We start from the raw sequence: 72,089 nt of genomic DNA on the forward strand, positions 1-72,089 counted from the left end.
TCCTAATTTCGAGGTTTACCTAAAAAGTTAAACACTATTAGGGGGTGAGCTTATGAAAAACTCAGTATGAGCCAAACAATTATTTAAACAGACAAAAACATCAAATACAGTGAAACATATTAGCATTAAGAGAAGAATACAGAACCATCATTGGAACTTCATATCATTACATAGCCATTATCAATATCGATTGCAAACGGTATATGAGCATGGGTCATCATTCATTTGAGTAACCATCATTAATTCCGACACCATTCAATACAACAAAATACAATAGTAGCATAAATCAATATTATTCAAATATGTCGTGCACATGATGCAATGCAAAAAGGTTCCTACCCATACCATTCACAACACAACACAAGTTCCATAGAACCCGTCATTCGAACTCCAAAACATTATGGGCTTCAGCCCGTTATGGTTAAAACCACCAATAACAATATGCAAAAAAATTTGCCAGTAAAAATGCAGAAAAGTTGCCAGTAAAAATGCGATAAATCACCATTCCCCTTGATACTCCAAGTGCAATGCACTGACTACGAATAATGAGGACTAGATATGCCGCTGGTACTCCACGGAACTCCTCTGTCAACCACAAAATCCTAACCTAATGCATATGCAATATGTCACACAATCTCATACATAATCATATCTCAATACTTTTCACATTCATTTAACATGCTCAGCATGTCCTCAACAATAGCATACTTTCAGTAAATGGAAACAGTGTTTCAATCTTTCAAATTACCATTGTGTTTGGTATCACTCAATATCGTTCAATTTCACATACTTTATGGATTTTCATTGTGCATATATAACACCATTTTCAGTACACAATATAAAAAAATATCTCATGCATTTAAATCATACATAAGCTTAATATCTCAACACATTGTATCATTCAATCAAACATTCTCACATCTCATAACTCAATTATGCAATTACAAACTCAACCAAACATTCATACTATCAAACTAGCAATTTTGCAAACATGTCAACCTTTTAAAGCTCGAAACATACCTGGTTCAGCCACTCACAAAATCAATAATTTGGCTATTAAGTCAATCCAATCAGCAAGATAATTTATCAAATATAACATGATATTTAACATTTTCAAACAATTTTATGAGTTTAGGACTCACACCTTATTTTTCGTTTCCTCGCAGCACACTAGTGAATCTTCCAATTTTTCTTAATAATTCTTTAAATGAACCAAAACCAAAATTCAGTGTAAATTCAATCAATTTACCATTAACCATCTCAAATTCAATCAATTTACCATTAAACCATCCCCCAAACACCCACTTATTAGTTCAAACCAATCGTTGAAATTATGACTATTTTATGAATCCAAACTAGTTAGATTCCTTACATTGTATTGATGTGAACCGTACGTGCAATCATTCTTCGCCTTTATGGATGATTTGGGGAATTTGGCTTAGCACCTAATTCAATAATATCCTGGAAAATTAGTAGCTAATTAATGATTAAATTCCTTCATTTAATCAATTCATAACCTTTACCCAACAACTATGTCGAAATAACAAACTAGTTATCCTTAATTACACTTACGCTTCACGATTTGTAGAATCCGATTGGCTAATTGATCAAGAATGTCTCTCCCTCTCCTTCTCTTTGACTTTAATTTTTTTACTAATAATCAGCCTCTAATAGTGAATTTATCCATAGGCCTTAACAAGGGGTTTTTGTCAAAAAATTAAATTATTTGCATGGGAAAAGAATTGAAGTTAGGACTTAAAGATAAATTCAATAATGTTTAACCATCAAACCAATAACTCATTCTTGATATAATTTAAAATATTTATTTTAAACAACAAGGTATGTCACATACTAGGGTTTAAGGCAAAATTTACAAAATAATAAAAATGATGCGAGAGAAGGGATTTGAACTTGGGTTTCAAAAAATGTTACACTAACACTTAACCAACAAACCAATACCTCATTTATTTTCTAAAAATGCATAAACAATCTCAAAAATTAAGGCATGACCACTCCCTCTTGATTCACAAACCAACAAACAGAGGTGTGTTCGGTTCGTTTATATTCACGAACAAGCTCATTTAAAAGCTCATTTATTTGCTCGTTTATTGACTCATTTATTTATTAATGATATTTTATTATAAAAATATTAAAATAATATCTCCTTCTATTTATTTTTTTTAATGTAATATTGGATAGGATAGAATATAAAAACAAAAAATACAAAGGTAGTTCAAAAAGCCTAAAGACAAAAGAGAAAACAGGCCCAAACTTAAAAAAAAAATAGACCTAACCCACATGGAAAATAAAAGAAAAAATAAAACAACTAAATCTATCCAGTCAATTAGCAACTGGCCTCCATCAAATCATTATTAACACGCATTTAATGCTCTGGCCAGAGAACAAGGGAAGATAGCAGTTTCCAAAACGAAATTCCCAAAAAATTTTGTCTACTACCCTTTGCTTTCCAAAAAACTCTTCCATTTCCAAATCAGTCTGGGGTCCATTGTCTCCTCCTTCCCTTCGCCCGTCGAATGTAGTTTGCAATGCCACCTACCAGGTAAATATCTTCCCCCTGTTCCAGACTTGCTTTAGCCTGATGATAAGCAAGGGAGTTCCCCGATCTTGAAATATGCTAAAAGTTGATCTATTGAAAGCGCTCTTTGTACTGTTGAATGTTTGTCACAATCGCCCCAATCTCCACAACGCCTGGACACATGCCTGAGCCTCCGTAGCTAACGAAGAAGAAATTGTTTTATGAAAAATGGCCATAGAAGCCAAGGTTTTCCCCAATGCATTCCTCACCACCACCACGAAACTGGATCTTGTCTGAGGGGGTCAAAAGCCCCATCGAAGTTGATCTTAATGAATGGATCGCAAGGGGCTTCCCACATCTCATGAACAGTCCCACGAGTACGAGTTTTCATTTTTAAACCATCTAGTTCTCTTAAGTAATGTAACACCCTGAATAATTTATTTCTGTTTCTGTAAATATCTGACACAATTGTGTACCTATTTCAGTGGCTAGTGTTCTGGGTGTGTGTGTGGGGTCTTAGGTTCAAGTCTTACCTTTAGCAAATTTTGATTTTTTTATCCAAGTCTTACCCTTGTGAAGTGGGCTTACATAAAATTATCTGTTAATTCATATTAGAATGAGTCTGCTGGTTCAAGTGGCAAGGGAGTTTTTGTGTTGGAAGTCCTGTGTTTGAATCCCTACGTTAGCATAGGTGTTAATTTTTACTTAGTCGACCGTTAAAGTTTCAGCTGAGCTAAAAGTCTGAGGAAGTTATGAGTTAGTGGGAGAAAAATAAGGGATATGTGGGATATCTTCTATTTTTATTTCTTTTTGTTAAAAATTTTCTCTCTCCTCCAAAGAAAATCTAACGTCAAATTTATTATGTTTTCCCCTTTCTGACATTTCTTTTCTTCTTCTTTGCAAACCTCTGTTTTGTTTCTTCTTCGATTCAGTTCATGAATCTGTTGTTCAATCGTGCTATTGGAATTGTTGGGTTCTCCTTTTGGTTTGGTAAGTATAACTTTTTTGTCGTTATAGTTGGTTTTGAGATATTAACGTTGTTAATTGGAAACCATTAATTCGTGATTAATAGATGAAATCTGTGTTTAGGTGAAAGTTGGGAGGTAGAAAATTTCACTTCAACGGCTTTATTCAAGGGCGTGGTTGTTTTTGTGAGTGGTGAGTCAGTTTTTGTATATTTGGTTAAATCGTGTTAGACTCATAAATTGGTCGCTAAAGGTATTGCGAACTCTATTTTTAGTTGTTGGTGTTCTCGAGAGTGTTTTGGCATCAAAATTGTACTAGGTGTGCACCCAAAACACAAAAAATTGAGCTTCAGCGAAAGCCAAAAATCACACTGTCGACGCCACACTAACGTGTGCCTAGCCGTGTGCGAGACATGGCCGTGCACAAGACACAACCATGTAATGGTGTGAGTATGGCCGTGTAGGTCACACGGGATAGGCCAAGTTGGGTGTATGGGCCACACGAGCATGTGGGTTTGGTCCAGGCCATGAGGGCTATATGGGCAAGGCCAATCTGGGCGTGTGGGCCACACGAGCAAGGTCAATCTGGGCGTGTGGGCCCACACAGACATGTGGGCCCATAATTCTATAATTTTTCCTAGGGTGGCACGTGTCATTCCAATCGACTGTAAGCCTATTGTAGGGTCGGTAAAGGCGAACCAAACCCTAAAATTATGTGTTCTGATATTTTACTCTGAGTTGGACACTGTTATGTATGTCTGATTATTTTGTTAATTATATATATGACATTCGTATATAAGCATGTTATGCATGGGATTACTGTATATGTATATCTATATCTGTGACTGGGGTAGGTTTTGAATATATATGATTGTACGATAGAGTATCATCTTGGTAAGCCCAATGTGGTGGTCGATGCTCTTAGTCGTAGAGTGATGACTGATTTGAGGGAGATGTTCACTCATCTTAATCTATTTGATGGCGGAGGTCTGTTAGCCGAGTTGCAAGTTAAGCGACCTTGGATTGATCAAATTTGGGATAAGCAATTAGGGGATGAGTCTCTGAGTTTGCTGTTTTGTCAGATTGAAAGTGGCAGTTCTTCTGAATTTAGACTGAATAAGGATGGAGTTTTCTGTTTTCGAGGTCGAATTTGTGTGCCGAATGATTCTGATCTAAGGCATTCTAAGTGAGGCGAATTATAGCCCTTATGCTATGCATCCATGTGGTAATAAGATGTACCAGGATCTTCGTGAGCTGTATTGATGGCCAGGATTGAAGCATGAGGTTATAGATTTTGTTGCTCGTTGACTAACATGCCAGCAAGTTAAGGCTGAGCACCAATTGCCTTAGGGTTTGCTGCAACCCGTTAAGATTCCTTTATTAAAGTGAGAACTAGTGACGATGGACTTCATTAGTAGGTTGCCCTTAACACCTACTAAGAAGGATTCCATTTGGGTCATTATGGATCTATTGACTAAGTCCACTCAATTTATTCTAATTCGGATGGACTACTCTCTGCAGAAGTTAGCGAAGCTCTACATTTCTGAGATTGTAAGACTGCATGGGGTTTCTATTTCGATAATTTATGATAGAGATCCTCGTTTCACTTCTCAATTATGGAAGAAATTGCACGAGGCTCTGGGTTTTAAATTGGGCTTCAGTACTACGTTCCATCCTCAGACTAATGGTCAATCTGAGAGGGTGATTTAGATACTAGAGGATATGCTTTGGAGTTGTATAATAGATTTTCGAGGTAGTTGGGAGGATTTCCTAGCGCTAGCTAAGTTCACCTATAATAATAGTTTTCAGTCTAGCATTTAGATGGCACCTTACGAGGCCTTGTATGGTCATAAGTGTTGTACTTCACTATGTTGGACTGAGTTGAGTGAGCGTCGGGTTTTGGGTCCTGAGTTGGTTTCTGATATTGAAGATAAGTTAGACTGATTCGGGATCGTTTGAAGGCAGCTTCTAATAGGAAAAAGTCTTATACAGATCTAAAGAGAAGAGACATTGAGTACTCGGTGGGGGACTTCGTTTTTCTTAAGGTTTCTCCTTGGAAGAAAGTTTTGAGATTCGGTCGTAAAGGTAAGTTGAACTCTACGTTTATTGGGTCGTATCGGATTCTGAAGTGTATGAGACCAGTTACTTATCAGTTGGAGTTACCTCTAGAGTTAGACAGTATCCATGATGTGTTTCACGTCTCGATGTTGAAGCAGTTTCGGTCTGATCCATCCCACGTTGTCTCTGTTGAGGAGATCAAAGTTAGACCAGATTTGACTTTTAAGGAGGAGCCGATTCAGATTTTGGATCGAGATGTTAATGTTCTAAGGAGGAAGTCCATTCTATTAGTAAAGGTTCTGTAGTGGAATCATGGCTTTGAGAAAGCCACGTGGGAACCTGAGGACTCAATGCGTCAGCAGTATCCTCATCTATTCTGATCAGGTAATTTTTTGGGTCAAAATTTCTTTTAGGGTGTAGAATTGTAACGCCCTGAATAATTTATTTCTTTTTTTGTAAATACTGACACAACTGTGTACCTGTTTCAGTGGCTAATGTCCTAGGTGTGTGTGTGTGTGTGGGTATTTGTTTTTTTTTTATCCAAGTCTTACCCTTGTGGAGTGGGCTTACATAAAATTGTCTATTACTTCATATCAGAATGAGCCTACTGGTTTGAGTAGTACGGAAGCTAGTATGTTGTAGGTCCTGTGTTCGAGTCCTTACATTAGCATGAGTGTTAATTATTGCTCAGTGGACTGTTAGAGTTCCGGTTGAGCTAAAAGTCTAAGGAAGTTAGGAGTTAGTGGGTTAGTGGGAAAAAAATAAAGGATATGTGGGATACCTTTTATTTTTATTTCTTTTTGTTAAAAATTTTCTCTCTCCTTTAAAGAAAATCTGACGTCAAATTTTTTCTGTTTTTCCCTTTCTGACATTTCTTTTCTTCTTCTCTGCAAACCTCTGTTTTGTTTCTTCTTTAATTCGATTCGTGAATCCATTGTTCAATCGTGCTATTGAAATTGTTGGGTTCTCCTTTTAGTTTAGTAAGTAGAACTTTATTGTCGTTACTGTTGGTTTTGAGATATTAACAGTGTTAATTGGCAACCATTAATTGGTGATTAATCGATGAAATCTGTGTTTAGGTGAAGGTTGTGAGGCAGAAAATTTCACTTCAACGGCTTGATTCGAGGTTGTGGTTGTTTTTGTAAGCGGCGAGTCAGTTTTTGTGTATTTGGTTAAATCGTATTAGACTCGTAAATTGGTTGTTAAAGGTATTAGGTACTCTGTTTCTATTTGTTGGTGGTCTCGAGAGTGTTTTGGCATCAAAATCGTACCAGGTGTGTACCCGAAACGCAGAAAAAATGAGCTTCGACGAAAGCCAAAAATCACACTGTCAACTCCACAAGGGTGTGTACCTGGCTGTGTGCGAGACATGGCCGTATGTAAGACACAACCGTGTGATGGTGTGAGTGTGGCCGTGTGGGTCACATGGGCTAGGCCAAGTTGGGTATGTGGGCCACACAGGCGTGTAGGTTTGGGCCAGGCCCTGTGGGCACATGGGCAAGACCAATCTGGGTGTATGGGCCCACACAGGCATGTGGGCCCATAATTCTGTAATTTTTCCTAGGGTTGCATGTGCCGTTTCGATCGACTGTAGGCCTACTGTAGGGTTGATAAGGGCTAACCAAACCCTAAAATTATGTGTTCTGATATTCTGCTCTAAGTTGAACACTGTTATGTATGTCTAATTATTTTGTTAATTATATATATGACATTCATATATGAACATGTTATGCATGGGATTACTGTATATGTATATATATATCTATGACTGGGGTGGGTTTTAAATATGTGGAGGAAGTGTTATGTGTGGTGTCCATCGCCTATATTCTAGCAGTTTGGCTGCATATTATCTGATATGTGTTGTAATGGCACGATGTGGTGTGTAGGGATGGGTAGGTGTTTTTAACCCCACATGGTGTGTTGGGATGGTTAGAGTTGGTGTGTGGAGGATGGGGGTAAGATTCTGTATAACTATTCTGAATACCTGATTCTGTTATCTATATCTGTAAAGGACTTAGGTCTAAATCTAAATCTGAATCTGACTGTGTATGTGATATCTATATGAGTTGCATGTCTAATTCTGTTAGGTTACACATTGAGTTTACGAAAACTCACATTTGTTTGTTTGCTCTATTCAAGAAATCCACAGACTTAGGCGTATCGGTGTGCCGGAGCCTCACGGTAACCACGAGTTCGTACTGCCTAAGATCATAATATTTACTTATTTAATTAAGGAATATTTTTTAGGAGTTTTGTAATTTATGGACTCTCCGGACTATTTGATTTTATTTTGGGATTCGGATTTGGACTTGACTTTTTAGTTGCGTCGATAGGCTAAAAACATGGTTTTTACTAAAACAACGGCTTTTTGAAAATACAAACGGGATTATTAAATATAACGATTTCTAATACTTCCATCATAAGTTATGTTTTGACAATGAATTGTTTAAATGACGTTTTTCAATAATAGTTTTTAATAAATAAAGGTTACAAAGCTTTATCGAAATAACTTTGTTTTCAAAACCCTTCTTTGTGACATCTTCAGATTCGGCCATAAAGTCTAGGCCGGATTTTGGGTGTTACAAGTAATTAGTGATCTAGTTTGAAATCTACTTTCCTGGCATATTTTTCCTTTCATGCACAAGGTGATTTCTACTTGTCCAGAGTGCCTATAGACCACAACAAAAAAGCCTACCTTGCTCACTGGTGGCAGTTCAAAAAATCTAGGTAATCCAGTCCCAAGAGTTACTATCCAAATTATTTAATATCCATAAGAGATTTAGACTGATCCATGTCTCTGCTGTAACAGGGCAGTCCCGAAACATATGGGTAGAATCCTCCACAGAACTACGACAGCTCAGACACTGAGTATTCACTACTATTCTTTTATAGCTAGATTAGCTAAAGTAGGCATATTATTCCATGATAACCTCCAAATTGTAGTTTTTATTTCCGAAGGTATATGTAGGTTCCATAGATTTTTGTAGAAGTGACTAGGATCTGGTTGTAAAATATTATCACTAGGAAATATATATATATTTATGAACATGTTCGCGAACGTCTAAATGAACATGTTTGCGAACGTTAAACAAACATGTTCGTTAAACGCTAAATGAATCAAGCATCAAACACACCAAATAATAAATGAACCGAGTTTGAACATGATATTAAAAATTTAAACGAACACAAACCGAACACGAACAACTTCAAAAATAAACAAACAAACACGAACATAACCTTGTTTGTTTAAGCACGGTTCATTTACACCCCTACTTTCATTTATGATTAATTAATTTATTGATTTTTCCATTATGGATGGATAAAGATTTAAATAGGTTGAGATTCCTTATTTTAGGTTTTTCTACAAAAGGAAATTTTATCTTATAGTTTAAAACTTTGGTAGAGATTGAATTATTTGTTACTTTATATGGCTTGAGTAAGGATATGAATGGGGTTCCTAAAATGACATCTTGGGTAATATCTTTTACCATTAAAAGATATGTTTGATATTTTATACATTTGTTGCAGATTTCTGCATTGGGGGATTTTGTAAGTAATTTTGAGTTTTTTACCATTTGCGGCTTTAAGAGATTATAATGTTTTGTCATAATAATTTGTTAGAATTATCCCTTCTCTAATAAAATTTTGATCTACTCATATGCCAAAAAGGGAAATTTTTTCCAATTGAAATTCATTATTTATGATAAGATTTATTTTTATTAAATATATTTGGATAGATATCTTAATGAGAATCATCATATGTTCTTCTGTATTTTTTTCAAGGTCGGGTTCAGTTTCTGAAGAGCTATCTTCTGGTATTTCATGTTTTAAAGTTTGCATTTGCTTTTTTATTTCTCATTGTTTATTTTTAAGCTCGAAAAGCTCCAATTTAATTTATTTTATTTCCCATTGTAAATTAGAATTTTTAATTTCTCTAGGTTTTGTTTTTTTGTGTATTTATTAAATATTATATCTTGTATATTGTACATTTTTATCCGCTAGGATAATTTCTTTTCTTTTCTAGTTTATCTTTTAATGATGATTTTAATTCTAAAAGATATTCTCTTTTAAATTCTAGGTCTTGAATTTTATCAATAACTTCAATCATAAATTCTTGGTCTTTGGTTAACATATTAATTGAGGTTCACTTTCATCGGAGGATTGGGATGTTGTATGTAATTCGTTTACTTATCTTTTATCGATTTAGTAGATATACCATTTTCAGAGGAAGTTGTTTCTAATAGAATTTCATTAATTTTTGTTTTATTTATTTATCTAGATTAATATTATTAAATTTTCTTTTAATCTTGCAATATTTTGAGATATGTCCTAGTTTTTCAAATCTGTAACATTTTATTGTTTTATCTATTTTGTTTCTGATTTCTTTTCTTTCCAATATTTTCTATACTTTGGCTTTTTATAATATTCTGAAATATTCTTTCTCATATTTTTGGTTTTTAATAAGAAGATTCATTTCGATATCAAATTGGTGGCAAAATGATCCTAATTCTTTTCTACATTGATATCTTTCTTTTTAAGATGTTTTGTAATTTTAAATCTTGAAAAAAATTTAATCTTCTTTTGGGTGAAACTAATTAGTTCACATTATGTAAGTTTTTCATATGGAATAATATCTTTGTAGCTTTCTCTAATTTGATTTCTAACTTTTCTCCTAATAAAATAGGAAGTGCAACTAGAAACATTTCTTTCCAAAATGGTTGTTGGTTATCAGATCTTTGTATAACTTTGGTCATAAAGATATCTTTATACCAATAAAATCAATTAATTTTTTTTATTTTAAATTTGATAATAATTCTGAATTTCTATCTTTAAGATAAGAAGGATCTTCTATAAAGTGTTTAGAGATTGAGAAAATGAAAGTTGCTACTGCATCTTGGATTTCTCTTCCTTGTTCATCTAAAATAGTTCTTCATTGATCATCATTTTGTATTGTTTTTAAAATTTCTTCTTGTTGGGTTTTAGTGAGTGCATGGTCCCACCATCCTTTTAATTGATCAATAAATATAGCAACTAAAAAGATTAGCTATAGCATGATCACTAATTAATCCATTTTGGTTTTGAGTTCTATAAACATTTGAGACCATTGGCATTTGTTGTAATAAACTGATAATATTATATTTAGACATTTCGTCTATATTCTATTCATAAATTGTATTAGCTTTGTATTTATTTTGACAATGAGTTTTTCTTCTATATTAAGATTAGGTGCAGTGATTTTTTGTTAATATAATCTTTTTGGTTCTTTCCCAAGCCATTTTTCTAATTTTTGTTTATTTGACTGGTCAAAGTCAGATTGGTGACTCTCTACCAAATTTTCAATATAATTTAATTGTTTCCTATTGTATAAAGACTAATATTTGTATAGTTATTTTGTTCTATTATCATTTTAATATCTTTTGATGAGATTTGTTCTCCTGCATCAGAGCTCTCATTCTTAAAAGACTTGCTTTTATTCAAGTATTTTTATGAAGTTATTGAACCTCCATTAAAGGTTGATGTTGAGATTCAATTTCCCCTTTATTGGTTTGTCATCTAATATTATTTTTATTGCATTAATAAATTCTAAATAATATTCTTGAAACCATCCAAAGAATTTTATATGAATTTTATTAGTATTCATAAATTTATAATATTCCTGAAGAATGCTCTCTTTTTTATTATTACAAACTTTCTTCTTTTTTGTTTATTTTTGTTGGAATAGAAGTGTTTTCTACACTATTCTTTATTGATTTCAATAGATTTTTCTAGAAGAAAATTCTTTGAATTTTCTCGTCCTGCATTATTATCATTGATGAATATGTTGGTGACATATTAGGTGAATTTTGGGGGCTCTCTTCTTGTCTGGTATAGATATGTTGAGCTATATTTGAGGAATTATCTATTCCTTGAAAATTGGTCCTAAATGTTGTTGGGTTAGAAGAGACAGAAGCACTAGCTGTCCTAAAATCTGTTGTTTATGTTTCAAGATTTGATTCTTCTTCTAAATTTAACCTCCTAAAAGTTGTGTCAGTACTTCCTATTTCAAAAGAATGTATTGGAGGCATTCTAAATGGCATGTTTAATATTAATTCAACCGTACCATCTTGGTGTTGAAAAATTTCACTTAGTGAAGCATTTCTAATTGGAGTTGGTCAACAGGGTCTGTAACACCTTCAAGTTTCCACCTATCAAGAAGGTTAATTTCATGTCATTGTATTGTTCTTAGGACTATGGTATGAGATGAGGTATTTGTTTCTATTAAAAGGATTTCTCCTTATGGGCTTTGAAGTAAAGCCTTGGTATTGACTACGGAATACATAGCTTTAAAGTGGAGCCAATAAACTGAAGTTAGTACTTTAAATCTAATAAACATTTCGTAATTATGGGTATGAATTTGAAGGATCAAAGATAGTAAAATGTTTTTATTGGTTGATGAAACCATAAAATTTGAGAAGCAATTAAAATTTATTGGGTCAATACATAGGCTTGTTTCTATAGTTCATAGTAATGAGGCATTAAACATAATGTGTCTTTGGTCTCTTAAGACAATTAAAATTGAAGTTTTTTTTATGGCTTCAACACTAAGAGGTTTGACACCAACTTAGACTAATCCAAAATGGACATATTTATATTTTTTGTTCTTTGAGTTTATTAATGATGATCTTATCAAATAATTGGATTGTTTCATATTCTTTTTGAATAGGTAAACTTATTTCTTTTGCTTTTATAATGTAACCACAAAAGGCATTTAAATTTTCAAAAGTTGTTTTCTTATAAACTTGGTTTGTTGGAACTCTCGGGAGAGTCCAATTATCAGTCTTTCGGGAATATTTCCATAATGTTCTTCTGGTTCATTAACAGCGTTATTCAAGGTTTGGTCAGACTTTTAGGATTGATTGGAAGCAAAGCTTATAGAAGAATTGGTTATTCTAAGGAAAGGAAGCATTCTTTATTTTCTTATTTCCTACAAAAGGATTCTACTATCAGGATTTCTGGATTACTATAGTTGCCTACAGGGATACTTTGTCCTTAACATGCCTAGCCTACGGCTAACTGGGCTGTGTATTAATACTCAACAAAAATAATAATACATTAATAAATACAATTAAACCAGAACTCAAAAATGTTGAGAAAAATTGAATATTTTCAAAACTTCAAAATACTACTCCCTCCTCAGCTCTGATGTATAATTTAGTAATATATTGAACTATGATTTATAAATTTTGTTAATTGGAAAATTAGTTAATGTACAAATGTATTGACCTTCATGTCAATGGTTTTGGAAAATGAGGTATTGGGATAAATATTTACAGAGTTATTGTATAGGTGAATTGAATTTTGGATTAGTAATTTTGCCAATTTAGTGATAAATTAAGGTATAAGGATTAAATCGTAAAAACTAAAAAAGTTTATTCCTATTTATTTTTACTAACTAAAATGTTTAAATAATAATGGTTCAAGATTTAAAGTGGAAATTAACCATCTTTTTATAATAGTGGACAGTTGGTATGAGGTTTTACATGAAAAAGATGTTGAAATTTTGATTAATTAATTTATATTATACATTAAAACATAATAAAAGTGTCATCTTCCACTTTCTTTATTTTCTCCCCACCGTTTGGAAAGAAAGAACGAAATAAGCCATTGTTGTGTTCTCAAAAACATTCTTCTAAGCTCACTTCCATGCATGTCGAGTGAATTTTAATCCATTTTTTGTAAATTTTATATTTTTGAGATCGTTGTAACTCGATTTAACTAACTCATGTATTAAATCGTAAAATTGTCAAAGTTTATAAAAAGTTGTCATTGATGAATTTTGAAGTTTTTGATGTTAAATGGTTAGCTTTTAAGTTTAGAATTGAAAATTGACTAATTTATAAAGTGAAATAGCTAGTTTTTTAACATAGGGACTAAAGTGTCAAAATGTCACACCCTAAAATTGGGCCTAGAAGTTTTGAGGGTAAAATGGGAATTTTAACTCTAGTGATCTCGGGAATTTTGTTAGCATGGTATTCAAAAATGTCTTTGTCTATGGAATTTTAGAAATTAAAACAATTTTGAAAATAATGTTCAAAATACTTTCAATTTTGAAATAAGGATTGATTTGTAAAATGGTCTAAATTATGAGTTTTTAAAAGGCAATTAAACCAAATTTTAATTTTCACCTTCTTTTCCCCTTGCATCATTATAAAACCCACGTTAGTCCTTTCTCTATATTTTTGTTTTATCGTCTATTGCATTCCGAAGCTCCTCTCATTCAATTTTGATTCCCAAACTTAATTCTTTAAATTTCTATAATTCCCCAAGCCATAAATCTCCATAGTATTTCAAGAAAAACATCCAAGAATACCATAGATTTCTCCATCATTGAATTTTTGGGTTTTTTAGGTTTTAGATCAAACGTTCGATTTAACGATTCGATTCCTTATTAGTTTTTTATGTTATTTGATCCTTAAAATTGAGTTTTTAGCCGTTAAATTGCATGTTTTAAATAAAAGATGAAAATTGAGTCGTTAATGGTGGATTTTTGGATTTTGGGTAAAAATTTTGTTTCAAAGTGTTTTTCAATTAGTTTTGACATGATTAGAAGGTTCCTAAACTTACTTCAAATCTTTGTTGAAGATTTCCAATGTTCTAATGAATTTTAGTGAAAATTGCCATGAACATGTCAAAAATTTCAATACCATGAATTGGGTAGTTTTGAGTAGTTTAAAGGTTAAGAATCAATCGTAGGTGAATAATTAGATTAATAGAATCAGTTTTAGGAAAAACAATTAAGAATAGACCGAGATAATCAAAATTCAAGTTTGCTATGTCGAAGGTTTCGATTACATGAGAATTTAGCTTAGGCTTGTGTTTTGATTGTTTGAAGTGAGTCTTTGGATGATTGTTGATTGTGTTGTTGTGTGATTTACCTTGTTGAAGCTTCGAAATCGTTAGGACCTTCAACGAGTAAAGATAAAGGCAAGGAAAAACTAGTTTAAGCTTTCGGCAATTAGGCGAAAGCGTGATCAGTGAGAATTTTGAATCGCTACTTGTAGACACGATTCATAGTGTTAATTGGAAGCTTAGGAATAGCCTAAACCCCTATCCTAAGTTTCGAGTGTAAGCTTTCTATTTCCCTTGCTTTATTTTGGCAATTATGTGATTATGTAAATAATTGTGGATTGATTATTATGATACGATATTGTGATATGAGACATGTGTGATGACTATTGTGAATTGTGTTGTGTGTTGTGGGCATGATATACATGCCAAATGACAGTGATAATGATATGCTAATAATGCAAATATGTAGCGAAAGCGAGTAAAATTTCAATAAGTATATATACGTTGAATTGTGGAATGTAATATTATTATGACAGGTAATATGTCAAAATACTTGTATGTGATATATGATGTACTGATTTTAATGCAAACATATGTGGTTGGATATGTGATAGGTCAATGAGCATTATTATAGCACTTAAAGTGCAAATAAATGTGAATCTGATAAGTGTATAATGTGTAAGAGACTACAATATGAACTAATGAATGATAAACGCCAAATTATACATATCAACACCCCAAATACTTAGCATATTTATGGATGTTTATTACTAGATTTGTGGATTTTGGTGCTCTTAATCCGGTTATTTCATGTTTCGTACTTAGGAAAGCACCAAGAGTCGAAAGGAGAAAAAACGAGCTAAAAGGGACAAAAACGGACCAAATCAAGAAGATGACACGGCCTAAGCCTTGCCACACGGGCATCTCACACGCCCGTGGCCTTGGGGGGTGTTGACCAAGTTTTTCACGATTCACACAGCCTGGCCATTGAACCCATACGGCCGTGTGCAATTTAACGGATCGAACACGGCCTGGTAATCACGTCACACGGCCGTGGCACACGGGCATGTCCCTTTTTCAAAGAGTTGTATTTTACACGGAAAAAGGTACTTAGAGAGGAAGAAATCCAATCCAAAGCTAATATAAACACCCTAAGTGTGACCTAGAAAGAGGCTGCTCTTTCCAGAACTTTTCTGGAAGACAGAACCACACGCCAGGAATTACTTGAAGGAAGCCAGAAGATCCATCTCAAAAGCAGGAGCTACTCCAAGATTGAAGATCTCTCTCAAAATTCCTTTAGGAGTTTTAGAGTTTTTCTTTATGTTTTGTTATTTTCATAATTTTGAGATGTACTCTTATTTTATTATGAACTAAACCCCTTAGATACCTAAGGGGGATAAAACCTATGATGGATCTTGTTATTATTATCTGAACTATATGATAAATACTTGATTTGTTCTTAATTATGTGTTCTTAATGCTTGAGTTAATATTCTGGGTATTAATTCATGATTTGATGTGTTTATGCAGAAGAGGAATAGACCCTGCCTAAGAGTAGATTTGGCATAATTAAGCGGAGTTGATCGAACGCCTAGAAATAGGGTTACGAGATTTTGCCGGATTAGGGTAAAACCTAATAAGGGATCCATAGATCGAGTTAATGCAACCCTAGAGTGTTAATTAGAGAAAATTCTCAGTTATTCAATCTAAGGATTAGAAGTTATTAGTCTTGAATAGGGATAATAACTTAACTTAGGGATCTCTAATAAATCGTCCGGTTCAAAGTCAGATAACAAGTGAAATCTAGGTGGATTCCTCCTTGGGTGTCGTCTTTATCAATTGCTTTTCTCAAGTCTTTTTCCAAATTTTATCTTTGCTTTAATTAAATCTGTTAATTAGTTTAAATAATTAGTTTAATAAACAAACCCTTTTATTCTTAGGCTAGATAATAAAAAGATAGTTATTACTAGTCCTTTTGGTTCCCTTGGGTATGATATCCCGGTCTTGCCATTACTATACTATTGTTCGATAAGTGCGCTTGCGTTTTCATCGTGATAATAGTTAGTCTAGGTTTGATCTTCATTATAAATATTTATTACTTGTTACGAATCACGCAATCAATGAATATGAACAAAGATGATGTGCATTAAATCAATAATTAAAGTTATGTAATTGTGGATATTTTAGCCTTGTGATCTTTTAAAACTGTTGGATATAGTTGGCATGCTATAGGATTGTGAGTACTCACCTATATGTATTATGTTTTTGGGCATTGAGGCCTTGGGAAAAGTTGGAGAGATAAGGGAATGTGAGCTAAGCTCTATTCAACAGGACATGTTTGGTGTATTAGAGAGTGTTAGCTTTATACTTAGAGCCTAATTTTATGTTTCATAACCCCAAGTGTTAAATTATCATTTAAGTGTGATCTTATATATTATGATAATATAATGTGAGATAGATGCATAAACATGTGAATAATATGCTAAATAAGTTTATTTAAGTTTCATGAAAATGTTAGTATGTTCTCATAGTAAATTGCATATGTAATTGTGGTTTGGGTCATTTTCTTTTAACTTGTCAATACATGTGAATATATAAGCTAGACTTGTGAGTTATTAAAGCATGTATACATTTTTAGTTTTGGTGAATTATTGTAAAATGAATTATTTGTATATAAGTTGAGTGTAGTTATATGTAACAATATCTGCTAGTTTTATGATTTAATGAAGCATGAATATGTTATTGTTACTTGGTTAGAATATGGTTGTGAATGTGTTATAGCATGCTCTTGTTTGACCTTTGATGTTGTGTATACATTGTGGTTACTCCGACATTCACTGAGCTTATTTAAGCTCACCAACTCTCTCTAACTATTGCATATATTTAGCATTTGCGATGTGAGCAATGTAAGGATACCAAGGAAGTGATCCAAGTTAGGTTTTAGTATTTGTATAGGTGGTATTAATATTATTCTTTGAACTGTGGGGATAAGGCAATGTGGTTAGACTTTGATTGATTATTATTGTGGTCTTCATGATATTTTATGGGTTTAGTTTTCTAGCACTTCTAATAGATGTTATAATTATTTCATTGATATTGTTTTTGTTTGAAGATTTGCTATGTTGAAGTGCCATGAACTGTATGTATGGTTAATGGACGATGAATAATGTGGTAGAACTGTTACATGATATTGCCATGTAGTTTTGGATATTTTATAGCTTAATTATTCCTAGGAACTATAGACTTGGACCTTGGTATGTTGATTCTTGCTCGAACATGTTTTTGATGTTTTGAACTGTTGTTTTAGTCGTTTTGACACTGGTTTAAAGAAGTAAATGATGCATGTTGATTAGATATTTGTTAGAATGGATTAAATGCTTAGATGTGTTGTATTTTTATGGTTTGGAGCAGAGGTATCGATATTTGTGTTTTAAAAATGATACCTCCATTATTTTTGAAAGTGCAAGACGTCAGTAACGTAATTTGGTATTGATACCATATCACGATTATTGATACTTGGGGTAGAATAATCGATACTTTATGAAAGGCATCGATAAATTCTGAGATTTTGATTTTAAGCGAGAAACATAATGCCAATTTGGTACCTATTTTCTGGGCGGTATCGATACCATCTAAGGAAAATATCAATACCTTTAATTCAGTATCGATACCTACGTCATTTGTTTTGAAATTTTTCTTAGTGGTTCTAATACATGTTTAATTCTCGTTTTAAGTTCGCTTGATGAATGTTTAGCATGCTTTATTGATGACTGGAACATGTATGACTTATAGTTATTAGAAAAGTTAAATTTGAAGAAGTCTGCTTAATAACGAGGCCATTTGTAATGCTTACGATGTGTGACAGTGGTGTGACATCCTGATATTCAAGCTTGGCGATTAGGCCATGTATATGGTGTTACAAAAAATTTAGAATTTTTTTGTTAAATTTATGCAATTATAGATAATAAAGGGCTATAGAATGATGTAATTGAAATTGGATTGTAAATTGAAGCTCAAATTTGAAAGTTATAGCTATTACAATTTTAGAGACTAAATTGAACAAAATGAAAAACTTTAGGGGAATTTGAAAAATGAAATTTAATTGATCTATGATTACAATACGTTGTTAAAAGATGTTTGGAATTGATAAATTGAATTGAATTATTATACATAGGGAATTAAACTAGTCAGAGGATAATCACGAAAAAGGAAAAATTGCAAATTAGTCTTTGACGTCTTATTTGCTTGTTATTTTTCCAAGTAAGTTCGTATGGAACTTACTATGTTATTTTGTATTATACTTTGACTGTATGATCGCATTTAAAATTATTGTTGATTAAATTATAAATGTGTGTACGTGGGGTTGTAAATTGGATTGTTTGCGATTTGGTACAAAAAGTGAGTTCTTCATGATTTTTCCTTTAATTTCATGCTTGTTAAATTGCTAAGATAATATGGAAGTTTCGTCTGTGATGGTATCTTCAATGATGTTTTAGATTATAAATGGTTGTTTGTTACTTTAAACTATTGTTGTCTGATTATTATGATGTTAATGTTGTTCGATTGTTGTGATGCCAAATGTTGTCTGAATGTTGTTGTATTAATGTTGTCCGAATGTTTATTAAAAGGTGGCCAACCATGCTGCTTCTTTAAACTGATTTTTATTGCTTTTTCTCTCTTTTCTTTGCTTGAGCACCAATGATGTTGCTATATCAATGCATTTTGCATTTTGAGTAATTATTTGGTAATTCACGAATGTGGCTAAACGGTGGATGTATCCTACTCATGATAGTAACCGTGAGGATTGGAAATTTGAAAGTGAATACAAATGTCTTAAATGTTAAACCTTCCTTAATGCTAGTGAGTTGTATTATAGTTGGAAAAATGGCTTTGCGAGAGATGTGATTTAAAAAGAAAAGGGGAATGGTTTTACGGAGGTATGTTATGTTTAGTTCGAACAGTATACAAGGAAGGGTCCATGATATTTTCTTTAAAGGTTTGCTATCTATGCATTGTTTCGTACTTTAATTCATGAAAGATTATCGAATGCATATTGTATTTGATTCGAGTTCTTTTTGTCTTTATTGAGCTCTCTGATAAGTTAAGTTATGCTTTTTCTTGTTTGATTCTAGCATACTATATGAAATTTGTTGAAAAGGGTACATGTGATGCTAACATGTTGAATGAAGCTATATGGAACTCGAGAGTTCCTACTAATTTGAATCAGTTGAAGGAACTTCACCTTGATGTTGTACATTATTTATGTCAGACAAACTATGTCAAATCCTTTAGTTTGTTGTGTTATTTGTAATTCTAGGTAAGTTTATTGTTTTATGCTTATGAACTTACTAAGCATTCAAAATACTTACTCTGTTGTTGTTTCTTTTCTCTGTAGATTGTTCGTTTGAAAAAAATCAGTCAGATCGCCTTGGTGCTCACACTATCTAACTATTAATTTAGTAGACTTTTGATTGTTTCAATTTGGTTATATGTGGCATGAACTTGGGAGTTTTTATGTTACCTTAACATGTTAAATTTGGATTCGAACCTTAGTTGCTTTGAACTTATGTTGTATTTGTTGGACAAAACACATTGGCGAACAAATATAAATATAAGTATTTATATTAAATACAAGATCTAAACAAATAATATAAACAAATATTTATATTTATATAAAACCAACAGATCTAAACAAAATAAATAAATAAATTTTATATTTATATTTATTTAAAACATCAAATTTGAAAAAAAATTAAATAAACAAAATCTTTAAAAACGAGAAATCGAATAAGGGAATCGAGTTTTACTAGATGTTGAGGCCTATTTTCACAGTTTCCTTAAAACAGATTCGGCCACTTTTATGGTACTTAGAGAAACGTTGGCCGTCTGTCTCTTAGGAGAAACGTTGGTCATCTGTCTCTTAGGATACAACAACAAAATGATCGCAACAGTAGTACCTCTACAGTGATCAACGAACAAACATTGCCTTCTTCTATCACTGAAACGTTTGAACATTTGGAGAGAAAGAGAAAAGATTTTTTTATAGTAAAATTTTAGAGTAAAATAAAATTTGTTTTGTGTCTAAAATTTAAATGAGTTCTCATATATATACATATCTCACACTTTTAAGTTGAATGACCATGCACAAGGGAGAACATTAGTTTAGTCATTCAATAACTTTTAAGTGGGTTCTCATATATATACATATCTCACACTTGGTATTTAACCAATGTGGGATCTAAGCTTTTCCTTTCTTCAACAAATATTCACAAGTGGCTTACTTTGATCATCAATTTCTCATTCATCACTCATTCATTTTGAGCATATGGTATACCATTGTAAAGGTCTCATGGAGTGGAATAAAAAACCATAATTTTATAATTCAACTCTCCACCTTTACCAATCGAGAATATGCCTCAACGTTTTCAAAAATTACATTTTTTCCAACAATATATGTGTACCTCTGGTTGCATATTTGAGCATGAATGGACTTGAGAAAATGAATGGTTGAATAGCTGGAATTAGTACAAGTAGATTTATTATGAAATGGTGTCAAATGTGGCATATTGGGTAGATGTTTAAGAGGATGATATATGTAATGTTTTGGTATGGTTTTTTTATATGTAATGAGCACGTTTTTATAATGCTAAGTGCATTACTTTTGATATCTTTGATTGGTTGGTTTGAAACAAAGGCTAAATAACCACTTTTTGCATAGAACAGAATTCACGTCATGACGTCGTGAATGCTCGTGGTGATGAGAAGTGGAATTTAGGCCTCATTGTGACAAGGAATTCCATCTTCGCAATGAGGCCAAGTCAGTTTATCACGTCGTGACGAAGGAACCCCTTACGTCATGATGTCGTTCTAAACTTTTGAAAGTGTTGCAGTTTGGTCATTGTTCATTTTCGGGTCAACTTTAGAGTTCACATAAGCTCATATAAGACTCAAGAAAGGTTTCAAATTGTATTGAACGATTGATATGACTAAAGTTACTAAATTTTTTACATAAGTTGTCTATTAAATATTTGTAACTATTCTAGTTTGTATTGTAGCATTCCATAGCTTAGTCTCGGTGACAAGGACAAGCAGGGGGTGTTAAAAAACAATTTAATAAACTACTATGAAACAACATAATCTTACTTATTTCATGAAACCTACTATTAAACTTACAAAGTATTTAGCTAATTTCATTATTTATTTCATTAGTTGGTCATATAATTTTTACATTGTCATTTTCATGTCATATATTATTTTTATCATTTACTGATTATTAAACTAAATTCATTATTCTTTTCTTTCATATAATTATACAATTTCTTACATTTTCACTTACTTTAAGGCTTATCATATCATATAACTTTTCATTTATGTATCACATGTTACTTATATATTTTACTGATCATGATTATAATTAGAATATCGATAACATAACTTCCACAATCTTAGGCCAAAATAGAACTCTCGGCCTTTAACGGAACTCTAATAACAGAACTCTAGTATCCAACTTGTGCACCATGTTCCGAAAAACATAAACATGAACATATCGTAAACAAAATTCCAATATCTCTTTCACCCATCATAACCCCTATTTCACCAACTCTATCCCAAACTAAACCCATAAGCCCTCGTCACAACATAATCATATAATGTACCATTTCATTTATTCATTTTAATTTCTTGACATTTAGCTTCACATATACTAACTTTTTTTAATTTCCTTTCAATGCATGTATTGTAAACATTTCATTTTAATTTCGTATGTACGTTCTTTTCTCTCTTACATTACTATCTTACTTCTATTTACATTTTCATCATTAAATTTAGGGTAAATTACAAAAATAATCACTTGTGTTTGCCTTAGATTATATTTTAGTCACTTATGTTTGAAATGTTACGTTTTAGTCACTTACGTTGTTGTTTTGTTAAGAAGTTGTCACTCTACTGTTAATCTCCATTACCTCCCTAACGAAAGTCCTATGTGGCAATTCAAATAGGTTTTAAATGCCAATTTGGATGTTCAGTTGGTGGAATGAAAATAAATTTTTAATTAAATAAATTTAATTTGGATTGCCACATAAGATATACAAGTTAGCATTTAAAACTCATTTGGACTACCACGTAGGACCGTCGTTAAGGAGGTAACGGAGATTAACGGTAGAATGACCACTTCGTAACAAATCGATAACGTAAGTGACCAAAACGTAACATTTTAAATATAAATAACTAAAATATAATCTGAAGCAAACAAAAATGACAATTTTTATGATTTACTCTTTAGTATACATATTCAAATACCAAAATATGCTTATTCCATGAAGATTATTCACATTCATTTGGCACAAGACCATGGAGAGATGCTTCCTTCTAGGTTGCTAATGTTAGTTTCCATGACTCCTTCGAGTTTCTTTTTTTTTTTACTAAAAAAATGTAGAATTAAATTGTTGCGTGAGGAATCAAATAGCTTAATATTAAAATTGAGAGGGAGCTTTTACCTTTCAAAAATTGTAACTGAAAATGATTTTTTTTTTTTTAACTGTGATTCGATAGCATAGTATCCTAAAATAAATAACTAGCAAGGAGCATAAGATACGGAACACCGAGTTTAGGGGAAGAAGAAAATAGGGTTCACTGAAATGGCATTAGCAGCATCCCTTAGCTCTTCTTCTTGTATCTGCTTCCACACCCAACTCCCCTATTCCAACTCAAACAGATACAAAACCTCCTCCGTCAACTTACCTCTTCGCCTTAATCTCCATGACAACGCCCCAAATTCCAACAAAAACTCATTGCTTCTTAGTATTTCTGCCTCAACATTTGTGTTTGTGGGTTTGGGTCTTTGCATTTGCTCCTCCGCTTCCGCCTTTACTCCACTGCCCCGTCACTTCCAAAAAGGTCTTTCTTTCTTTTAATTAATTAATTAATTTTCGAACTGTTCACTCACTGTCATCTTCTTCACTAAATGAACCAGTGGACAGCAGTTCAACAGCAACACTACAAGAAGAAGATGATGAGAAATCGGACGCAGCTTTTGAGATTTGGAAATCTAAATCTTATGCTCTCACGGTTCCTCTTTCCATGGTTGCTCTTCAGGGCTCCATACCTCCCTCTTGGTCCAAGGATTTCATCTCCTCTCAATCCAGGCGGTTAAAGCTCCAAACCAAATTCCGCCCAACTCTTGAAGATATATTCACTCAGTTATGCCTGCCCTTTACCCAAGCCAAAGCCAAAGTAAATATTGGGCCTGCATCTCCAGCTGCTGCTGATATTCTCACCCTAGGTGACTCTTGGCTCCCTTTAGCTATTAAAAAAGCTGTTATTGAACCCATTACTGCTGCTGAACACCAGGATTGGTTTAAGGATTTAAGTCGCAAATGGAAGGTAACTTAAACTGCTTCATTATTAATATTTGCTCTAATTCAATTCAAAACAAACACCCAAACATTACCCAACTCCCGAAATTGTCTCAGGTTTATCTACGCAGGAACCTCAATGGAGATATTGATCCACAAGGTCAGATATGGGCTGCACCCTATCGATGGGGTACCATGGTCATAGCATACAAGAAAACCAAATTTCAAAAGAAAAACTTGCCTCCTATGCAGGTAACGTTAGTCTATCTGTAAAATAAAATCAGTATGACTTTAGCTCCAATATGATTCTTATTCATGTAGTATGGATGACAATTGTCAATTTCAATGCCAAGCCAATACGTGCACACGTTCTCTCCTCTCACTTATAAAGGGTCTATTTTATTCTTTTAGAATTGTTCATAGTTTCCTCTCTTTTCCCCATATATGGTCTGAAATTTGGTAGTAATGACATTCAAGACACTGAAGAATGCTTAGTTTCTTTTTGAACCTGCCTTTTTACTATTCTAGCATAAAGGTTAATCTAGTTCTGTTTGGCCTGTGGAGAAACATTAGGCACTTTACTCTCTATTAAAACGTTTATAGCTTGTCTATTTTCTTCTTTGATTCATTGATTTATGCAGTATTTTCTCATAATGACATTGATTTTCTCATCATGGCATGAGCTAGATGAATTTTTTGAAGTTCTGTAAGAATTGCAGAATTTATTCCCATCTTGAAATACAGTACAGAAAGAAATTCGCACCAGTCAGTTGTAATGACTGCAGAAAAAAATGGTTTTTGAATCTCTGAAATGCAATTTTCCTTCCCTCCTTTGTATAGTCATTCTTCTGCTTGGAGCCTTGGACTGCTAAAACATGGGCTTTACAATAAACTGAAACCTTGCACCAATCCTTTTTTTTTTTTTTTTTACATGTTTTTCAGGGTAGCTTCAACTCATGAACAAATCATCAAGCATCAACATTTATTTATCTTATATCAGTATTTTGTTTTACCTTTGCTCAGTAACATTGACAATTTAGGAGAAAACCCCTATTGCAGGATTGGGCAGATTTGTGGCGGCCTGAACTTGCTGGAAGAATTTCAATGGTGAATTCCCCTAGAGAGGTTGTTGGTGCAGTTTTGAAGTACATGGGTGCATCATACAACACAACAGACATTGACTTGCAAATTGCTGGTGGGAGGAATGCTGTCCTGCAGAATCTTGAATTACTTGCAAGACAGGTAGTGAACCGCAAATGATGTTAAGTCTTCTTTATGTCTCCCCATTCTTTCTATTAGTTTGCATAGCATGATTAGGTGTCATTGCATCTTTAGTCTTCCAGTGGTAACTCTATTTTGGACCTAACTCTCAGACAAAATTACTGGTATTGATTAACTGAATTATTTGTTGATAAATACCATTGATCATTATTCTAAGAGAAAAGGTTCCGTTTGATGCTCTAAATCCAAATTCCAGCTCTCTTCAAGTTGGCTTATAGCATGAACCTTTAGATGGATTTTCATGTCACATTGTTGTGGTTGTTGAACTGGAAATTGTAAGTCTTGTATGAGTTTTTAGATCCCATGAGACCCCATGCGCAAATTATAGACTTACTCTGAACAGATACATTCTCCTAATTGTCACCTGTCCATTTCATCAAATGGTGGATGATTTTGCATATCCTTAGTAACGTGGGTTAATTTAGCTGTGGCACTCTTTGATGGATTGTGAAATAGACAGGATTTTGTGGCATGTAAATGTGGTGTAAGATGTTACAGAAACTAGTTTGAATAACATGTCTGGTGCAAATGCAATGGCTCACTATTCTCTACATTATTTACTTTTTGTTCAATCCAAATGATGAGAACTTGAGAATATTCTGGCAATCATTTTCCCCTCTTACCTTTTCTGTCTTGAAAATACTAATTCCCAAATGTTACCTTAGCGTATTTCTTTTTAGTTGGCTGTAGTTGCTTCAAATCATATTATAAGGACATATCCTTTGGGGTTTTGCAGGTTAAATTATTTGACAGTGCAAGCTATCTCAGAGCATTTTCAGTGGGAGATGTTTGGGTAGCTGTTGGGTGGAGTAGTGATGTTCTTCCAGTTGCAAAGCGTATGTCAAACGTTGCAGTTGTTGTTCCCAAGTCTGGAGCAAGCTTATGGGCTGATCTATGGGTATTACCTTTGAACCTTTCCATTTTACTGCTTTTTTTTTTTTTTTGCTGGAAACACATTTCGCCTTACATCGAGATTAAGTTTGTTATCTCTGTCAAGTAAGGGTGGGTGTCTGTGTAACTGGTTAGTATATTGGAACTAAAACAAGAGGAATAATGATTTTACGAGTAGAGAGAAACAGAGGAACTGACTTGCGGTGAAAACACAGTTAGTAAAAGCTGACTAGCAATAAATTTGAAGATAGCTTCTATACATATATACTCATTGAGATGTCTAGGTTTGTCTCCTTGCAGGCAATCCCAGCTGCCTCGAGACTTGAAACAAACCGTATTGGGGGCCGTGTCAGAGGTCCATCTCCGCTAATGCATCAATGGGTGGAATTCTGTTTACAGGCAGCGAGTGGCCTCCCTTTCAGGCAAGGGATAACTGCTGGCGCATCTCCGGCTGCCCTGGAGAGTGGTCCTGTCAAATTGCCTGAAGAGCTCACTAAGGGTAAGCCAAAGCTAGACTCAAATCTAGTTGCTGGAGTGCCACCACCTGAAATATTGGAAAGGTGCGAATTCTTGGAGCCATTATCTGATGCAACATTTTCCGATTATCAATGGCTCATTGATAACATGCCCAAATCGGGCCCTGGTTTTATAGATCATGTCTCGTCAATACTTGGAACTTTGAGGAGGCTGAAATTGAGTTGGTTTTAATTTTTTGTAGTCATGTATGTTTTTCTTTCCTTTTCACTCACAATGCCAAATTACCCGTTAATTTGTAAATCTCGAGTACTGGCAAAATTCTTTCTAAAATGTTCACTGTTAAGTTACCCACCAAATACAAAGGGCTTACGTTTTTATTGTTTCAGCCAAGAAACTTTGTTCATCACTAACTTTATAGAATGTAAGCACAGGCAGGCAACACAAAAATGGCAAAAACAAGAATCAGAATCTGCCAAACTCCGTCAACATGGTCAATTTACACAAATATTGTCGTCATATACACTTAAACATGGGGCAGGGGCAGGGGCAGGGGCAGCGGCAGGAGGAGAAACGCAAAAGGAGTAAGGGGAAAATAGGAAAAACAAAACAGACACCTAATGAACTACCAACCGACTGACCAACTCGTACCACAAGGGAAGAGAAGGTGAACGTTCCAATTCCATTGTAAATTGCAGTTCACCCATGACATCCGCCAAATTCTATTCAACATCTCAAATTGAGGTTCAAATGGATATGGGTAAATGTAAATGTGAAATGTAATGCAAATATACACCACACCTTCCATCCAGCTTCCATCTGCATAGAAGAATTAAATCAAAAAAATTGAACCCAAGTGTGAAGCTGTTGCAGGTTCAACCTCTCCCCCCTCATTTACTGCTTGTGATTGGATTGCATTACTTGTCAAGACAAACAGAAGAACGTGAAACCATACACACATTTCCTCATTTTCAGCTTCATCTTCAACTATTCAATCAGAGTTGGAATCATAAAAATCACTTGGGCATGGAGTCATAACCTCTGATTCAACCAACTGCACCACCCTGTGCATGGTGGGTCGATCCTCTGGGTTTGAACAAACACACTGGATTGCAACTGAGAGCAAAGAATCAAGGCTTTCTGCCTGAACCCCCTCACAATTCGGATCTAAAATCTCTCGCTCTCTATTCTCCGTAATTAAGAAATTTAACTGCATAAAAGAGAACATGCCAGTCAGATCATCAAACCCACACAAATATATACACACGCGAGTAATATTCTTAATTGAGAAAACCATCTGCATAGTATATTTCATTTGTATCTTTACAAGTTGGAGGAATGGGGATTGAAATCCAAATCTTTTGAGTTGTCAGTAAATGGAATATTAAGTGCAGAGACAACAGTAGAACAGCATTAAGTAAAAAACATTCAGAGACTAAGCACACAGCATAGTCAGTGCTACTTGACTTTCATATGCTTTGGACTTCTCAAGCACATGATTTAATGGCTTAATCAGAAATTAATTAATGAAAGGAGATACAAGCAAACTTGACAAAATGTCAACAAAGTGGAAACATACCCAGCCAACGATGTTGAGGCCCTTTTCAATGAAAGATGAATCAGTAGGTCTCTTGCCACTTATGACTTCAAGCACCAAAACCCCAAAACTATAGACATCAGTCTTCTCAGTTGCTCTCCCACTTGCCATATACTCTGGTAAAGGAAGTGTAAACAGACTTCAGATAAATTGTATCTAGAGTACATTGCATAAAAATGACTCTACCACATAACAAAATCCCATTCACAGCTTTTCAGAAAATAAGTAGATACTTGATCAAATTTGTATTCCTGAAATTTTTACTTTGGTTGGGTTGTAAGCTAAGACTGCAGTTTTTGCTTTCTTAACACAAATTTGAACAAGCCATATACACTACGGTATCCAACTAAATGCAGTGTTTCCAAAGACAAAATCTGTTTATGCAATGTGAGGTTAGATATGAACTTCAAGGTCTTGGAGCGTAAAACCTGTCTGGCAGCATTTTTTCCTAATATCTAGAAAAGGGGGAAAAGAGGTTCATGAAAATATAAAGTTCTAAATACTTTAAGAGAATATTTTTGGTCCATACACTTCGTGTTTGAATGAACAGGATTGTGATTTGCACCCCCTAGGCACCTTTTTGTGCATTGCTTTCTTCTCTTATCAAAGAAAAAATAATAGAGGAGGGGCATAGACATCCAAATTTAAATCTACTAAAAGAGGCATACATCTAAGTTCAGTTAAATTTTGACTTCAATAATCTGTAGGGGCCAAATAATATAAAAATAAAGAGCATCATGGGACATGGTTGTCATGTGTCAAATAAGCCATTAAAAGCAACAAGGAAAAAAGGAATTTCTATGACATCAAGTCTCACTTGTTTTATATGCCAAATGTTAACAACAGTATCATTTCCAAAGCACCAGACGCCACAATAGTAGACAGCCTATATTGGAACTGCATACCTGGAGCCAAATAACCAAAAGTTCCTGCAACAATGGTTGTAATATGAGATTCTTCATCCTCTAACAGTTTTGCAAGTCCAAAGTCTGATACTCGAGCTTCCAAGTTGCTATCAAGTAAAATATTGCTGGACTTTATGTCACGGTGTATGATCCTTGGAGAACAATCATGGTGTAGATAAGCCAGCCCTTTTGCTGCTCCCATAATAATGCTCAAACGTGCTTCCCAGTCTAACTGCTCAGATCGTTCTGTTAAAAGAACCACAAAAACAACATTACCTCCCCAAATAAAGAAATCAATCCATTCAAAAAATTAATAGAACTGAAATGGAACTACTATCATGAAGGAAATCCTAACTACTGGTGAGAAGTAAAAAAATGAAATATTTAAGTTCAAGCTCAAGGTTTTCAAGAGCACGAGGCGCAGTTTCCGGAGGCACAAAGCACAAAAAAGTGCTCGCCTAAATGAAGTAAGATGGGGTATGTATACATTTATGTGTTTTTGCATGTACATCGGTCTATATATAAACAAGCTTAAGATATATAATTATGATAATAACCTCTAAAGAGTGAAGCAGTTTATTCTACAAAACATACAACTTTCCCTTTTCCTTCTGTTGGCCAAAATCATTATTTCCCTTATGATTCCATATTACTTGTTAAATACTCAAAAATTGAGAAGTAGAAAGTTTGATATTGTCCCCTTTTTATTGAATGTACAATTAATGATAAAAATTAAAGAAATTAAAGAAAACTTCAATTAGGCGGGCTTTTCTTGTATCTACCAACTTGAAAAAAGCACATATTGGTCAACCAAGCACACGCCTAATCAAAGGTGCCTCATCAAAGGATCTGAGACACTTTTGTTGCCTAAGCTCAAGCCTTAACAACATAGAAATGTCAAGTTTAAGGACTATTGCTTTCAAATGAAAATGGTTAAGGGAACCTCACCATGAAGAGCTTCATCAAGGCTACCACCAGCCAGGAAATCATAGATTAACAGCTTTGATGTAGGTGAATTACAATATCCTCGCAAATTTACAAGGTATCGATGTTTTATGCTTCCAAGAATCTCAAGCTCTCTTTCAAAAAAACGATCAAATCCCTCATTCATCTTCACAATTCGTTTCAATGCAAACACATTGCCATCATCCATTGCAAGCTTGTACACTGTCCCAAACCCCCCAGTACCTATAATGTCTTCCTCACTCAAAGTTTCCAATTTCTTAATAATGTCTTTTGAAGAGTATGGCAAGTCTCCATGAAACATAACAATTGATGCCCCTGAAGCAACGATAGCACATTAACAAATACATTAAAGCTTGGAAAGTAAAAACGAATATGGGAAACAGCTAGATTTTTCAAAGTTGAAGATCAGTTAGAAGAAAACCTCCGCCAACATCCATGGCAAGAGTTCTGCTCTCTTTTTTACCAAACTTCTTGTATAGGAAGCACCCCCAAAAACACATAAGTGCCACCAAAAGCAGTGCACCTACAGTCGCTGATGCACTAATGAGAAGCTTTCCGGAGTATTTCCTTTTACCAACTTGAGCTATCAACAAAAATATATCAGAAAACTAAACAAAGTGAGTTGCCTCCCAAAAATATAATAAATCCAAGAAAATGTAACAAAATTGTCAGAAATTCAGATTTTGTGGACACAATTTGAACTTTTTACCATAATTAACACTGAGATGAGCACCAAACAGCCAGAGTAATATATTTCCCACACATGCAGCTTACCTGAAGTAGGTGACTCAGAATACGGTGTAGCTCCCCCATTGTCATCTTTGCATGCTACATTGATCTGCTTTCCACATAAATCACGATTTCCAACAAAACTACAAAAAGAAAAGAGATAAACTGTTAATTTAGCATAATAATAGCATAGCAATCTTTTATAACTTCTCAAGGTGAAGTGACCAGTAGAAGAGAAAGATATTAAAAGTGAAAATAAAGGGATCAAGTAAAAGAGTAACAGATCCTCGAACCCTCCTGAATGATATGATTCTGAAGATGTAGCATATAAATAACCAAAGATCTATTGAACACAATATACCAAATTAGCTTGTACTCACGAGCTAGCTGTATAGTTGCTGAAGACACCTTGCGATGGTATAGGCCCGACCAGAAAATTGTTTGACACATTGCTTTAGGAAATTCAATAAGATCATCAAAGATGAGTTTCAATTCAATAAATTCTTAAAAGTATCAACTCAGTAGAACACGCATAGATTTAAAAACTAACAAATTTTAAGCAAAGGGAACTAACAATGTAACGAGCTTATCTAGCCTTCCAATTGAGGGAGGGATAGATCCACTGAGAGAGTTGCTTGAGATATCCCTGAAAATTCAGAAAAACAATGTAAGCATCATCGCATAATCCAAATGCTTAGACTCTTTATCACTCTAGCTCACATTTATTAGCAAAAGAAACAACTTACAGATTCTGAAGTGAAGAAACATTGCCCAATTCACTTGGAATTAATCCACTTAAGTAATTACCCTGCAAATAACTACAAAAGAGAACAGAATACAGTATTAAAAAACACATAATTCCAAAATAAATTCTTCAATAAAAAATCTAGAGAACCTCTAAAACCAAACGGCACTTAATATTTACACGCACACTAGTTGAATACAACCATGCCATTTCTTAAGAAAATATATACAAGAACTTAGATATCAAGTATATCCAAGCAGTATATAACCAAAACCAGATAGAACCTTAGCGAGTTTCAAGAAAAAGTAAAAAAAAAAATGTCCACTTTTCTTAAGAAAAAAAACGTGCCATAAATTTAACAGCATTAAGCAATCAAAAGCAAGGGAAATGTTGAGTTTTGCTTTAGCTCTTTATACACTGAATTACTAGATTTAATTATCCAAGAAGGATAAATTATCAGGGAAAGGTCAAAAAGGGAAAAAAAAAAAAAGATTACTAGCGTAGCCAAGCTCAGCATCACTAAAGATTACTTCGCCTGGAGGTTGGCCTACTGGTTCAGTTTGTACCCATCCAAATTGAGGGTGGAGGTCCAAGGTTCACTTCCCCCTTGGCCTTGCTCAACTGTCAAGAAGGATACCTTATGGATTGATAATTATGAAATTAAACATGCCAATTTCTCTACAGTCTTTATCAATTTACATACATTAAAGTGTGTAGGCACACACATATATCATACACAAATAAGAACAGAAGGACCAAAACAAAACCAATTGTTTGAATTGTGGCACAAATAGAACAATTTGCTATCCCCATCTATAATTCATAATCCAACAAAATAACAAGTACTTTTGAGGTCGAACTACCATTTTGCATCGGAACCAAAGGCAAATGATAAATCTCAAAGAGAATAAAATATTTTAATTTTTTTAATATCATAACCTGTAGCCAACAACACTTTTCAAGTACAACAATACTTACATTCCCTGCAACTCTGTGCAATTACCCAGCTCTGATGGAATTGCCCCATAAAAGTTGTTATTATGAAGCATTCTGATACATGTAAAAATCAGAGAAAATATCAGCTGCAATAAAATATATTTGAATACAGATCATCCATCAAGTATGAAGAAAGATAAGTCCCACTAATACATACAAAAGCCTCAAGTGCTCCAACTTCCCAAGGTCAGGCGATATAGGACCACTCAGTTTATGATTGGTAAGGCTCCTGAAGAGAAAACGTAGAGAAAAAAGAAGATGTTAAATTGCATCTTCATGTAAACAAAGTAGTTTAAGGGATGTTATATTTGTACATGATCTTCAATACTCACAAAGTTGTCACTCTCTTGGTTTTACTATCACACTTCACCCCTTTCCATTTGCATGGATCAGGATCCTCTGGTCTCCACTGAGAAAGCACACCATCTGAACTAATAATTGCTATCCGAAAGCTCAGAAGTGCCTCTCCTGCATCATGAAAAGCATTTTCACAATCTGTTACCAAATATTCTTATTTCCAGCATGAAATGCATTGTAATCACTGGCTGACTAGAGATTCTATAACCAGCCAAAATCTATTTTATCCAAATTAAATCTAAAAGACTGTCAAAAAGGAAAAGGAAAGCAAAATGTAAACATGCTCACCAAAGTTTTAAATGGTCAAGATTTTCAATGTGCAAATTTCCTAAGTGAGACAAATTAACCAGTAATTTCCAACCAAAAGAGCATTAACATAAGGAGAGCATTTAAGATCCTTTTCCAGATGGTGAGAGAATAAGAGGAGAAAAAAATTTCTAAATATCAGCTTGAATGATCTCATACTACATATAAATGACATACCATCAGGACTGATAGCTCTGATTCTGTTTGCTAGGATAAAAGAGAATAGAATGAGAAGCAGCCATGGCCATTGATATTTCATCAGACGAATGCCCATAATGGCACTGACAAAGCATAATATAGATACTACAAATCATCTGATACGCCAAACTCAGGAATGCACCCTTGTTGTATCATATGGTTATCGGGACTACAACGCCACTTGGCAGCTACAAAAATACAAACAAAGTCTGGCAGGACATAGAGAAGCAAAAATAAGAATTAGAAACAGTTAGATACTTGAAACAGAAACATTGTGCAGAAAGCAGAATTCCAATTGAAATTGTTACAAAGTTCCTTCCAATTTGTGCAGAAAAAATGCATAATTGAAAACCAAGAAAGAACCACCTCCCTCCCTCTCTCTCTCTCTCTAGAACCAAAGGACAAATAGAGCATTGAAGTCTTATACATGAATACATATCAAATAATTCTAATCATGAAAAAAAATCCAACTTGATAACCATTGCAGTTTTGATATCTATGATGGACTATGAGCACTGCTTACTCTTGTACCATACATTGTGCGACATGAATTTCAAAGAATGAACTAATCAGTACAATAAAGCCTTCTCAGCCAGAATCGGACTTTAAAGCCAATTTTAAGGAACATGAACGCTTATGAGAAACAACATTTACATCATTAAAGGTTTTTGCTGCATTAGCATTCTTTATCTAAATGAGATTAGCAGCTTCTACTACAAGCAAGTCATTTCCCAAATCTTCAATCATTTTGAAGCATTTCTGTCAAATTTAAAGTTGCACGTACTAAACGCAAATATAATAACACAAGCAATTACTCTAAGATCAACTTCTCCAACCCTAAACTCTTAACTTGAAAATAAACTACTACCTCTGAAAGTTGAGCTAAAACAATCACTTTGATAAAGTGACACAAACTTTGCGACATAAATCGGACGGAATCAAGAGCTTAAAACGAAAATAGCATTCTTAGAATTCGTCTCTCAGCATGAGCTATTTATATTCCGAGACTGCTAAAAAAGGAAATTGACCTAAAAACGAAGTAAAGAATCGAGCAGGAAAACAATTGCTAACCAATCTGGAACTTAAAACACAAACAGAACCAAACTTTGGAGAAGAAAATGGAATGAAAACACAAAAAATTAAAAATAAAGAGAAATTAAAGAAACCTTGAGATTGAACCGATCTGCGGGCAGTGAGCTGCGAAGAGAAAACAAGCAAAAAAAAATCAAATAAAAATAACGAATAAAAAAAGATTCGATGCTACTTCTTTTTTCTTCTTGGATTTCTTTTAATTCTTTTTTTTTTCTAATATTATTTTGGTTAAATTCTGAAAATGAAGATGTGATTGTGAAGAGAGAGACTTTAGTCGTTGAAGAGAGTGAGGCAGAGAGCTATAGATTAGATGTTTGGAATTAAAGGGGGGCCGAGTTGAGATGGTGCTGCTTTCTCACGTGCGACTGCGACTTCCGTACGTGCCAACCGACGCTTCTTGCTTTCTAGAAAAGAGTAAAGTCTAAAGTCTAACACTCTTAACTCCTGGACTCTAAGCGAGTTACAGTAAACTTTGTCCACGCCCGGATCTTATTAAGATATTTCAATTTTGTGTTAATTGTTTTAAATTAAATTAAAAAATCCATTTTGTATCAAACAATGTAAATATTTTAATTATTTGTGGATTTATATAAAACTATACGCGTTTTCAACCCTTCTTAAAAATTAAAAATATGCAGGAAATGAATTGAATTTTAGCTAAATTAATATTAATATTATTAATATAAAAAATATTGATTCGAAAGATTGAAATTAATAGTTAAAAAATATGCTGAGATAATTTTAATAACTAAATTTTTTTCTCGTCACACTTTTATCTTATTCTACTCTTTTTAAGTGAATTTTTAATGAATAAAATATTGAATTGATTAATTATTTTTTTAGTGAATTAAAGATTAATTCATTTTAATAAACTAAATATTTAAATTTAAAATTATGTATCACTAGAATATACCGGAAAAACAATTAAAGTTTTTGACATTTATATTAAAATTAAAATTGAATTCTTGTAATAAATTATACGAAATATGAAACAAATAAAGATAAAATAATAAAACATGTGCTGCAGCGAAAATTGATATGTCCATGATTTAAATAGGATAAATTAGTAAAATATGCTATTTTTTCAGTTAGTCTTTTAGGTTGTTGTAAACTTTAATTAGAGAAATTGGTCATTTTTAAGAGAGAGAAAGTGAAAGCGCGTCCAGCAGGGTATGCTTTCTGCATAGATGGCAAGAAAGCGTGTCCAGTTAGACGGACTTTCACTTTCTCTCTCTAAGGTTAGGATATTTTTTTTAAGGTTAGGATCTTTAGGGTTTTTGGTTTTTTAGGGTTTAAGGTACTTTGAATGTGTTTAGAGTTTTCGACTAAAACAACAGAAGTTCTTAGGTAGTTTTGAGGGATCGAGGACGTGATAACACGCCTCAACACACATATATTTAATATATCATGGCGAGATAGGATCATCACTTGAGGAACCCATTGTGAGGAAACTTGATTTCGGGGTAATAATGCTTGATAAAACCAGTGGTGGAAGTCTAGGTGGAGGTCACAATCGGCAGTCATGATCTTGTAACAGCCCGATTTTCAGTGGTGTCAGAAATAGTAGTTTCAAGGCCACCAAATTAAGCAAGCAAGTTCGTAAATATTATTATTTAATATTTATGGGTTAAATATGATTTTAGAAAGATTTTTGAATTAGTAATTTGTATTTTATAAAGATTTATTCGGCTAAATGGTTTTAGAAAATGAGGTGTTGGGACCTCAATTCTATAAATCGAGTCGTAAATATTTTTATAAATATTTATGGAGTGTCTTTAGGGTGGTATTAAAGTTTCGTTAAGAAATTTTAACGTTTCGATTGTTAATTGATTAAAAAGCACCAAATTGAAAAAAAATGCATTCCCGGGACTCCGTTCCAGTAAATCGGATTCGTAAATATTTTTAATAAATATTTACGAAGTTAGTTGTGTAGTTAATTAGGTTTTGGTTAAGTGAAATTTGCTTGAATTAAAAATAATTAGGTAAAAGATTAAATTACAATAGAGGAGAAAATTTATTTATAGATTAAAGAAAAACTAAAGGGACTAAGAAGGCAATTATGCCATTCTTTATAGTTGAGGCGGCAAACATGTAAAAATATCAAAGATTTTTATGATTAAAATATATATATGTTTACTTAATAAATAAGAATATTATTATATATTATATTAAATTATATTATATATGTTATATATATTATATAAATTGGTAAAGAAACACAAGAAACAGAATGAAATTGAAACGAAACAGAGAAGAAACAGGAGGGAAAGAAAGAAAGAAAAAGGAAAAGGAAAATTTGGGGTTTCAAGGTTCAAAGTTAATTTGGTAAGTCAATTTAATCTATTTTCTTGTAATTTTTGAGTTTTTAGAAACTTAGAATAATATACTATTGGATTTATGTTGAAAATTTGAAAGTTGGTGGATTTTTGGATACAGTTTATGTTGAATTAATTGATGAATTGGGGGTTAAATTGATAGAATTTCAAGTTAGAATTGGGTAAAGGATTTAATTGTAAAATAAATTATAAGTTTTGAGTAATAGGGACTAAATTGAGAAAATTTCAAAATTTGGGATTTATGGTGAAATTAGAGAGTTAAATTAGTTTAAAGTGGGAATGGAATGAAAATATGGAATTAGTTTTGAGAATAAAAGTTAGTCTCGGTTCAGGGACTAAATTGGAATTTAGGAAAATATTGAGTAAAAATTAAAATATTTAACATGAGATTGAATTATGTTGTATTGATGATTTTTAATTGTTTTAATTCCGTAATTAGCGTCGTATCGGAATTCTCGACTAAAAAGGGGAAAAATATAGTAGACTAGGAATAGCTCAGAATTATTGGTTTGTATTTCTATAATCAGAATTTAATTATTAATTATTGTATTTTGATTAAATGTTACGGTAAGTGATTGAGGTGAGAATTATTGTGTTTTACAATTGAAATGGATTATTTTGGTATGTGATGAAATTATATTGGTTGAATTAATTTGGAATATATATATTATGAATATATATGTGTAAATGTGGAATTGTGCAAATATGATAATTGGATTTTTTTTTTATATGTATGAAATTCAGTTTTAATGCCCAAGTAGACAGAATTTAGAACTACTGGGATATTAGTAGCATGCCATTAAGGAACTCTAGCACGCTATCTGATAATTAGCACGTTAGTGCTCTTCGATTACTAGCACATTAATGCTCTCTGTTTAGCACATTCTTGCTCTTTGTATAGCACTTCAGTGCTCTCCGTTCATTAGTGCATAATAATGCACCCCTGTATTTGTTCCATATATCCGGTGTGTTCTATAAAGTCTACTTTGGCTAAGAATATGAGACAGTGAACTGAAAATAGAATGTGAAATATGTTGTTAATTCATGGAATACACGAGTTACATATTCATGAGTTGAATGTGGAATGGATAGTACCATTATTTAAATGATACGTGAATAAATTATGGAAAACTATTATATATAGCAAGCGATGAAAATTGAGTATTGTATGGTTTTAAACGCTCAATTGTGCTTAATATTTTATTATACATATTTTATTGTTAATTTTTTTAAATATTCGGATTATAGAAATACCACTGAGTTTTTATTCAACGTACGGTTTGTTATCGTGCGCAGGTTAAGTTAAAGTCAGATCATTGAATCAGCATCCAAAGCCGATCCCAAACTCATTGTGGTGATGAACATTTCTTTTAGTAATGGCATATACCTAGGATGTCATGTATGCCATTTTACAAAATAATTGTAAACAATGTTAATGATGACATTGATTACTTTATGCATAAATATATGTATGTTATATTGTGATTAAGGAAGAACACGTTTAAGTTGTTATTTAAGTGAATATTAAATAAGGGACGACGTGATTAAATTATGATGTGAATGTTAAATAATTATTTAATGTTTGTATTTGTACCGAAATGTCTGGTAATGCTCCGTAACCCGATTTCGACGAGGGATATGGGTTGAGGGTGTTACAGATCTAGTCAAGGGTTCAAGTATAACTGGAGCCCCGGTGACGGTCGTTACACAGCCAAGAGGTCAAGCATTTTGGATACCCGCAAATGATGCTTTATAAATACCATACATAAGATTGAGGCCATAATCATACGAAAAAACTTTGGGAATTTTCGTTGTAATCAACGTAATTTTTTTTCTCTATTTCCAAGCAACCGGTATCTTTAAACTTTGATTCTTATCTGAAGGTTGACATCAAGGTGGACATAAGAGGGCTCTCAAGTAGAGAGCGGATGGTCTGACATAGTAAAGATCAAACTTGGTTGGCGCAACAATGATTTTAGTTATTAATGCATTGTTTAATAACGATACTCGTCGTCGCCCCAAAAAGAAGCATCACCTTTACTATACCGCAATAGCCGCTCCCTGCCTAAGAGTCATCTTGCATCCATCACGGTGTTAGTCTTCGAATAAAAAGAAAGGTTAAATGTATCGATTGCTTGGAAACGGAGAAAAAAATTACGCCAATTATAGCGGGAAACCCTAGAGTTTTTCTCGTATGATTATGCCCTCAAACTTCTGTGTAGCATTTTTAGGGAAACATTTTCGAGTACCTGAAAAGTTTGAGCTCGTGGCCACGTAATGACCATCAACTGGCTCCCCTGTTATACCCTGAGCCATGACCGTATAGCGGCCATCGATTGAGACCCTCACGTTGACTTCACCCTTGACCGTAGAAGTCAAAATCACCTCATAACTGGCTTCCCTAGGATAGGCCTCGGAGGCAATGATCCCATCTTGGCATGATATATGAAATGTGTGCGGCTCAGAACTATACCGCATCATCGACGACTTAAGAATACCTTAAATGTAAACCAAATATTTTTAGCAACTAAAATTTTTAAGACTGGGAAATGGTTTATAGTGGAGGAATAGAGAGGATTAGAGAGAAATTATATGACTAGGGGACGATGAAGCTTGGTGTGTGTGAGCCCTTTTATAATCATAGGGAAGGGTCCATTTGTAAATAAAAACCTTGAAAGTATGCTGCAAAAGTGATGCACATATTCTAAACGTGTTTAAAACATCTAAATTATTCAAAGAGTCAGGCTTTTCACCTCAGGAAATAGGAACTTTGTTAGAAAAAGCTCGCCTAGTTGGGGAAGCTTTCCTGCTGACATGACAGGGAAGCGCACCTAGCTGGACACGCTTTCTAAAAGCACATCCAGTTAGGCATGCTTTCTTACTATGTTAGCATGGAAACGTAAACAACTGGGCGAGCTTTCTCTAACAAATTTCCTTTCTTTTGAGAGTGAAAATACCTTTTAAAATGCTTGTAGAGCACGTTATGCAGCACAGAATCTTTTAGGAGCACAGACATGATGAAATTATATGACTTTTGAACGCGTTCTGAAAATTATTTACACCATACAATATGCAACAAATGTGTGCATTTGTAAACGAAATTCAAAGCAAGTATTCTCTTTCTCCCTGCATAATTCTTTTATAAAATGGGTGTAATTTTCATAACATAGACACGCATCAAGTTAATATCAAATAGAAGATGTGAGAGTTGTGTGTACTCCTTTGGACAAGTCTCTACTTATTTTTTTGCGTTTGTTCATGCAATTTGTTACCAATATTGAAATGAGTAGACAAGTGAAATACGTTATATACTATGATGGTTAAATCTGTAATATAGAGGTCGGAGTAGTGTTTGTAGGAGTGAAGTTCGTGGAATTTGCATTCAATAGTACCATTCAAATGCATGAGCTACGAACTAGAATCAGGAGAAAAGTTAGGGGATTGACCTAGGAAAGAATTACGAGGCTACAATACAGATTTCTTACTTTTGTTGACCCTTATAGTGTGAGTTATTTGATGTGATTAGCGAGACGAATCTCAAAATGCTTATATCATCGCACATCTCAAGCAGAAATGTTGTTTTTGAGTTATACGTTGAGTTCACCGATACCGATGGATCTGGCTCATCTTTGACTACCATTGCAGTGAATACGAGTATTGAAGCTGATGTACAAAGTCTTATTACACAGTTGTGTGGTGGATTTTCTGGCCTGCTATAAAGCGGCTACTACGATGTTCCCGAAACATCTATGGGCAGACACACATTGGTCTTTGACACCAATCTAAATTTCGGGGGTCAGTACCAGTAGAGGTATTAGCTTAACCCAAACTTAGACACTCGGGCTCGACATTCAATCATTGCATTCGATTTCAACTTTGGCACTGGATTGATATTATAGGGCAGAAGCAATTATATCGGGGGATCATCGACGTACACTGGACATCAACTTGTTGAATATTCTGGCGGACACATGGGTTACAAGAGAACCTATGACCTACTCCTTTTGACAGGACCAGCAAGGGTATGTCTAACACCATGCTCGAAGGTGACAATGAAAGCGTGGACAAAGAAGGAGATGCATGTGAGGAAAAAGGGGCTATAGACCCAAAAGAGGGAGAAGAGTCAGAACCTGAGCTAATCTGACAGCGCGGTTCGGATGGTTTAGAAGTAGCACTATTTTTCAAACCGGATCTGGTTACAATGGAGCCAGAACCTTATGAGTTTGACGATGACGCCTTGGACAATACTCCAGATCCAAATACACGATTCAGGGTGTATGAACCTGATAATACTCTAGAATGGCATATTTTTATGTGTTAATTATATGTTTATTTTGAGTATGATCCTATTAATTTGAACTATTTATGGTATTTTATCTTATAGGGACTAAATTGAAGGAAAAAGGAAATTTGGGGGCTAAAAGCATGAATTTAAAGATAAAATGGGCCAACATGCAAGAGATGGTGCCAAAAATACAAATTGTGGAAGATTTGGGGAAAAAGTACAAAGAAGGAATTTGTTGATCCTTTGAGATGAGCTCAATTAACTCATTCCACTTATGATAAAGATTCTTTCTTATTCAAAAAAAGACAAAATTCAAGGATGAAGCTTTTCAAGGAAAGGGAGAATGATACATGCACGAATATGGTGAAATTTATTAAATTCCACTCACCGAATCTGCCAATTTTTAAGCTTGGAAAATCAATCAAATTGTAATGACTTTTTGGATAAGATCCAAGAATTTTTGGGTTAAGATGTCTTCATACCTTTTGAATATTTATCTCTTAACTTTAAAACGAACTTTGAATAACTTGATTTTGAGTTTATGAACTCAAGTTATGGTAGTTTTAGTGAATACTACCGAGCAAAATTTATGAACGGGATTATTAAGGAAATTACGAGTTGAATACAAGTCAGATCTGAATTTGCATTTCTTTTGTTTCTTTGTTATTTTTATTTATTATTTGTTCTCAAATTTATTCTTGTAGTGTTTCTATTTTATTTATTTCTAAATTTCTTTATTTATTCTTTACAGGTGGAAACACAAAAATTTATATGCTTTTTCATACCCATTTTTACTTAAATTCGTGCAAATCCGATTAAATTCTTGTCAAAAATAATTAAATATTATAAAATAATTAAATTGTGTTAAAAATATGAACATGGTGAATTTTAGTTAATTTTATAATTAATTTTGACTATTTTCGACAGATTCGCGCAAAGGGCGAAAATTGGCTCAACTGACACTGCTGAAAGCACAAAACCGAGAAGCAATTTGAAGTATCAAGGCACATTAATTTCCAGCCTAAGACGGTCCAGAAATGTGTATTAATTCATAATTTAATTAATTTTAATTTATTCCCCATTTAATTTGGGTTAAATAAATTATTTTTAATTAATTATGGAGAAAGGGTCCAGTTGAACCGCACTGGTCGAACCAAATTGAGTGAACCGAACTAGCCACTAATTGGGCAGCCCAGAACCGTCCATATGCTGACCCAAATCAGCATTTTATCTGATTAAATATACTTACAAAAAGACCCTTGAAAGACTTTCAAATTGCATTCAAACCCCACCTTTAATTGTGGCTTTGTAAATTTGTCCCAAGCTATTTTAAGCAAAGTTGAAAGTCTCAACTTTTGCCAAGTAGATGGCCGGCCATAGGGGGGATCTTTGGCTGCTGGAATTTGCTATTTTTAGCAACCACAATCAGCTATAAAAGCTACCCCTTTCTGATCATTCAAACCATCCCTCAATCCCACAACATTCTCTAATTCTCTCTTCTCCTCTCACTTTTCTCTCCATTTTTTTTCCATCCCATTTCCCTTTTTGTTCAAGTGCCGATTTCTTCTCTTGGGAAAGAGGCTCTCATCAGCCATTTTGGAGCAGCAATTAGTGTTCATAGGCTACCTTGATAGCCGAGGGCAACGAAGAACAAAGAACAGAGAAACTAGTTAAGCCACGGAAAAACATCGGATTTGCTTCTTGTTCCCTATCTCTTTAATTTTTGTTGTTATTTTGACGAACATGTTTATGAATATTTATGCTATTGAAATGATTATTTTAATCAATTTAGCTTAAATTAAGTTTGTGTTGGGTTGATTATATTCTACTTTTGCTGAATTGTTAAAATGATGTTTATCTTTGTTATAAGCCTCGGTAAATTGCTTGGTTAAGTAAAATCATGCCTAAGTTATTTGTGCAATATAATTGTTAAATAAATAATGAATTAATTATTAAATCGTATTGAAATTATAATTAATAGACACAATGTTTAATCAGTGCATGTTTATTCTTCTAATGTAGCTGAAGTTTAAATTAGCATTGTATTCGGCGATACATATGCCTTGTATAACTTGCAAGATTTTTGTGATTAAACTGTTTCAAGGTAAAAATACCCTGTTTCCTCACTTAATCTTTTATATGCTTGTGAAGATTAATTAACCGCTTGGATTGACATTGAAAAATGTTCAAGAGATTGATTAATTTAATAAGTATGTATGAGCAGTAGTTAGCAAATTACCGAGTTGCCGTGAATTTATTCGTAGCAATATAAACATAAGTTTAATAACTCTAAGTTAAGAAATGTAATTAATCCAACACAAGTATGTTATCTTGATCAAATCTTATTTGAAATCGTGTAGTAGAACTCCTTTGTTTTATTTTAATTATTTACTTAGTTTTTAAATAGTTTTTGACCATCTTTTAAAACCAAATTATTTTTACCTCGTCAAAGTGTTTTACAATTAATTTCATAAATAATTCTTTTTACAGTCCCTATGGGTACGATAACTCGACATTTACTTGTCAGTTTATTACTTGTTGCGATTGTGTACACTTGCACATTTTCCGTCGTTCTAACAGGTTCGATATGAATCTTTCTTTCTTTCTTCTTGCTTTCGCCAACTCCTTTATCAAAAGGTTTTGTCCATTCTTTCGATGAAAATTTGATTTTTTGTTACATTGAGGATAAAACTATAAAACATGGCTCACATTTATAAGACCATCCTAAAGTTATTGAGAGGAAAATGGTTTGGGACCAACTTGGTCAATTTTCTAACTCTATTGCTACCAATGAAAATTGGATAGTGATTTCAATTAACTTATTTAGTACAAGGACAAATACTCTCCCCGATCTAAATGATCTTAAGGGGGGCCTCTGATTTACTTCACTACCTGAATTTATGTAATATTTCAAAAATCCTTGTAAAAAGGTTATACTTCATATGGACTAACAATACACAACCAAAGGATGTGGCATAGGAAAGGCTAGACAGGGCCTCTGTTAAGGAGCACTGCTTCAACAATTGCTTGAATCTTTCTGTTCTCAATCTTCCTATCTTGCAATCAGACCATGGTCCAATGATTATTTTATTAATAAAAGACCTCATTTCCAAAGAAGACCCTATCATTTTGAAGCCACGTGGACCTTTCATCCACAATGTAGGAATATCATAAAAAAAGCTTGGTATTCATACATTGAGGGATCACTTTCCTTCAACTTGGTTTGTAAGATTAAGATCACAACCTCTTTTATTCACAAATGGAACAAAGATGTTTTTTTGTGACCTTAGTAAGAGGAAATTGGAACTAGAGAATGCCGTCGTGATTGCTTAATCAAATATTCTTTCCCCCCAATCCTTTGAACTCAAGAAGTCTATCAAAGTTAAACTGGAACAACTTGTGGAGTAATAACAAATGCATTGGCTCAAAAAATATAGATCGCAATGGCATAAACTGGGAGATGAAAATACAAAGTTCTTTTACCTACCAAGCACAAAGTGTTTTCAACAGAATCAAAGATATGAATGATGCACAAAATAACCGAGTGGATAATCTTGTAACTATGAAACAAGTTTTGGCAATTTCTTTGTGAAGCTTTTCCATAGTCAAGCTAATGAGAACTTGAAATTCATCAAGGATTGTCTAAGAAATATTGTTGTGTCCTGCCTCTTGCAAAACAATTTGGCTTTTCTCAACCAACCTTTCACAATCAATGAAATGAAAGAATCTATCTTTCAAATTGATGCTCTTAAAGCCTCAAGTATTGACGATAAACCAAGACTCTTTTACCAACACTTCTAAGATATTGTGGAAAATGATGTCATTTCTTTGTCTTTGTCTTTTCTACATTCAAGCGTCCTCAAAAAACTTAACAAAATTATCATTTCCCTCATCTCAAAAGGCAATTCCTAGACCAAACCAAAGGACTACAAACCCATTAGCCCTTGTAATGTGGCCTACAAGATTATTTTAAAGATCATAGTTAATCATTTTTAAAAAATTCTCTCTAGTATTATATCCTGCTTTCAGAATGTTTTTGTTCCATGTCATCTTATCTCTAACAACATTATCTTAGCAAGTGAGGTTCTCTACACAATTAAAAGAAAAATCAAGGGAAAAGACTCCCTTACTACTTTTAAGATTAACAAGAGTAGGGCATTTGATAGGATAAATTGAACCTTCCTTAAGAAATTTCTTAAAGCTATGTGTTTTACACATCATTGGATCAATCTTATTTATCAATGCAACTCTACAATCCCTTATCAAGTTATTATTAATGGCTCACTCACTAAATGCTTTGACCCATGTAGAGGTTTGCAACAAAGAGATCCCTCTCTCTCTTATCTTTTTATTATTTGCATGAACATTCTGTCTCTTATGTTCCAAAAGGCTGAAACAGCGAGATCCATTTAGGGCATTGAAAATCTCAAATAGCACTCTTTCTATAATCATTTTCTTTTCACAAATGTTTGCTTTATCTTTTTCAATGCCTATGTCTAATGTCGTAGACGACTAAAGGGTATTCTTAAGGATTTATGTTCCCTTTCTAGGCTGTTTATCAATTTTACAAAATTTGAGCTTTTTCTTGGTCCCTCTACAAAATCATAGTCCAAAAGATGGTTTAGTAACATCCTTAATGCCAAAAAATCGAAGCGCCTGACAATATTAGGGTTTTGGTCTAGGAAAGCTTAACAAGAAAAAAAGTCATTTCATAAAAAAAAAATATTGATAAAAATCAATTCCAAACTTTCTTTTGGGTGGGGTCACAAAGTTGATGAAAGGAAGCTTCATTTTTGTAACAGGGATAAGCTATGTTCTCGAGTGTATGAAGGGGTTTAGGCATTTATAAAACTAAATTGTTCAATGAAGCCCTCCTTTCAAAAATAGCTTGGCGAATTTTGGACGCAATCAAAGAACCTCCTCTCAAAAGTTCTAAAGTCAATGTACTGTAGACAACACACTTCTGAAATAGTCAAACCAAAGCCTTCTGACTCACGAGCTTGGAAAGGAATCTTACAAGGAGCAGGCATTTGCAATCAAGGCAAATATAACTTTAGAGCATAAATGATTGCAGGATCAATTTAAACTCTAATTCACCCCTCTTAGATAACTACATACTTAAAAATTCTAACAATTCTATTCCTTCATATCTCAATTCTAATGTCCTTTTGAAATCAAAGAGGGCTTTTGATCTTCTGGATCTTTCTCGCTTTAGTGATCTCCTTAGTAGGACACTCTCAATCCAAGATGGAAAAGATATTTTTTTTTGAAAATTTTACCATAAAGGCATTTTTTTAATGAATAATGTCTATCGCCATTTTAGTCAGACAAATACAACTTCACCCTCTCCTGGTAAATTGCAAAAGGCTTGGAAGAATCTTTAGCATCTCACTCTCACTCAAAATTATTGTTTCTTTTTGGAAGATCTGTAATAACTGTCTCTTTACTAAAGATCTCCTTTCGAGATGTCATCTCTGATTGAAAACTCTTGCCTTTTTATGCCAAAAGGAAACTACCGTATATCTTTTCCTTCATTGTCATTTCACTAGAACGATTTGGTTTAGTTCTCTTTTATTGCTTCGCCTAGATATCCTCAATACCACTTTCGTCTTCAATTGGTTTCTCCAATGACTCAATTTGAACGGCATTGCTTCGCAAGACTCTATGAGATTCTACACACTTGTTGTCAATGATCTCTAAATTATTTGGAGATATAAAAATGAACTCATATTCAAGAAAATTGATCCTAACATGATGGGTGCCCTCAAAAGAATCAACGACTTCTACCTTTCACTTGTTCACTCTTTTGACCTCGAGCCCCCACCAACATCCCAACCAAGAATTCGCAAGACACTTAACAATAAAGTTAAAGCCAAGATCATTTTCTTCTTATTCTCAAAACAAACAAACAACGTTATTTCTTATGGGCTTCTAAACAAAGACAGAAAATGGAGCAATATTTTACTTAGATGAACCATTACAGGATGGGAACTCCAACTAGCAATTGAAGACATAATTTTGGGGTTTAAATTTATCTCCATTCAAACAGCACAACACTGACAACTAGCAACTCAAGAAAGAGCCTAAGAAATGGGCTACCCGTGTTTTCAAAACCTTTATAAGCCTCTCCTGGCCGTAATTTTGTGTTTTGTTTCGACCATGTACCCGAAAAAACAGACAAAAAAAAGTATTAATGCACAATACATTCCTAACATTTATTGCGTGAGAAGAGTAAAGTCGGGCCAGTATCTCAAAACATATGATACAACACACGGAATTCAACCTTTAACTTAATTCAAATCCAATTTATTCTACAAAGTTCTCTGCTGTCGGCATTGACTGTATCCCCTTGTGAATTCATAAAATATTTATATCCCGGCCGGCAGGCAAACTGCTTTATTATCATTCTAGTGTTCACATTTCTACACACGACATGACTGAAAGCAAAAGGCAAAGGCAAATAGATAAAAGAGTCATTTTCATTGGTTTAAATTATTATTTTTTTAAAGACGGTTAACATACAATATCTAGAATCACACAGGAAAAGATAATTTGTTCTTTTCCTTCTTTTACATGCGAAGAAAGCAATCAACTTGACACAGCAGGAGGGTTTTCCTTTGGATGTTTAGAGCCATAATGATCACCAAGTTGTTTTTCATTTGCTAATTGCACCTACAACAAGAAATAAGCTTCATTTTAGCATATTACAAGATACGATACCAGAGAGAGAGTGAGAAGGATGGAGAGAGTTCGACAAATTGATTGAAGGGGTAAGAACCAGGCAACTTATATCATCATACAGCAAAAGACGGTGTATAAGATATTGTAAAATCATAGAGCATGCAATCTAATGAAACAGCAAATGAGGACTCCATCAAGAGCCAAAGAGTTGGTACCCTTGGACTAGTAAGGTTATACTGCACAGCCACATGTTTTACAATGCAATTTGAACTTAAAAATAGCAACCACCAATGTACAACCATCATCAATATGACATTGACTATCAAAATCATTCACTCTGTTTCTTCTAACAGATGACCCCTTCTTCTTGGTCCTACCCCTACTCATGATATATCTGATGAACAACAATATAATATTAAAAGCATAGGAAATATTTTCAAGCTTTTTGCAGTTCATGAAACCAAATAGTGGGTATTTCTGTTAGTTAAGGCTTTGCTTGGTACAAAAGATGGAAAGAATGAGGATGAAAAATTTATTAATCAAATGGTTAAGATTCCTAACAAATTTCCTACTTTGTAACTTAACCATTAGATTAACAAATTTTCCATCCTCACTTGTTTACATCCTTCATATCAAGCAGAGCCCAAATGTTCAAAAACCCAAAGAGCTTGATCTTTAAAAACAATTAATCCATCCAGCCACAAGCAAAACTGGTGAATGCAAGTCCACAAGTTAAACGTGTCACTGAATGATGCTCTGCTCTTCCCTTAATTATCTCTTGGTGTGTTTGGATGAAACATTTGGTGATTTCTATCAAATTTTAACACGAAGCATTCAAAATGCAAAATTAAAATTTTCTAAAATATTGATTTCGTTAACTATTCTTTTTCTTTATATGTGCTTCTAGAAACTGATGCCACTTTAATGAACCAGGAACCATCAATTCAGTTCCATTCTTGTTGGCAATCAATCATTATAATAAAATCACATAACTTCCACCAAGCGCTAACCTTGAAATGCTGATAACAGATAAACCAAAACAGGCACCCACCAAAACATCATTTACATCACACAACATAAATTGGTAAGAAATCAGAAAAAGCACGTGCTTGAAACATGAATTTCAAAGTGGAAAGAAAAATACTTGCAGATCTCTTTCCTACCCATTAGGGCTTCTGGTCTACAAAATCTGTAAGAAATACAGTTAGTGTGGTAACTGAGATATACTCACAACAAGTGAGGGTGGAAAATTTGTTAATCTAAGCTACAGAGTAAAATGTTAGTTATGAATCTTAACCATTTGACTAACAAATTTTTCATCCTCGCTCTTTACCATCTTCTACACCAAGCAAAGCCTAAGCAATAACCTTTAAATCCCCATAACAGCTAAACCAAAACATCATTTACCTCACACAACATAAATTAGTAAGAAATCAGAAAAAGCAAGTGCTTGAAACGTGAATATAAAAGTGAAAGGAAAAATACTTGCAGATCTCATCCCTGCCCATTAGGGCTTCCGGTCTACAAACTCTGAAAGAAATACAATTAGTGGTAACTGAGATATACTCGCAACATCTTTTACATGGTATGCATATATGGATAAAAATACAAAAAAGGGAGAAATATTGGAAGTCAAAGAATGGATATGTAAGGTTTTATTATATATCAATATTCTAAGAGCATTGTGCTGATTGCGCAAGGGTGTTGTCTTATTCAGGTGCTGCTGAAGATCAATGCATCCTCAAAGTTCTGTCTCCCGCTCTAAGGGACGCCTTCCCCAGGTCTCAAACCCACTATAGGACGAGAGTAGCCCAAAAGCCCTCTATATTCATAGAGGTCGAGGGTTCGAAACCAACGAGAGGCGCCCCTTAGCTCTCTTCAAAGCAGGCGACAAATCTTGAGGATGAATTGCTCTTTTGTAGCATTCAGAGGGGACAATACTTTTGAGTAATTAGCATGATGCTCAATAGATATCAAATCACTAGCCTAGATATCTCACTATCTTCTAAACCTGCTGCATAAAATCCGATTTTGGGGGTGTAAGGCAAGTATGTTAGCTATTGTTTCCGCTCACACTGCAACACTGGTAGCGTAGCAAGACAAGCTGATAGCAGTAGATATACTAGTAAAAGACTTGATCTTATTACTAATAATAACGCTTGTTATTAGAGTGAGCATTCGATCAAATCGAATCGAATCGAATGAAAAAATTTCGAGTTAATCGAGTTGACGAATCATATTTTATCATCCTAATTTGATTTGAAATTTTCTCGAATCGAGTCGAGTGAGATAAAATTCGAATCGAATAGAATAGAATTTATTTGTTCGAGTTAAATTTTAAAAAATAATTTTAGGTCCTTGTAACCACTATCACCCATCATAATAAAATTTATCCACCTTAATCAAAATTTTTATTAACTTTCATCACCTCATAATTTATTTATTAATCTTTTATATACGGGTTAGCTTATTTGCTTGCTTAGTTTTTCAATTATCTTTAGATTATCGTCACTATGTATTTTGGAATTAAAAATATATTAAATGTAAAAATATAATTTTTAATAAAAATTATTTTAAAGATAAAATGTGAATACCAATATAAAATTTTAACATGAATATTTAATGGCATAATTAATAATTTAATTTTAATATAAATATTCAATATGACTAAACAATTTAATAATATAAATAATATAAAATGTGAAATTTAATTTAATAATATAAATAGTAGATATAAATAAAATTATTATTATTTATGTTTAGTGATTTTTTTTGGATAATTTTGATTTTTTATTTGAGAGTAAAAGTGAGAAGTAAAAATTTAAGAGGAAAATAAAAAGTTTTTGGGGATAAAAGTTTGAGGAAAAGTAAATAGGGGAGTAAAATTTTGGAGAGAAAATATTAAAAAAATTTGGGGGGATGAATTTGGGGAAGATGGGAGGTGAGATTGGAAGGAAGTAAAAGATTTAGGGGGAAAATGGGAGGGAGTAAAAATTATGGAGGAAAATAAAAAATTTTGAGAAAAAATAAATGAGAGAGTAAAATTTTGGTGGGAAATGAATTTTGGTTAGATTGAGGGGTTGAGATAGAAAGGGAGTAAAAGTTTTGGGGAGAAAGTAGGAAGTAGTAAAAATTTTAAGGAAAAAGTAAAAAGATTTGGGAGTTTTGGGTAAAAATGTAAAATACTATAGTTTAATATTCGAATTATTCGAGTTATTCGAATTATTCGAGTTATTCAAATTAAAAAACTCAACTCGATTCGAACTTGAAATTTGAAAAAAAAATTCGAGTTAACTCGATTAACTCGAATAATTCGTTTAACTCAAAATTTAAATTTTTTTTCGATTTTTCGAGTCGAATTGAATTTTGTTAACCCCTACTTGTTATTACGATAAATTAAATACGAGATCAATCATGAAATTAAAAAAAAAATCAAATTTTGATTTTTTATTTATTTTGAGAAAATGATTTTTTATAATTTTAATGCAAGCCATTAAACACCCATCAATGACCCATTAGTTTCCATAATACAAAGTGAAGAAAGGAAGTAGGTTACATTGTTACCCTATATACTTGAATTAATTAATGAGCTCCATATTTTAAAAAAAATTCATGAGATTCAGACGGAGAGTATCACTTCAAATCTAGTTTTACTACTACTAGAACACGTATCTATCTTCGAAAACAAAATTAAATCATCATCAAGATCAAAGGCGATCTGCGAAGTCAGAGATAACAAAATGATTTTATAATTAAAAAGAAAAAAGAAAGAACCTTGCAGATAGGGCAGCTGACTTTGAGGGCTACAGCTCTGGCCTCCAGCTGAGAACCCTTTGGCTTTTGATTCTTCTCAGCGTTTCGCCTCTGCGCTTCGATCTTTTGTTTTCCTCGCGTCATCTCTTTCCTCGCTCCCTCCTTCGGCTTTTTCGCATCCAATACCCCGTTCCTCCTTCTCACATAAAAATAATATTATTATAGTGATTGGATGGAGGTATCCCAATCAGTGGCCGAAATCAGGACCCACCTTAGGCTAATTTTCTTTTGAACTTGGCCTGAGTCAGACTTGAGTTGGGCCTCTTGTAGATTATTGTTATGGAGACTCCATGCTCTTATTATGAAGATTAGATTTCAATTTTGTTTCCTAAAATTTAGTAAATGAAATTTTGAGCATTTTTATCACATAGCATACATTAACTTCAATACAATGTTATAAATATTTTAAATTGTTAGAAACCAATTGATCCAACCATCCACCCACTTCAACCATTTTCAAATTTTCTATTAATTGAGTTGTATTTTGGGCTGTTTTTAATCCATACACAACGTCCTTTTTGTGCGTTTTTGTGTATGTCTGTTTGTAGTTTCACTCATTTAAAATTTTTGCCTAATAAGGGGAACCGAAGGTATAATAAAGCAGAGAGAGAGGAGAAAGAAAAACACAATATTTAAATTATTGCACATCATCAATCCTATCATATCACATGCATGTGATGTGATGAGATGAGAGTACTAATTTATTCCTAGCCGTCGGCGTCATGCCATCATATTCATATGCAAACAACAGTCTTCAAAATAAAATATATAGCAACACACGTCACAAGCCCACTAGCGTTTATTAAAGAGAAAAAATGGAAGCACCAAACACGGGAGGAGGAACAAACAACAGCGGTTTGATATGATTGAATATCAATTTTCAGAGCTATAAGATGTCTCCCCTGCTGAAGAAGAGCCATCTCTTTGAAGACGCTTCATCTCCTCATATGCCCATTCAAGGCCAGGGCAGTAATGGAGCGGTGGATTAAATCTGCAATCATTGATGTCATCTGGCAAAAATGCCCCATTCTCTATCAGGAACTTCACTGCTTCCCTCTTTCGTTCTTTAGCTGCTGTGTGAAGTGGCGTCCCTGAGTGAAATCACACATTAAACAAGAGGCAATAAAGTCAGTAGCCTTTCTTACATCTAGATGCATCCTTTTATATCAAATCCTGAAGTTCTAAATAAATTCACCAATCAGGTTTAGCCCCGCCAAGCTATCTGTACTGTGTACACTGCTAGTAGAAAATAGATCACAGTTTACTTGAAACGAAGAGAGTAAATAGCAGGAACAACTGCACACAAGTACAAACTTGTGACACAAAAACAATAGAACCGCAATGTTGGGCATAGGCCGAAACCTGATGATGCCATTGTGTTCTTTCTTTTTGGGTAGTTGCTACTTGCTAGTTACTACAATATAAAGTTTATTGCTTTACAATGTTTGATGAGCGTGGAAGCTTAAACTGAAAAATATTTTAATAAGAAATATAAAGCTAAACTAAAGTCGAACAATATATATATCAAATTAACAAAGTTCAAATGTGGAAAACAAATGATGGTTGGCATGGCCCAGATTAACTTGTAGTTTTTGAATTAATGGAATTACCAGGTCATAGAGTTGCCAACAAACACAAATTTTTGCTTCAATTATATAATCCACAAAAGTTGGAACAGAAAAATGTGAGATAAGATACTTACACCCACAAGCACCTTTAGTTCTTGCATCAATATTAGCACCACGTTCAAGCAGTTCATCCATAACTTCAAGGTGGCCACCCTCAGCAGCAAGATGGAGTGGGGTGACACCTTGGGATTTGGGGCCCCATGCAGCCACATTTACATCCACACCTTCGTTGAGCAGTTGCTTAACCTGTTTCAAGGAATTTTAGCTCAGCAGTCCATGGCCAAGAGAAGTTATAGCAGTGAATCGTTTGACAAATAAACACAAATAATATACCAAAAAATACCAGTCACAACAAGCTCAAAAGGATTTGGGTCTTACATATGGAACCATTCATACATGTACTGATAAACATAAGGATTTATTTTATATGTATCTGTCTATAATCATTTGGTTAAACTTATTTTTATTTGACCAAGATAAAGAAAAATTATCATGTTCGGCTCCTCCTGGGGATGGAATGCTTCTAAAAAAAAAAATCAGCAAGTAAAACTTGTTAAGAGATTCCCCAAGGGAATTTGGGGAATCCGAAAAGGAAAAAAAATCACGGAAAAGTAATTGGAAGCTATTCCTCCCTGTATATAAATCCAGGTAAAAGAACATTTTCCAGTAAATGTAATAATCTAACATTAGCGTTGGTTTCTTATATTGGTTTAAAGTATTAGAACTATTGAGTAACTTAAGGATCCATCATCAATAGGTGGATATCATATCCGGCAACAATTATCATGAATTCATAAAATTCAAGGGTACTACCAATAAAAGAAAGAGCAGTAAAAACGGTAAATAAGAAAGAAAGATACCTGAATGAGGTCACCTTTACGGGCTCCGATGTGGAGCATTGTCCAACCTCTATCATCCCTATCAATCCCACACCTAAACGAGCGCCTTCTTGACAAATTTCTCCGCAAAGACTGTCCTTGGGTCATATTCTTCGAAGCAATAACAAAAACCAACCAATACCGTTGCAGATATATAGACTTTTTTCCTTTAACCCGGAAAAAGTAAAGAGAACCCCAGACCAAGATTTGATTGATTAGGCGAAGAAACGCATGATATTTTTGTAAAAACGTGAAATTTTCACAAAGAGTTAGATCCCTTTCTTTTTATTCTTGGAAAACAATCAATCCCCTCGAAAGCTTAAGATGAAGAGAAAAATGATTACATGATAGAGATGAAAACAAGGAGAAGAGGGAAACAGATTAGCGAGAAGCAGAGAAATGATGAGCGACGCAGAAAGGGGAAAAAGGATTCAAGCCAGGACCGAACACACGCAGGTTTTGGAATATCACGTTGCAAGTCATCAACGAAGAAGGCAATAAAAACATAATTGATGAAATTGATTTTGAATAATATTTACAGCAAAAACAGAGGAATTGCCCAAATCATAGATCGATTCGGAGTGGGAGAATATTAAAATTTTATGAAATCGGGAAGAGGAGTAATCAAAAGAAAACCCTAAATAAAGAGGAAAACATTAAGAGAAATGAGAGGAAAGGAGAGAGCTACCACAAAGAGGATATTATGACGCCCCGACCTTACCCAATACTAGGCTTGTGAGATTTAAGACCTAAATATCTTTGTGGCATTCGCCAACTTTGGTTCTCTTGGCGATGGGCTAACGGGCCATCACTAATACTGTACCTAGCAACCCATCCAGCCCAGCCCACCACAACACAATGTTTCCCCCTCTTTTAATAAATCAATATATAATAAAATTTCGGGATAAACTCTAAAAATAGTCACCAACTATATCATGTTTCTGTTTTCGTCATCAAGGTTTAAAATTTTCTATTTTAGTCTTAATATTATCAAATTTTAATATTTTGTTCAATCCTACGTTAAATTTTAACAATGACATTTTTTATTGGCATAACAATTAATAACAAAAAAATACAACAAATTTAGCGCTCAACTTTATACATTTTGTCAATTTAGTCTTAATTCTTAAAAAATATAAATTTAGAAAAAATTAAAGAAATAAAAATTTAAAATTTCATTTTCAATAAAAATACATAATAGTTTTATAAAAATATATAAAAAATTATTAAAAATATTTATAAATAAATGGATATCTTTCTTTTCCATTTCTTAACATGAATTTTATTTATTATAATGATAATTTTATAAATAAAATAATAATCTTACACACAAAAAAGGAAAAACCCATAAAAAGAATTATGCAAATTCAAATTTTTCCCTTTTTTTTAATATTAACAATCTCAGTTGAGTTAAAAACTATAGTATGAGATAAAAAATGGTGTGAACCGATGTCTTTAGGTTGTCGCCCAAAATGGATTTGTTGCATTTGAGGCTCTATTTAAGGTGGGCATGATTGGGGATATATAGTGAGGATAAGGTCTTAGAGACCTAGTAGGTGGAATTTAAAAGGCCATGTCAATATCTCAATAACTAATTTCTAGTTCGATGGTATAATGATGGAAGATGTGGACATCAAGGAGTTCAAAGTAAATATTATTAATACTGGTGGTTGTGGGTAAAGACGGTGCCTAGCACAGGACAAATTTGAGAAAGACTAAGGACTAATGTTAGTCGTATAATAAAATTACTATTTATAAAATAAACTTCAAAAAAAGAAAGAAGGAAAACCTTGATTCGATTTAAGTATTATTTGTAGGTTTTTAAAATATTTTATTTATGAAAATATTATTTTAATAAATAAATTTCATGTCAAAAATAGAGAAAATGGGTATTCATTTATTATAATGTTGTATGTATTTTTATAAAATCTTATGTATTTTATCATAAATGATTTTTAAATGATTTTTTTATTTTTTATAAAGTGGAAAAATAGAAACATGCTAATAGTTGACTAACTATTTTTATAGTTTACCCTAAAATTTAGGTATAACATCAAATTTAACCTTCAATATTTGCATCTTTTGTCAATTTGGCCCTTTCTATTTTTTTTTGACTAAATATGGTCCTAAATATTTTTAAAAGAGTCGAGTTTAACCATTAAGTTTTAAAAAAGAATCGAGTTTTTATTTTTTTAAACGAAAATACCGACTAAAACATTGAATTTTCAAACATGGCAACCCTTATGGCAATCCACATGTTCCTAATTTATTTGATTTTTTTTATAAAATTTTTATATTTTTTAATATTTTTTAATTTCTAATGTTTTTGTGAACATGACATTTAAAACAAATAGTATCATGTCAATGTTAAATACACATGGACTGCCATGCAATTGTCATGCCAAAATTGTTAAAATATCAATATTTTAGCCAATATTTATATTAAAAAAAGCGTTTTGACTCCTTTTGAAATGTTAAAAACCAAATTTAGCTTAAAAAATAAGACTCAAATTGAAATAAAATGTAAACATTGAGGGCTAAATTTGACGTTATGCCTAAAATTTATTTTAAAATATATAATATTCATAAATGAAATTTGATAAATTGTATTTGATAATAATTTTAATATATACATTAGAATATATTAAGGGAGTGTTTGGACAACACAAGGTAATTGAGTGAAAGTGTAATTGGTCTTATAATTACAAAGAATTATAATTCTCTAGATGTGTTTAGTTGAAAAGTGTAATTACATCGTAATTCTCTATGTCATATTTGGTAGCACAAACTGTAATTACATAGTTGCATATTTTATATTTAAAAATATATTAATTACTATAAAAATTATTAGTATGATAAAAATAATTTCTAAACGAGTAACAAAAATTAAAATCAAATCATTATATGTATTATGTTAGTCTAAAACGTAATTGATAATACGATTAAACATCATATGCAATTTTATCTAATTGTTCTAGTTCACATTTGTTGAGTTATTTCTTCTTAAATATCTAACATACAGTCATTATCATCTTTTGTTAACTATTGATTGAGTTCATTGTCATCGTCATTTGAATTTGAATATGCATTATTAAGATCATCAACATTTCTTCCATGTACTATACTAAGTATGGACCCTCACAATTTTGTTATGTTAATACAATATAATAATATTTATTTATGCTATACTAAGGGGAAATTTACATAAATAATATTAAAATAATAATTCATTACCCAAATAATATAGACCTACTTTTATTTACCCAAATGATATATTTTGAATAGTAAAAAAAAATTGGGTTTCCAAATGTCCAAATCAGCAAAATTGGTGCCGATTTGGGCGTTAGGAAATAAAAGAAAAATCATATTAAAAAGTAAAAGTTTTAAAATAGAAAAATAAAAGCTCTTTAAAATTATAAAAATAAAAAATCTTTAAAAATTTAAAAATATAAAAATTATAAAATTCAATGTTATCTAAATTAATCTAGACCAATTGGAATAAAAATTGGCTGCAGTATTGGTCTAGTGAAAGGTAAAAACTAGTTGGTCCGCTGATTTTGGTCAAACTAGTCTAGTCCGGTTTTTATACCATTGAATCTTGAAATTTTATATTTATAAAATATTTTTATTTATAAATTTTAAATATTTTTCATATTTTTATTTTTAAAAAATTTTAGACTTTTAACTTTTAAAAATTTGATTTTTTAAATTTAAGTATTTTAAAGGGTATGGACCAAATTAACAAAAAAATATTGTAAATGTTAAGGGCTAAAAAATTATAAATTTTAAAATTGTTTGACCCATGAATTGATACAAATTGATTGGCCCAAGCTAAAAAACCATTTGAATTGATAGTTGAATCAATTTTTATAATTTTTAATTTTTTATAATTTATTTGCTTTGAACCAGTTGGGCCAGTCGTTCTGGGAGCCAATTGATCAGATCAGTTTGAAATTGGTTTAACTATCAGTTCAATCAATTTTTTAGCTTGGTTTGATACCTTGACCAATTTCTTGTCCAACTAGTCTAGTCTGTGTCTCAATCACATTTCGAAGCCTTGAAAGTATCAAATTAAAGAGTTTGCAAGTTGGTGGTACTTGTGTCTATCACTATTCTCTCAAATGGTATCATACAACATGATATGGTGCAAGAAAATCTTTTCTATTTGCATAATTCGCACTAACCTTATAATATTTGTGTTCATAGTCCAAATAGTATGTAGTTTTAATCATAAAACTTATATAAACTTAATTTGAAGAAAGATTTATGATAAGTTACATCCTTTTTATAATATGTAAATTAAGCCAAAAATATATAAAATTTATAATATATAACATTTATAAAAAAAATATTTTGTAAATTGTCCTAAACTTTCACAACATTTCTTATAAATAGTATATTTTTCATAACTTAAAAATTTATTTTCTATAAACAAGTTATGATAAGTAAAATATATAACAATTTTCATGAACAAATATATTATTTTTACAATATATCGCATGGATGCATAAATAAGTTATGTTCATACTTATTGGTTATAAGTTTTATAAATAAATATAAATCTCGAGTGGAAATTTCTTTCGAGTGGAAATTTCTTTTACTCATTTCTCTTGGTAATCTATTATTAACAACTTTTTTCCAACTTCTTTCACTGTAAAGAAAAAAGAATATGAGATTTGTTAGGATTTTGACCCGATTAAACAACGAACAAGAAAATAGCGGAATAAATTGAGAAATTGAATACACAAATTTAACGTGGAAAAACCCCTCCAAAGAAGATAAAAAATCACGGGCAAAGATAATTTTACTATAGTGGCAAAAGAACGAAGAGTACAAAAGATGGAGATAAAAATTAAACCCTGAAAATCTGAAAACAAAGAACCTACAAAAAGTAAACACAAAATTCTCTAAATGTGTTATGAGTTCTAATCTCTAATGGGTATCTTTTTCTAAGGTTGTAAAAGAGCCTATTTATAGGCTAAATTCATAGGTCAAATAATAATAAAATAATCTAAACTAATCAGTGTTTGATTGAAACAAGTAAACAGAGTTTAACTGAAAGATTATTTCTCAAATTTGAGTGAAAATATGAGTCATATTTAACAAATCTCCACCTTGACTCATATTTAACAAGATTCATGACTTGGTTCAAACAAGAGAAAGAAACAAACATAAAATTATTCATAGATATTCACGATATGTTCCCTATGGTAACTGGGTTCATGAATTATGGCCACCAAACAACCCAAGCAGTAAGGTACATTAATCAAGGTTTTATGATTACCTTATCCCACATTCTGATAAAGAGAAACATTTATTTCAAGATACAACCTAAAGCCTTTTCCAACATCTTATCTTTCTTTGATTCTAGAACACACCAAGATCCATTTCTATCTATATATTCTATCTATTCTACAATAGATAGAAACCTAAATCAAATCATGCAAAATATTTTTTATAATAATTTTTTTTGCAATAGTTTTAGAATTTTTAAGATTTAAATAATATATTTTTGTTATAACTTTATAAAATACACAAATCGATTTCATAATACAATTTTTAGGATTTATAGTATAAGATTTTTTTGCCATAACCATCTCAAACACTCATAGATGTTCATGCTTGTAATAAAGTTTTTATAACTCGTATAAAAATAATTTTTAAAAATTGAATTTGTATGTAATTACTTGCGTAATTACTCCTATTCTTACCCCCTCAGAATTGAAAGGTATAATTGAGGTGCTCTAATTACACTCGATTCGGTAAGATCCATCAATTATAATGGTTATTCAAACATACCACCCTTTTGTAGTTACAAACAATTATACCCAAACCCAATTATTAGGTAACTTTCTAAACTCTACCTAAAAGTATATTTGATAATTACTTTTAGATAATGAAATTTGATAAAAAAGGTTTTGAAAATTGTTTGTAACTAAAAGACAACAAAATACTCATATTAAAAAGAGTATTCTATATTATTATAAATCACTTAAATATGGATGTACATAACTCCTAAACCCTTTTCATTAATTGACGAGATAAGCTCCTAGTCAATTTATTACGAAGATAAATATTTTATGAAACAATTAATTAAGCTTTATTTCTTTGTGCTTAATTGAAAGCAAGAGGGTTTATAACTTGAGCCCCTTGTAAGTGAAAAAAAATATACGAGAGAAATATTCATGTATCATTCCTCTACTATTTACTTGTTAGTATTCTTTTTATTTTATTATAACAATTCGTTTTCAGTGGTGTAGGAAATAGTAGTTTCGGGACCACAATTCTGACAAATGATTCAGTATTTTATTATTTATTTATTATATATAGGGTTATTACAAGGTCGTATTAAAATTTGGTTAGAAAATTTTAACATTTAGATAATTAATTAAATAAAAGGAACTAAATCGTAAAAGCTGCAAAAGTTAATTGCTATTAGTTAAATGTGTTAAATGACTATAGAAATGTGAATCTATGGACTTAAGTGGTAATTTTACCATATAGATAGATAGTGGACGATTATGGATATTGTTAGCTAATTATTAAGGTTATTTTTAAGGGTAATTTGGTAAATAAGTAAATAAACAAAAATCTAATAAGAAAAGCAATATTATCTTCTTCATTTTCACTTGCCAAAACTGAAAAAAATCATTTTTATCAAGCTTGAAGGTTCGATCAACCCTTGTTCTTGCATGTAAGTGATTTTTTATTCCGTTCTTAGTGATTTTTATGTTTTTGAGATCATTTTAGCTTAATCTAGCTAACTCGATGGTTAATTTGTAAAACTGTTAAACATTTTGAAATGTGCTATTGTTGAGTTTGTGAACTTTTTGAATTTTGATGATATTTTTATAAGCTTGATAGCTAAATAGGATAATTTTGTAAAGTAGTTTTTAGTTATCTTAATGTTTAAGGATTAAATTATTAAAGTAGTAAAATTTCATGAAACTATTGTGAAATTGTGAAATATATGGGTTGTACAGGGACTATAAGAAAATTTTCTGGCTTGGTTTAAGCTTAAACGTGTTCCATTTGAAAGTTTTGGGTTTAGGGACTAAATTGCATAAAGTGTAAAGTTTAGGGGCAATTTTGTAAGTTGATAAAAAAGGGCTTATATAGATAAGCTTGATTATTTAAGTTGTTTGAAACAATTAATTGAATGAAAATTATTATTTAGATCAAGAAACAAATCAATCGGACACAAATAGTGGAAAAGCAAAGTTAGCGGAATAGTCGTCGGCATCGCATTTGTAATTGTTTTAAGTAGGTAAGTTCGTATGTTTGTTAAATTGGTTAATTGTTGTTGTTGATGATATGATAACTAATATTTACATTATGAATGAATTAAACAGTTGATATATATGGCAATTAGGAAAAAAGATTTAATTGTAGTACTAGCTAAATTAAGGTTTATGTTTGAAAAATGAGATCTATATGGATCTATGTCTAAAATGGTATAATGTGTATAAGTTAAAAGGTCTAGACATGGAATGTGGCCCGTTTGAACCTCGTGAATACTTAGGATACAAATGACATGTCAGTAGGGTTAGTTACTATTTCGAGTACTGGTTGTGGATGTCCTACCGATGGTTGAGGTCCTGCATTTGTTGTGAATTCTCCACAGCTCGTTTAAGCAGCATCGTGTAGCTTAACATTCCAACCCACAACTTGTGTGAGCAGACCCATTTTACCACTTGTTGTGAGCACCGTGCCTGTGTATCTGACGATATTTCATTTGTTCAACGGGTGATAAATGTATAAATGAATGGATATATGAAATATTATATGATTTTGGCATGTAAAATGGAGGATTTTTGTATGAACACTTTGAAATGAAAAGAGTTATGTTATTTGAATGTGTGATGAATGAATTATGTACTTTATATGTTTACTTATAAAGGTTCCATGTCATGATAGAATTATATGTTTTTATTGATGACCTTACTAACCTTGTGAGATTTATGGTGTATAGGAAATAAATGTATCTATGGTTTAGTTAATGAATCTATGCATGAATGGTTTGAGTAAATTATTGTTCGATAAGGTTAAGTTTAAATTATACGAGCTTACTAAGCATTAGTTGTTTTATTTCCTTGTAGATCATTGAAAATCTCGGACTAATGGAAGTTCAAGTCGGAGCACACACTATCCGTTTATCGACTCGGTAGAATTTTTAATCATTCTAGTTTGGTTATAAATGGCATGTACTAGGAGTTTCTAAGTTCATTTGCTTATAATGATGTTGTCTGAAACTTTGGTTTTGTAAGGTTTATGGATGTGTACATATTTGGTGCTTTTGGCTTAATTATGTCTATATATATATATGCATATAAGCAAGATAATTCTTGCCTTGAAAGATATTATGACTAATTATGGTAAGATATTATGACTTGAATATTAGGCACTTGAAGGTGAATGTGATTGATGAATGTGAATGGTTTAATGCTTGAATTGTGGTGCCAATGAGGGCATATTGGTTAGGCACTTAGGTTGGATGTTTTTAGTTTATTGTGGCATGTGTCAATGTGTTTTAAATAAGTGAATGGAAATGGTATGGTTTGGAGTCTAAGAAATGGTAGTTGAAATGACTTGGTTTTGAAGTTATTTAGGGTGTACATGGTCTAGCACACGATTGTATGCCACACATGGTCACTCTACACTGTCATGTGGCCTTTTTGATATTTGGTGCAGTATTGTCCACATGGCCTCAGAGAGTTACATGGCCTGGTGACACAATCGTGTGACCCTAAGTTACAAGGACTCAGGTTGTTACATGGCTTGGCCACACGGCCATGTTTTTGAAACACATGGTCTGGGTTCTGTCACATGGCCTAGCCACAAGACCGTGTGAGTTGTGACTCATGTTTTCAGTTTTTTGTACAGTTTTATGTTTTGTTTTAGATTAGTCCTTGTTTCCAAACTGATTTTAGGGCTATGTAAGCTCAATTTAAGGCCCAATATATGCTATGAATAATGATTGGTTATGAATATTTGATATTTAAATTCATATATGAATTTTTTTATATTGTTAATAAATTTGTTATCTATCGTAATATTCCATAACCCTAGTCTGACTTTGGAGACGAGTTAGGGTGTTACATTTATAACATATTATAAACATAATTATCTTCTTTGATTGGTATTAGAATAAATAGAAAGTAAAGATTAATCCTATGTACAATTAACAACAAATCGAAATGTGCCTCTTAAACTATAAAGACCTATCAAACACCAATAGGTTTTTATTTTTGTATTAAACAATAGAAAAGAACAAAGTTGATTAAATTTCCGTTCTTGTTTTATCCTTAAATTTCTATATTATATTTGATCATCTTGTTAATTATAACTATTATGTTTATATTTTTAAATGCCAAAGCTTTATAAATATAATGTATTTAATTATTTTATTTCTTACATCGCTATTATTATGAATTTTTATATACATGTTTTCTTGTGATTTATAAAATTTATTACTCTAATATTCTTAATATTGCATAGTTCTTTAAATATGCACGCAATTAATTTTATTGATCCAATCCACTTACTAAAGCTCTACTAATTATGTGATGTTTTATATTTTAATTATCATTGTTTTTTTGCTAGTTTGTATAATGCCAAATCTTGCAAAACTCGAATTTGCGACTCTTGATATATTAAGTAAAAACTATTTGTTATGGATGCTAAATGCTGAAATTCACTTAGACGCTAAAGGTATTGGGAATACAATTATCTAAGGTATTGAGACATCTAAACAGTATAAAGCCCAAGCTATGACTTTCCTCTGCCATCATCTTCATGAAAGATTGAAAACAAAATATTTGACTATAAAAGATCCACTTGACTTGTAGAATAGTTTAAAAGAAATATATGACCATAAAAAATAATAATTTTACCAAAAGCTCATTATGATTGAATGATTGAAGGTTGCAAGATTATAAAATAATGAGTGTGTATAATTCTAAAATATTTAAGATAATGTAACACCTAGATACTAGACCCGATTGTCAGGTCTGAGTTACGATATGTCCCATTCGTTACCAAAACAATTACGATCAATCACTGTCAATTTATACCATTAATGCTTAAATTCAACCAAAATAGACATTTCAATTATAAACATAATTATACATTAAGAATTTAACACCTATAAACTAAACATTTATGATATACTACACTAAGATTCTATGCAAACATACCATTTCATCCCACCACATTCACATTGCCGCCCTTTACAACCTTTTAAAACATATAAACAAGGATTTTATAACACCTTTAATCATTTGGCCAAATATCACCATAAGGTACCAATTCCAAAAGAAACATTGACTTAGAAAGCACACCAAAACCTGACTCAACTAGGTCTATGCCATTTAACTAACAAAAGAGATTCATCAAATTTGTTGAGTCCAAGATTCTGATTGGATGTTGAATTCGATACTCAAGATCCAAGATTCTGGTTGGATGTTGAATTCGATACCTAAGATCTCAAATTGAACCTAACCTGCACATGACAAACAAAACTATATGCTGAGCAATGAAGCTCAGTGGTATTTCTATAATTCAATCGATAAAATACAAGTTAAGTGAATGGAAAACATGTAATCAATATACAATTCAAAATGAGTAATAAATATCATGTTATAATGTGTCATCATACAATATAATTCATTTTCCTAATTTTTCAATTGACTAACATAGGATACATCATATTAACAAATGATTTTTTTAATTGAATTGATTAATTCATCCTATTTTTTCATATCAATTCTTTGGATTTATAATTTCAGTTCACATAGTTTTTCAAAATATTAATTCAATTTACATTCCATTATCCACTTTGCATTTCAATTCCCTATTAACCTGACTCAGACTTGAACGGATACACGGATCCAACCAACACACTAATTTGGCACCCAGTGCCTTATTGGGCAATCTGAAGTAATTAGATTATGCCCAGCGCTCATCAGTATAACTAAAGTAAAAATTGTGCCAAACACTCATCGAGTTGTAGTCAAAGTAACACGTACTCAATCTATCCTATGTCTTGCCAATTATATCTGACTCTGCCCGGATAGTTAATAGGGTAAAAATTATCCAATTTTGGATATAGCTCAATTTCACAATTCATTATTTTCAATTCATCAACCAAATCATCAATTCATATGTATCATAGCATGAACCAACCCAATTCAAAGTCAATTTCATATTTTCATCAAGTTACAATATTTTTAATTCTATTCAATTTAGTTCTCTATCTCAATAATCAATGAAAATCGTATCAATTCAATTCAATCAATCAATTTCAACTTACCTCATAATCTTACCATGCAAAACAGAATAAATATGCAATAATTGAAGATTTGAATTATAGAAATAAAAACTAAAAATTTTGAGCTATTCATCGACGACTTTAGATTTTCCTTTCATTTTCGAGGAATCTAATTCGATGTGAGCTACGAATTAACATAAACATACATCACCATCAATATTCAATCTAATTTACAATAAATTTTCATTTTATTATTTTTCAATGTATTCAATTTAGCCCTTAAAATCAAGACTAACATAACTTTCAATTTAAAACTCCAATTTGAAATCTGATTTCACTATTTTTCATTAGGGACTTCCAGTTTCTTTTTTCTACAATAAATTTGACATTTTATTTAATTTAATCCCAAACGTACGAAACTATCAATTAAGCTTTATGATTTAGTCCTTTTTAATATCTAAGCTTAAAATCTATCAATTTAACACCTAAAAATTCAAGAAAACAACAATGGAAACTTTCTAGAACTTTAAAAGTTTTACAAATTGGTACATGGGCTAGCTAAATCAAGCTCCCATGACCTCAAAAATATAAAAATTACAATAAAATGACTAAATTGTGCATACCAAATTAGTGCAGAAAGCTTGAACTTTTTCCTTAGGCGTTTCTTGCTTTTGCTTTGGGTAGATGAAGAAAATGATGGAAAAGATGTTCTTTCCATCCACTAATTTATATATATAGCCTAATTAGTTTAATTAACTATGTAATTAACTTTAATTTAATCTTAAAATTCTTTATTTAATTAAACTATTAACCACATGTTTATACCGTCCACTCATCCATGTATATACTTAGTCTAATTGCTATTTTATACCTTTGGTTAATTGCAATTTAAGTCTTCAATTCATTTTTAATTAAAAATTCATAGTCATTGAATTTTACAATATAGTCCACAGGCCCTAATTAAACACAATTTCGACTAAATTACTTATATAAAATTCATTTCACTTATATAATAACTCTGTAAAATAATATTTACATGCTTGATTTACGAAAATGGGGTTCCAAAACCACTTTTTTCGACACCATTGGAAACCGAGTCATTACAGTTCTCAATTAAAAATATGGGGGGAGAAAATAATTGATGAGGACTTATTGAAGAAAGCTTTCTCAACATTTCATACATCTAATGTGCTCCTGTAGTAGTAATACCATGAAAAGGGTTCTAAGAAATACTCTGAATTAATCTCATGCTTTTTGTTGGCTAAGCAAGATAATGAGTTATTAATGAAAAACCGCAGTTGTGGCCATGGCCATGGACATGATAACAATTATTATGACCACCAAAAGAGAAATAAAATAGAAAAGAAAGAGAACGATGATAATCCAAGCAATCCTTTAAAGGACACTAAAAATTTGTGCCATCAATGTGGTATAAGTGGGTGTTGGTTGTGTACTTGTCGTATGCCTGAAGATCTTGTAAATCTTTATCAAGCCTCCATCCAAAGGAAAAGGAAAGAATATTAAAACAAATTTGGCTATCAAAATGATAATATAGAGGCTAATTTTTCTCACAATGATGGTGTTTTTAAAAACTTTGCTGATACGACCCTTCTTGATGTAGATGATTTTTTTGAGGCTAGAAATCTCAAGTTTTAAAATAAATAATAATATTTTATATTTCTTTGATGATTTTATAATTATTTTTTTCATATTTGTGTGACTTTAGTATGCTTTTAGTATGTTTTATTATAATTTTGAGTGTTTACAATATTTTTATAATGTGTTTTATTTTAATGAAGAATATGGATCTTTTGGTTGAAACCAATATGAAGAATGAAGACACGTCTCTTGCAAACAGTGTTACAACGCATACTATACTTAAAGATGGGAAATATTTTTCTCATTTAATTGCAAGCAATAGAAATGTCAACACAATATCTGATAGCACAAAATTAATCGAAGGCTTTGGAAGAACAACGATATTATTATCCCAAGAGACAATGTTTATTATAAATGATGCACTATTTTAATCAAAGTCCTGGAGAATTTGTTAATTTTCAAATATATCCACGGAAATAGATACCATATTGAGACTACAAATGAGAAAAATATTGAATACTTGCAAATTATAACAGTTACATTAGGAAATAAATGTGTTTTAGAGAAATTACTTGCCTTAATGTCAAGTTTATATTATATAAATATTTTTACAATTGAAACACGTGTTATAGTAAGCCAGAAGTTTATTGATTCAAATACATTTACTTTTTGACATGATCAGTTAGGCCATCTAGGATCATCAATGATGCGAAAAATAATTGAGAATTTACATAGTCATCATTTGAAAAACTAGAAGATTCTTCAATTCAAGGAATTCTCACGTGCTAATTATTCTCAAGGTGAATTAGTTACTAGAGTATCACCATTTAAGATTGGGATAGAATCCCTGTAACGCCCTGAATATTATATTTCTGCTTTTGTGAAAATTTGACATAACTGTGTATCTACTTCAATGGTTAAGTGTTTTGGGAGTGTGTGAGAGGTCTTGGGTTCAAGGCTTACCCTTGGTGAATTTAGTTATTTTTGGAATTAAGCCTTATCTCTACTCAATAGGCTTAGATTAAATTGCCTATAGTTTCACATCAGAATGATCTTATTGGTTTAAGTGGTAAGGGGTTGCGATGTTGGAGGTCCTGTGTTCAAATCCTTTTGCGAGTGAGAGAGTTTATTTTTGCTTGTTTGACTGAGGGAGTTTCGGTGGAATTGAATTCTGAGTAAGTGGGTTGTTAGTGGGTTAGTGGAGAGAAAGTAGGGATATGCTAGCAGTTTCTTTTTTTGTTTTCCCCAAAATCATTCTCTCTGACGTTTTGTTTTTTTCCTTTCCTTTTCTATTTCTATTTCCAATTTTCGACTTCTTCCTTTCCTGATTCCTATTGAATTTTCCCTTTCAAATTGCATATCGTTGACGTGCCGTTTTCTGTGTTGTGGTGTAGGTAAGGGTTTCATTGCGTTATGAATTAGTTTCTATAGGTGCAATCGTGAGGGTTTATTTTTGCAGCAATTATTCTGGTGTAGGAGAAGGCTGTGAGCAGTGAGTATCGCTCCTTTTGCTTGAACTGTGTTAGCGGTAAATTTTGGCATTGGTAAGTCTTGAGCGTTATTTCGGGTTTTGGTACCGATTCGTAAATTGATTGCTAATTGGGCAATTGATGTCTTTTCATAGGTTTTGACGGCATCGGGTGTGCTTTTGCATCAAACCGTACCAAGTGTGTACCTGAAATGTAGAAATCGAGGTTTCGACAAAAGCCGAGGTGTGTGAGGACATGGCCGTGTGATTGACGAAGGAATGGTCTTACGCAAGACACGACCGTCTGGTGGCTCTCCCAAGGATCAAGAACTGCCATTCGAGTGTGGCCGTGTGGGCCATACGGGCTAGGCCAAGTTGGGCGTGTGGGCTCACACGGGCATCTCACATAGGTGTGTGGATTATTGGGCCAGGTCGTGTGAGCCACACGGGTAAGGCCAATCTGGGCATGTGGGCACACGAGCGTGTGGGCCCATTATATTGAAATATTTTGTAGGGTCGAACAGGTCGTCTTAATCGACTGTGGGCCAACTGTAAGGTCGGTAAAGGCTAACTAAACCTTGAAATCATGTTTATTGTTAGACTGAGATTCTAATCTGAGCATGATTAAGTTATGCATATCTGATATCTGTTTATATAAGCATGTTTTATCTGATAATTCGATATCCATGTTCTGTATCTGATTTTGGGGTTAGGATGATGTATAATGGAGGAAGTGTTCTAAAAGGCAATTTACGCCTATTATTTTGCAGCATGGCTACATTATATCTGTTATGTGCCGCATCGATACTATATGGTGTGTAGGGATGGGTGGGCGTTTTAAACCCCACATGGTGTGTAGGGATGGTCGAAGATGGTATGTGGAGGATGGGGGTAGGATTCTGATTCTGATTTGTGTATCTGTATCTGTATCTGTAACGGGCTTAGGCCCGAATCTGTATCTGATTGTTTCTAATTTTTTGGTTGTGTGCATGCTTAATTCTGTGGGGTTACACATTGAGTTTACGTAAACTCACTCTTTTCTGTTTAATCTGTTTAGGTAATCCATAGAGTTAGGCAGATCGGTGCAGCGGAAGACTCGACTGTGACCACCCGCTTTTACTGTTTTATGGTTTTATTTAAAGTTTTGGCTTTGAGTTGGAGAGGTTGTATTTTCTAGGACTTTTTGGACTCTTTTAAACTATTTGGCATTGGTTTTGGGTTTTTGGTTTTAACTTGCTTACAACTATGATGGTTTTATTTGAAACATGATTTTCTTAAATGCAAACTGTTTTCCTTAAACATGATGAGTTTCCTAAGCTTTCGCTAAAATGATATGATTAAAGGCAAGTCGACTAATTGAATATATGTTTTGAATTAAATGAAAGCAATTTATGAGCTTAAAGGTTTTATCGAGTTAGCTCTGATTTCAAAATCCCTTTCATGTGACATCGCCAAATTCGACCATAATGTCTGGGCTGGGTTTGGGGTGTTACTGTCGAAACCATTTTTTAAAGGGATGTTTGAAAAATGGAGATCGACTTTTGAAAAACAAAAACGGGAGTCGCCACCAACCTTTTTAATTGTGATTGGATCACCTTATAAAACGTTTTGGTCTACGAAAATTAAGAAAACAGGTTCGGGAGTCGGTTACGTACGAGGAAGGATTAGGACCCTTGCAACGCCCAAAATTGGTACCAAATTGAATAGTTTTCTGTCTTAATGTCAAAAATTTGAAAGGATTTAAAAATATGACCCCTTTTTAAAAACCGGAATTATTTAAGTTGAAAAATCGAGATTCCTTTGCTCCAAAAGGATACAAACATTACATCCAGCATGATAGGACACGATATTCTTAAACTCTCGTAACTGAAATCATCTCGTGATTTACAAAGTCTATTTAGAAGGATACTTTAGGCATTTAGACAAACGGGAAATTGCAACCCGGTATGTTGGGGCACTATTTCCCGAATTCCTAAATACGAAAAACATTGCCTCATTTTAGAAAAACTTTTGGATAAAATATGACAATTAAATGAAATATATTTTTTAAAATAATGATTTGAGTAAAATTTAAAAATAATTTACTAAGAGTAATACTAAAAAAATTATTAAAAATGAAAGAGTTTGATATGATTCTAAAATTATTAAAAACTAAAATATATAAAAAATCAGGGAAACATGGATTAAATCAAAATAAAAAGGGTTGAAAAACGAAGATGAACAAAGAATAAAATAAGAACAAACCGTAGAAAATAAGAACGTAAGAGGGAGAGAAATTTGAGTGAAAGCTCTCAAAAATTTTTATTGTTTCCCAAAACTCCAGTGTGTTTACAATGAAGGGAGAGGCCTCTATTTATAGTTGAACCTCCTCAAATCCAGCAGTGATCAATTACATCAACGGTTAAGATTAAAAGGTATCTACAAATTAAATCTCTAAGATTACAAAATCATATCTTCTAAGATTGCATATCATATCTAAGATTGCAATCATATCTAAGATTGTATCATATCTAAGATTGCATATCATATCTAAGATTGCATATCATTGAAGATTATATTTCCATATGAGTCAAGCTTGTAGATGGACCTTAAATTTTTTCAAGTAATGGGCCATTTCGATCGGGCCAAATTATATTTGTAATTCTGGACTGAACTTAGATTTCATTTTTTTTTGGGGTTTATTATTTTTGTTTTTGAACTTATTTCTGGGCCCGGGCAAAATTGAGTGTCTACAGCTACCCCTCTTTTCTCATTGCTGTGTAACAAGAATAGAGTAAAGACTATAAAAGGACCAATTTTGCCTGGGCTCGCCGAGTCTTGAGTTCTTGAGTTCTTGATCTTCTTTAAATGGCCTCTTGACGGCTTCAATCTGCTTCACTGCAACTCAGGAAGATGATATCTGCTATCTTTGATCTGCTTCCCGTCTAATACAGAGACGCCAAATCATTATCTTCGATCCGCTCCCGCCTATCTGAGGCGCCAAATCGCTTCTTCAATCGCTCCCGTCTAATACTGAGAGATGCCAAATCATATCTTTGATTTGCTCCCGTCTATCTGAGATGCCAAATCATCATCTTGGATCTGCTTCGATGTAAACGCATGAAGGTCAGATCTGCCATGTCTTCGATCTACTCCCCGTCTAATACAGAGATGCCAAATCATCTTGGATCTGCTTCAATAAAGATCCAATCTGCTGTGTCTTCGATCTGCTCCCTGTCTAATACAGAGATGCCAAATCATCTTGGATCTGCTTCAATAAAGGTTAGATCTGCTATGTCTTCGATCTGCTCTCCGTCGAATATGGAGATGCCAAATTTGTTTCTTCGATTTGTTCTCTAACAGTACAGAGATGCCATATCATCTTAGATCTGCTTCAGTGTAAACACGTGAAAGCCAAATCTGCTATGTCTTCGATTTGCTCCTTGTCAATGCAAGGATGCCAAATCATCTTGGATCTACTTTGATGTGAAGACATCCGAAGGTTAGATCTGCTATGTCTTCGATCTGCTCTCTGTCGAATATGGAGATACCAAATCTGTTTCTTCGATTTGTTCCCTGACAATACAGAGATGTTAAACCATCTTAGATTTGATTCAGCGTAAACACGTGAAAGCCAAATATGCTATGTCTTCGATTTGCTCCTTGTCAATGCAAGGATGCCAAATCATCTTGGATCTACTTTGATGTGAAAACATACAAAGGTTAGATCTGCTATGTCTTCGATCTGCTCTTCGTCGAATATGGAGATGCCAAATCTGTTTCTTCGATTTGTTTTCTGACAATACAGAGATGTTAAATCATCTTGGATCCGCTTCAGCGTAAACACCTGAAGGTCAAATCTGCTATGCTTTAGCC

The 72,089-nt window shown here is 32.7% G+C and overlaps 3 protein-coding genes and 2 long non-coding RNA genes across 7 annotated transcripts; 2 read left to right on the top strand and 3 right to left on the bottom strand.

The window, feature by feature from the left end:
• The first annotated feature begins 22,899 nt into the window (after positions 1 to 22,899).
• LOC108469596 (uncharacterized) lies at positions 22,900 to 26,783 on the top strand. Its single transcript, XM_017770514.2, has 6 exons — positions 22,900 to 23,282; positions 23,359 to 23,768; positions 23,858 to 23,992; positions 24,800 to 24,982; positions 25,758 to 25,919; positions 26,213 to 26,783. The coding sequence occupies exons 1-6, from the start codon at positions 23,024 to 23,026 to the stop codon at positions 26,618 to 26,620; spliced, it is 1,557 nt and encodes a 518-aa protein (XP_017626003.1). The 5' UTR covers positions 22,900 to 23,023; the 3' UTR covers positions 26,621 to 26,783.
• Positions 26,784 to 26,859: 76 nt separating this feature from the next.
• Positions 26,860 to 34,735, bottom strand: LOC108469595 (LRR receptor-like serine/threonine-protein kinase FEI 1). Of its 2 annotated transcripts, XM_053031614.1 has the most exons (15): positions 34,547 to 34,735; positions 34,352 to 34,382; positions 33,165 to 33,394; positions 32,657 to 32,792; positions 32,482 to 32,553; positions 32,307 to 32,378; positions 31,330 to 31,401; positions 31,158 to 31,229; positions 30,964 to 31,035; positions 30,629 to 30,726; positions 30,276 to 30,437; positions 29,837 to 30,169; positions 28,889 to 29,134; positions 27,966 to 28,099; positions 26,860 to 27,596 (listed from the first exon to the last, which is right to left on the bottom strand). In XM_053031614.1, exons 3-15 carry the CDS (start codon positions 33,259 to 33,261, stop codon positions 27,378 to 27,380), a joined length of 1,785 nt encoding a protein of 594 aa, XP_052887574.1. In that variant the 5' UTR covers positions 33,262 to 33,394; positions 34,352 to 34,382; positions 34,547 to 34,735; the 3' UTR covers positions 26,860 to 27,377. The 2 variants fall into 2 exon arrangements, with proteins under 2 accessions (XP_052887574.1, XP_052887575.1); XM_053031615.1 differs by lacking the exon at positions 26,860 to 27,596 and having other exon boundaries at positions 27,969 to 28,099; positions 28,801 to 29,134; positions 34,352 to 34,735.
• A 1,761-nt stretch (positions 34,736 to 36,496) lies between these two features.
• On the top strand, positions 36,497 to 38,125 carry LOC128296398 (uncharacterized). Its single transcript, XR_008287014.1, has 2 exons — positions 36,497 to 36,602; positions 37,910 to 38,125. It is a non-coding gene; the product is annotated as an uncharacterized LOC128296398 (long non-coding RNA).
• A 9,234-nt stretch (positions 38,126 to 47,359) lies between these two features.
• LOC108467789 (uncharacterized) lies at positions 47,360 to 51,491 on the bottom strand. 2 transcript variants are annotated; one of them, XR_008287055.1, is made up of 4 exons: positions 51,354 to 51,484; positions 49,065 to 49,109; positions 48,724 to 48,768; positions 47,360 to 47,570 (listed from the first exon to the last, which is right to left on the bottom strand). It is a non-coding gene; the product is annotated as an uncharacterized LOC108467789 (long non-coding RNA). The 2 variants fall into 2 exon arrangements; XR_008287056.1 differs by lacking the exon at positions 49,065 to 49,109 and having other exon boundaries at positions 51,354 to 51,491.
• Positions 51,492 to 52,023: 532 nt separating this feature from the next.
• Positions 52,024 to 54,654, bottom strand: LOC108470191 (phytochrome-interacting ankyrin-repeat protein 1-like). The gene is made up of 3 exons (XM_017771456.2): positions 53,881 to 54,654; positions 53,095 to 53,266; positions 52,024 to 52,483 (listed from the first exon to the last, which is right to left on the bottom strand). Exons 1-3 carry the CDS (start codon positions 54,004 to 54,006, stop codon positions 52,266 to 52,268), a joined length of 516 nt encoding a protein of 171 aa, XP_017626945.1. The 5' UTR covers positions 54,007 to 54,654; the 3' UTR covers positions 52,024 to 52,265.
• Between the last annotated feature and the right edge of the window lie 17,435 nt (positions 54,655 to 72,089).

The sequence above is a fragment of the Gossypium arboreum genome, chromosome 8 (assembly GCF_025698485.1).
Source record: "Gossypium arboreum isolate Shixiya-1 chromosome 8, ASM2569848v2, whole genome shotgun sequence".
In the NCBI taxonomy this organism is placed as follows: domain Eukaryota; kingdom Viridiplantae; phylum Streptophyta; class Magnoliopsida; order Malvales; family Malvaceae; genus Gossypium; species Gossypium arboreum.

Coding starts and splice junctions, on each gene's coding strand:
- LOC108469596 (XM_017770514.2), top strand. CDS start 23,024: ATGGCATTAGCAGCATCCCTTAGCTCTTCTTCTTGTATCTGCTTCCAC. Junction 23,283..23,358: donor GCCCCGTCACTTCCAAAAAG/GTCTTTCTTTCT, acceptor TAAATGAACCAG/TGGACAGCAGTTCAACAGCA. Junction 24,983..25,757: donor TTGAATTACTTGCAAGACAG/GTAGTGAACCGC, acceptor GGGGTTTTGCAG/GTTAAATTATTTGACAGTGC.
- LOC108469595 (XM_053031614.1), bottom strand. CDS start 33,261: ATGGGCATTCGTCTGATGAAATATCAATGGCCATGGCTGCTTCTCATT. Junction 32,793..33,164: donor CAGAGCTATCAGTCCTGATG/GTATGTCATTTA, acceptor TTCATGATGCAG/GAGAGGCACTTCTGAGCTTT. Junction 30,727..30,963: donor AGCAACTATACAGCTAGCTC/GTGAGTACAAGC, acceptor TTCTTTTTGTAG/TTTTGTTGGAAATCGTGATT.
- LOC108470191 (XM_017771456.2), bottom strand. CDS start 54,006: ATGACCCAAGGACAGTCTTTGCGGAGAAATTTGTCAAGAAGGCGCTCG. Junction 53,267..53,880: donor GTAAAGGTGACCTCATTCAG/GTATCTTTCTTT, acceptor TCCTTGAAACAG/GTTAAGCAACTGCTCAACGA. Junction 52,484..53,094: donor AACTAAAGGTGCTTGTGGGT/GTAAGTATCTTA, acceptor GATTTCACTCAG/GGACGCCACTTCACACAGCA.